Raw genomic sequence first — 72,089 nt, forward strand, 5'->3', positions numbered from 1 at the left:
GCAAAGCATAGATTTTGCGCCAGTTCGAGTGCACGGCCTAATAGCTGGATAGCGTGGCGCTCGACTAATCTTTTTCTTTACCATGGCTCGCGCAATCGGCAAACACTGTGTAGGTCAAAGGGTTAAAACGCCTCCAGGTAGTTTGAGAAATCCTATTGCACATAATAAGTCTAATACAACGCGATATGTACGGATATGTAGGCATAAATGAAATGAATGCCTCCCGAACATTTACATATGACCTGCACAAGAGTCTATTAAAATACTCGTGTGTTTTGTAATTGCCACACCATACAAATATTGATGTCAACATTGCCTTTACTAGTTAAAACATGAAATAAAATTTATTGTAATTTTTTTTTATTTATTGTTAAACTTAAAAAATGTTTAAAAATGTTATGATGGTTTTTTTTGTGTACGATACGAATGCCATCTGGCTTTGGCGAGCGTGTTGTTGTTGTTGTCAAATCTTAATATTTACCAATCTTATGTGTTAATGTATAGGTGTATATATTTGCTATTTACATTATATGTGCTTTTTATTATGATATTTTATAATTTAATGTTTTTTTTTTTTCTTAATAATTATTAAATATATATTAATAAGTAAATTCTAAAAATCAATCAATAATAATTGTTTGTGCTGTAGGATTGATTAATTAATTAAACGCATATATAATATAATTAATTATGAAAAGCATTTAATGAATTTATCTGTTCGTATGTATGTGTCTTAAATACATTTAAATTTTAATTAATTTACATATTAAACTACATAAAAATACATTTTTATACGCGTTTATATAATTACATATCTTTCTTCGTTAATAGAAAAAAAAAAGTAAAAAAAAATTGCTCTTCTTCGACTTGAGGCAAGAATCTAAAAAGTTTATTTTACTGCATTTCGACTTTACTGGTGTTCACCCTGGTGTTAGAGACGGCGAGAAAAACTTTATAATCTTTTGGGAACAAAGTAAAAATTTCATTTACAATATTTTATGTTTTTTGACTGTACTGTAGAACAACATACAATTCTTTTTATTTTTATTATATTAGGCATTTGTAAAAGTTTTGATCACTTCTTCACGCGAAAAACGCACTCATTGTAGAAATTTTGCTACAATATATACTAAGCAATATAGTTACCATCATTTTCTACAACATTTCCGGCAACGTGACGTTATCATGCCGAAAGAAAGAACTTATATTGATTTGGCAGCGATCCACCCATCGAACCCCATTTTCGTACTTCCCCCGCTTGCCAGCCAAGCCACCAATGGACCAATCTAAACAAGGTATCACGTTTGGTGAGTGCTTTAATATTTCTGGTAAGTACGCTAGGTGTGGCGGAATTTCTCTTTCGAGCTGCATCAATGTATCCTGGGCAACTCTTGCATCAAATGGCCAAAAAATGGCATTTTCGCGTGCATTCGCGTCACCACTTTTAAACCATTGAAACCAAAACTGAAAGTTGAAATATGATGGATCAGCATCATCATAAACCTTTGTACGTGTTTGGTGGACTGATTTCTTCAAATGAAGAATAAAAGTTTTGAAATTGGAAGAAGAGGAATTTTGAATGTTCCATGTTACGTACAATGGTATTTCTCATTTCTTCATCATTTTTAGCAGTAAAAGTCGCTGATCAAAATTTTTGCAAACACTTAATAATATTTTTCGTTTTGTTTCCTTATCAAACATTTTCATGCTTCCTATGGATATCCATAGAGGAACATTTTTTAATAACAAGCAAATGCAATTCCAAATGCATTTTCGTTAGAGAGTAGTCGATATTGGTAACCTTCTCTTTACTGACTGTGAAACGAACAGAAATGTGCGAAAAAGGCAGTGAAATGAAAAAGAAAAGCTGCGCATTGATCAAAAACGAATCAATAACACAAACAATGTTACTTGATTTAAAAAAAAAAATTGCTTATAAAATGCGTTAATTTCAAATTTTCTAATTGAGTAAAGATAATTGCTATAATAGATGTCAGACGGAGTTGATCAAGTCGACAGAGAACTCGATTAAAAATATACACGGTTTGGTGAATCCGGCATGGACACCTGTTAGCGTACAAAGAGCGTTCTATTCCTACTTGAAAGCACACATTTCTCAATTTCAATAATTCGGAAAACCAATTATTTATTACGCACGTTATTGTGTTTAACTCAGCTCGTTACCTTGATATAGATCTTCGCAATTTTCTAGTAGTCGTAGTACCGGCGATATATCATATGGGTATAATTGTCGTGAAACTAACCGTGATATTTGTAATCTTAAGCGTATCAATGCGTCCATAGCTTCGTCTAACATATTGGAGCCTAGAGCGTCACAGCTACGTACAAACATAGGCCAATTAGCTCGGATGTACTTAAGAAATCTTAATAAGTAGAGCAAAAAACAAGTTTCATTGCTGACCAATAAGTCCAATAATAAATCAGAGCTATTCGAAACCATTTTAAGGAACTCCAGGAAAGTATAGACGGGATTAAGCATTGAATCCAACGCGGGAAACGTAATGGTCACATCTAACGTGCATACCATTGCCTCAATTAAGTGATCATCTTGATCATCAAATAAATGAATCAAGATTTTACTAAAGTGACACTCGGGATGAAATTCGAGCGTATGCTTTATAAATGATTCGAGCTTAATTAAAACCGCCCGTATGGAATTCTCTATTAGCACCATTTCTTGAAGAGCTGCATAATCCGTCGTATCAATGGATGAATCTGACGAGTCACTGCGTATGGCTTTCACTGTGACAGCTATAGATTTCAATACGAGTAAAACCATTTTTTGAAGTAATGTTTTATCCATTTCTATGACGTCACCAGCACTTAATACACTAGATGTGGCATCACATGAATAGTGCCGCTGCAGAGTACCGTTTTCGTAAATAATAGGCTTTCTTTTGAAACCGATGAACCCAACAACATTTTCAGGATGACGTCGCGGCAACGATTCGAGTATAGGGGAGTCCTTAACATGCGTTACAATTTGACGCGCCAGCACACATGTCTCATCAGGTAACATGTCCTGCAAAGCCAATGTCGATCCATAACATAGAGCCTCATTAAATAGACACAATATTTGCTTATACACTGTACAAGAAAGATTCTGATTGAGCAGCATCTCAAATTTATCGAGTTGAGCGTAGAAGGGCAACGTCTCTACAATAGACAAATTCGCCTTTACCGATATTATATTTTCCCATAATTGTAGAAAATTTAAAATGCAATGTTCGGCATTTTCGATATCCAAATGACTTTCAATGAGAATTGACATATTCTTAACCAAAGCGGGCCATTTGTTTTCCAAAATTTTGATAGTAATGCATTTGAGATGAGTGGTATCGAAACTTTCCGAATCAGTAAGCGTAATCAAGTGGCAGCCTGACAAGGCGGCGGAAGGGAATGCACACTGAGATCCCATGTCCCCATACAAAGTAGCAGTGTTGTGGTATGCATTATACGATGTTGAAGTTTCTGGGCTCTCCCGTGAGCTATTATCCACCAAACTATCTGAAGAACGATAGTGCACGGCGAAATAATTCCTTTCCAGGGTTGGTTGTTGTGTTTGAAAATGCAAATAGCCATGATGGGAATTTAAAAACACGTCTGCACTTCTATTTGCAGCAGCGTTTGAACTACTTGCTTCCATATTAATATGCGTATCCACAATCTCATCTTCTAAAGGATGCAAATCGATATCTTTCCATTCGACAATTCGTTTAATAATTTCCAGGCTAAAGTGCACCTTTTGTACCGCCATATAATCGAGACGATCGAAATTAAATAAATTGTCCACAAGTTTTTTTAACCAATCATCGTCCATATCTTGCTTGGCTATAACCAAAAACGAAGCCAATACTCGACTGGCAAGAAATTGTACATAGGGATTCCGATAGCCAGCTAGCACAATTATTTCATCTATAAGATGATGATCGTTACGTATTAAAGCATCGCAAACGTCCATAATGCGTGCACAAATAAATCCTTTCGAGTTTTGTTTCAAATAAATGTCAAATAGTAACTGCAGATTCGAGAGAAACTGCAGTAATTTGTTCGTCGGCCATTCGTTCAAATTCGCTATACGTTTCTGGCCGTTTGCGTCGAGTGAATAGTGCGATTGAAAAGGTTTTCGTAACATGCGTTCCGAAACACCGCATAAGCATTGTTTCGTCAGAGATTCTTCAAACTCTCGCATATCTTGAGCAGCGCTCAATTCGTCCAATTGTGTGGCGGTCGCATTTCCGGCGTCGACCGTGCAACGGAATTTATTATTTGCGCCATTAACAGGCGTTGAAAGTGTTAACAAATCTGGCAAGCCGACGCGATCAACTTCATCAGAGGCGAATTCTGCCGGACTGCAAATCCCATTATTACTACGTGCTACTTCAAGCTCCACATGTAAATGTTCATGTGGCGGTTGTTTACTTGTTACGGATCCTATTAAATTCTGTGCATTTAGTAGTTGTGTTAGAGATGTTGTTCGCGAGCTGGATGGTGTGATTGTAGGCGAGTTATTAGACGAAGTAGGTGCAGATATTGAATGCGACGATGAGGAAAGCGACGAACAAAGCGGCGGCATTGGATCACCGGTATCCACAATATCAGGCGGTGGAGATGAATTGAATTGGCCATTGATTATTACCGTCGGGGTCAAACAATTTTTCAGATTTTTTCCATTATATGCTTTAGTTTTTTCAATTTTTTGCCTTTTGGTCTGTGGTTGCTCAATGCTAATATTGTTGTTATTGTGGTTACTGTTAATAGACAACACCATCGCATTGGAATAGCTTAAATCTACACGTTGTTGCGTTTGATCTTTTTGCTGTTGCGAAGACATGTTATAACAACGATGCCGTAAAAGAAAGTTAAAAATTATATTGACTGCTTCGGTTCGCAAATTCGTATTTAAGTTATTAACATCCTACATATATATATATATATAGGTTTAACTGGAATGTAAAGGAAAAAAAACGAGCAATTTAACATTATATTCAAATTTGTGTTCAGCGGCAATATGTAATGCTAAGGTGGATAAGGGCTACCAAATACGCATCTACAAGGTTACGTGTGCACTTTAACTCTAGTAACCGTACAGTAGTGCAAGCAACAGTATATACACTTTGTTTTTTTTTTTTTTTTGACAAAAACTTTTCATTTTTAACTTTTATAAATTTATAAAACGCGCTATTTACCTTTTCCTTGAGGCAAGTTTTGTTTTTAATTCTTCCTGTCTTTCAAAATAACAATTGCTCTTATTTACAGTCGCACGAATTCAATTTGGACCGTTGACGTAAAAACTTATCGTTTATGTATTTTTATTTAATATCTTAAATTACTATTTAGCAAAAATTCTCAACGAATTTACTGATTTTAACATGAATTTGAGAATTTTCATCATTTGATTTTTTTAACTTCTTAATTACACATACGCGTCGCCATCTTACTTTTGCTTTTTCTCTCATTACACAATGTCATTTTTCTTTGATTATCGTTTCATTCACTCTTTCGTAAACAAATATTAAAAGATTTAAAAGATTGAACAAAACACAATGAGGCTTTAATTATATTCCCACGTCTATTGGACATATTAAAGGCTATTGGCTTACACAAAATTAAGCTTCGCTTATATTCCAACAATTTAAGCAATTGACACAATAAAAGCCGTGCTTGCTCGGCTTAACATCTCATTTTATAAGAAGACGTTCGAAAAAGTGAATCGATCCAAACTAATTTTATTAGCGTTCGTCCGTGGGTCGAAACATGTTAGTGTACCAAATTTCATCCAAATATCTCAGAAATTGTGATCTGTAGCTTAAACACAAATTTACATACACAGAAATTTACATACAGAAATCGGACGGGCAGACAGGCTTAAAATCATTTCTTGAATCGATCTGCATAATAAAAGTTACGTCTACCTTCAGTCCTTCTGCGTGTTACAAACTTAAGATATCCTATACCACAAATGTTGTAGGGTAAAAATATATGCTAAAACCCTTTTTAGGAAGTTTTTATGAAACAATTTTTAATGAATTTCTGATGATTTGAGTGTCAAGTGAACAAAAGCAAAATTTCTGAGGCAATCAAAAGATTCATGGACATATTACAATTACTTGCAACGCCAAAATTGTCCAAAAAACGCGAGTTTTTAACTTACATTCACTTTAAACATATTAGGGGAACGTTGATGAATACGAAGAGAAGATTCGCTAAAGCATGCACCGAGGGGATTTCAATGAAAAATTGAACTTCGGGAAGTAAGCTCAATTCCGGTTAATGCAATTAGCATTTTAGAAAATAAATAATAAAGACATACGTTGCAAGTCATTTGATAACTGATTTAGAAGTTTGTGACAAAGGTTGTAGCAAACATGGCTCTGATAAGAGCACAGTAAGCAACTTGCATGGCAAGACCATAATTATTTTCGTCGAGAACATCTGCTTTTTTTTTGGCCATAATTAACATTATTTAAAATTACATAAATAATTTTTAAATTTCAAATAAGTCGTTTTTATTTCTTCTTCTACCCTTTTTTTAATTGCCTCTCGCAAAAAGTAGCGCCGTCTTTCCTGAACATCAGCTTGATTGTGTTTATTTACATTAATTTCAGCATTATGTTCAACTGTTATTCCCAGATCCAAAAACGAGACGAACCTCATTGTGTCATTGTGCCCCCATGGCCAAAACTAATTAAATAATTTTAAATGATTTATAAAACTGTGGCAACTACGGCTTCTTCGGTAAGAGAAATGGTCCAAAAAGAAAAGCGATAATAGCCAGCCAGTATCGCTATTGCATGAAGAATTATTATTCCATGGTGCAAAATCATCGTTCCGATATTCTTAAGTCAATTTTATAATTTAAAAATAAGGTGAATAACAAGTATGAGTACCATTTTAGAGAAAATTGCTGCCATTGAAGCAGAGGTTTGTATATTTCAAGTGAATGCACGTGTAAATAAATAGAAGCTAACCTCCACTTTTAGATGGCAAGAACGCAAAAAAATAAAGCCACTTCAGCACATTTGGGTTTATTAAAGGCCAAATTAGCGAAACTGAGGCGTGAGCTGATTTCTCCGAAAGGCGGCGGTGGAGGAGCGGGTGGTGAAGGTGCATTTCTTAAAAATTAACCTCACATAGAATGAAGGGATGTGTGTTGAATGATGTGTGAAATATATTAATAGGTTTCGAAGTGGCTAAAACCGGCGATGCTCGAGTGGGGTTTGTGGGCTTTCCTTCGGTGGGGAAGTCAACTTTACTATCCAATCTTGCCGGTGTTTATTCGGAGGTAGCCGCCTATGAGTTTACAACTTTGACAACGGTGCCAGGATGTATTAAATACAAAGGTGCTAAAATACAAGTAGGTTAAGCTAATAAGAAAGGTCTCGTTCAGATTTTACATAACTGTAACGTGTACACCTAACAGTTACTAGATTTACCTGGTATTATTGAAGGTGCTAAGGATGGCAAAGGTCGCGGTCGACAAGTTATAGCAGTTGCTCGCACGTGCAATTTGATATTTATGGTTTTGGATTGTCTCAAACCTTTGGCCCATAAAAAGTTATTAGAACATGAATTGGAAGGCTTTGGCATACGTTTGAACAAAAAGCCTCCAAATATTTATTTCAAGCGCAAAGATAAGGGAGGTGTTAACTTAAATTGTATGGTTCCTCAGTCCGAATTGGATCCCGAGTTGGTAAAAACTATTTTAGCGGAATATAAAATACACAATGCCGATATAACGTTGCGCTACGACGCCACCAGTGACGACTTTATAGATGTCATTGAAGGCAATCGCATTTATATACCTTGCATATATTTACTGAACAAAATCGATCAAATTTCTATAGAAGAATTGGATGTTATCTATAAGATACCACATTGTGTACCTATTTCAGCACATCATCGTTGGAATTTTGACGATTTGCTTGAAATGATGTGGGATTATTTAAAATTAGTGCGCATGTTAGTACAATCATTTTTTTTAAAAATTAAAAATATTGTTTTATTATATAATTTATATTTTATTATTATAATTTCTAGTTACACTAAACCTAAAGGTCAACTGCCAGATTACAATTCTCCAATTGTGTTGCATAATGAGCGTACTAGCATACAGGATTTCTGCAATAAATTACATCGCTCCATAGCCAAGGAATTTAAATAGTTCGTACCATCAATTTTCTCCATTATTTCTAGCGGTTTTTCACTAATAGCTTGTGTTTTGTTTGTTTTTTCAGTGCGTTGGTTTGGGGCTCTTCAGTAAAGCACCAACCTCAAAAGGTGGGCATTGATCACATACTTAACGATGAGGACGTTGTGCAAATTGTTAAAAAGGTCTAAAAATCTTAACACACTTTATTAATAGTCGTTGTAAATAAATCAAGTGGCATTATTAATCGTCTTGTTGGAAGGAAAAATGTATTAGTTTTTGAAGAACAACCATGACCTTTCACGACGAACAAAACTTTTATGCTCCTCCAATCGCTTTAGCATCTTACTGTAAATACTTCAGAGCAGAAGGGAGCCATCGTTGAACAACTTGATCTTGTAAAGCCCCTTGTCCAAGTTTTGTAAATTTAGCTAACGTAATAAACGATCTTTAAGCTCCGTACGCACGCTGGTTGCATTTTAATGATTTCGACTAAAGAAAAGCAATTTAATCGATTTCTTTTACAAATTCTGTTTGAAATGTTTTTAAACTGAAAATTTCACAAAGGTGATATGGAAGCCAACGATCTTTTCCGTAATCGACTTACTCACATTCTTAGACATTTGTTATCAATGTGCAAAGAATCTAATATTTCATATAATTTTCCTATTTGCTTGGTGGCATCGACTAGAAGGGGGAATCTGACTGCGAAAGTTATGCGGTATTAAAGCACCAAACCGATTAATAGCATCTATAAATTTCGTATTAATGCCGCCTTCGGGATTCAATCTGTGAATTGCAATTTATCAATGGACTGAATTTTCTTCTGACTCAGTTGCCCCAGATGCATTTTCTCCAAATCAAATTCCATCATTAAAGCAATTGCATACATTGGCACGAATAGCATCTCAATTCCAGACACAAATTTGATCTGACAACTTCTTATTCTACTTTTCTGATACATTTACAGTATTACGACCCTATGAAAGGAAAGTGATGAGCAACACTTTAGATTGTGTACAAAGTCACTACTGAGTTAATTTCAATAAAATCAATGCAATCCGAATTTGTAAAGTTGCAGTGAATGTTTTCCATATGCGAAGTTTTTACATCTAAACCTAAACAATCTTCTGAATAAACTTCGTTAGTTGAACGGAGTCAGTTCAACTCTAGATGAATTGAAAAAGGCAACACTTATTTGATTATGTATAAATTTCTCTCAAAATTATATGTTTTTTATTTATTCGGTTTTGTTAATGTTCTGAATGTTTAAAAATTGAAGGAGAACATAAAAATCTATTTAAATTTATTTTTAAAGTAAAAGGTCTTAATGGGAATTTAGAAGATTTTAACGCAACAATGGTAGGAAACATAGTGGACCTATGCGGGGATTTAGGGAAGGGGAAAGGGGATTTAAAGGCCTTGGTTCGATATGAGGCGATGCGACACTTTTTATTATCATTAATAATAATAAATATACAAATGTCTGTTGGATCCACATTTTCTTCAAAAGGGATTGCCTTTACGTTCTTCCAGCATGTAATGTATTCATACGTTTTCTTTTCGCCTCGGGTGACACAGCATTCTGATCGTCTTCGTCTTCATCCTCCTCTTCATCCACGTTATCATCTTCGTATACTTCGTCCTTTCAAATAAATTAAATAATTCGAAAAGGGCAAAAATTCTTACATTTATACTTGAAATGTATATATATATATATATATATATATATATATATATATATATATGTAAATGACTATATATATCGTGAACGTACCATGATTTTTTGATTTATTGTTGGGTAATGGTCGTTGGATGGCGGACGCTTTTCGCCAGCTCTTTGATCGTTGCATCCGCTTCCCGTAGGTTTTAAGGCAACTGAGATTTTCTTAGTTGTGGTTAATGTAGTGGTAATCAAAGAATATGTATCGTAAGGTATATAAATTTTGGTGTTTGGAAAACCTTCCGCGTTTGGTGGTGGTGGTTTAAAATACATTGACGGCAACTGAATGGAGGCCAAAAATCTTTTATTAGGCAACAAATCGCAAGATCCCATTTTAGAGCAAATGATATAATTTGCGAGGTCACAAGCAGCCCACATCTTCTGCAATTTGTAACGATCGAAAATGATTTGATTTGAACATTTGTCTGAAGTATTTCTTATTTTAATATTAATTAACTCAATACACAAATTTTGTATATCGCATCACTCAATAATTCCCCGGTCTGACCATGACGTAGGAACGCCTATAATTTCTAGATAGTACTTGTTCAATGTTTCATGAGATTCCGACAATTAGTTTACAGATATTTTAATAAAGCTATTTTTTGCTTGCTTTGGGCGGATTTCGCCGGCTGACCGCCCGCTTAACTCTGTTTCATAACTTGTCATATATCTCATGAAATCATACTTTTTTACTTCGCCTAAACAGCGCCCTGAAACATCAACACGTTGCTGTCAAAAGTGAGCAAACGCCGCGCTTACCTCGAACAGAGCCATTCTCGCGGACAAGTGTTCATACGCAATAGTAAACATATTTTTAAGGTGTCAACTATGTTATGCAACTATAATTTTTGACCTCTCAGAACGATTTTGTGCATTTTTTTACGTGTTCTGGAAGGCATGCGCTTTTATGCCGACTTTGGACGACCAGAGTCTTGTTGTTCGTCATGTAAGAAGAGGGAGTGGTAGGACCAGAGGGGCGAGCAAAGTTATCACAGAATTCGTTAAAGAATTGCGTGGGCATAGAACAATGGAAGGAACTAGTTCCTCTGAAAATTCTGATAGTGCGCCAAAAATCTGCAGTTGACATTTCACTATTGCACCCAGATATTTGTCCAAGCTGAGAGTACATGTGTATTCCTTTCTACCGTCTGCCAAAGGGTTAAAATTTATTGTAGGAGATCTCTTACGTTCATTGGCAGCACGTCAAGCAACTTTAGCATAGAGTCGATCATCATATGGGCTGTTAGGAATGAGGAGTGTTTGACTTTTTGAAGTATTTTGACTAACGGCGATGGTGAAAATTTTAGCATAATTATCACAGAAACAACCCGACGGAGCGCTAAGCTGTATGATGCTTGACAGTTGCGGATAGTGTTATTAGTATTGTGGATGCTTGTCGTAAGCTGCACCGTTTTTGCTTGATACGGTGATATTGGCATCAGAATTAGATCGCTAAGAATAGAGAATGTGACCGGGGAAGTTTTCGAAGAAAAGATATATTAGATAAATTAGTTGCAGAATGAGGATAAGAGCTCTGGGAGAAAAAGTAGACTTGAGGATTAAGGAAATCTGCAGCGTCTTGTTTAGATTTGACATTTTTTATTTTTTTTACTATAAAAGGACAAAGGACAAAGTATGTTTTGGCATGTAGAAACTGTACCTATGACCGGCGTGCCGACATTTGCTGTACCATACACCGACTTAGTGTACATTGTAACAGGGAAGATAATGCCTGGCGTACAAGTATGCGAAGATAAAACGTTTCTCGAAAAACAAACCAAACCTACTGAATCGCGGGACCTCTACTAGTTTGCTGAAAAAGGCAAATTTGGTTACTTTTTCAAAAATTTCATATCCGATTTAATCCTACCAAAATTCAGGGAAATATAGACCATATAAGGCTTATTAAAAGATTGGCCAGCAACGGGGTGGAAATGGCAATGGAATTTTCCGTGGACGCATCACAGATCATTATATTTACGTCCTTATTAGAAAGAGGAGAGATCGCGATGTTTGAAAACTCGTGGTATGAGTTAGTACCAAGCTCAATTTTTGGCACAAAAACATTCTTCCTAGAATGAATGAAATCTCGATATATGTACTCAATGTACAAAACATGATCCTGGCGATTTCAAGTTCGTCGGCATCAAACGAAATAATACCATAAGTCACTTTGCCAGCCACGGCCATGCAGAGCCAAAGTATTCAAACAACATATATGTAACAAAACAACGAATCGTAGAATAAGAAATCTTGGGTTAAATGATTTTTGTGCCAAATCTAGCTGCACTAGCTGCGCTAAATCGCAAAAAAGCCAAATACCTTTAGAACTTATCCCGCGTTGCATGAAACGTTAAATTTGGAGAAAGGCGTTTTGTATACACCTTAGTTAAATCATGTTGTTCGTGAAGCTGAAATAACATTCTTGGAGAACACGTGGTTTTTAGTCAAACATTGTCTTTATGCTGACGATATTTACGTTCTAATCATCATCATCATCATCATCCTGCAAACTATTGGTGAATATATTTCAAATCAGGTTAATTTTACAGGGAAGAAAATATCAATTCAGAAATTAAAACAGTTGCACAATTGTAGAAAACGCCTATGTCACATGTGGAGAGTGGATTAAAACAGCGTGCGTAAACAGCTTAGCAGTTCAAGGTGAGCAAAACAGAAATGTGTTCGCTGGCTCACGTTTTAAAATAAGCACCGCTCCAAAACACATTGCCTTTACTTAATGAATTCTATTCAAATTAGAGTGAACTTCATAGGGTGCATTGCCTTGAACAATTTTGCTTACGCAAAACTATTGCTTATCTTAGCAAAATGCTTGTTTTAAGCGAATTTAACCATGATCTTGGCATATGTGGCAACAACAGCAAATTTAGCATAAATATCCTGAAAGAGTTTTATCACCAACTGGCGAGGGCCATCATCTATGTTTTTCGAACCGCGTCCAACGCAACTAGCGAGACAATTCGCCCAACATTAGAAAATGAGGTGCACGTGTTAAAAGTCAAAATCATCGGGAAACTCGATGAAAATGTTAAAAAATTTACATGTTGCAAAAGAAATAGTCCTCTCGCGACAATCTGAATTTAAACCATGCTGGATTGTAAATTGTCTTCCGAAAGCTAATCGCCGAAAAAATCACTATTTGGTACGTTCTTTTTATAGACGGTTCTATAAGTGAGGACCTGTGCCTTCCCTGCATGCTGTAGCAAATGCCACAGAACAGATAGCGAGCTATTCTTCTAGTCACAAACCTGATACGCAAAGCTAATATCCATTAATGAGAGATAAAAGACAGCACTGCCCTCTTTGCATGCAAAGAAAAGGTAGAATTAATTTAATGTAACTCTTCAACTTACCAAGTTGCTAGTGTTGCCTTCATTGTCATCTGCGATGTTTAAGCAATGATCTTTCATCATTTCGAGGAGATGCTTGTAAAAGTTGAATGAAAAGGCATCCGGTTTCGACATCAGAGGTTCGAGTATAAAACGCAAACCCTTTTCAATCTGTTTTAGTTGTGCGCGATCTTGATAATTGGTGAAGGAGGGATGATGAACCAAAACCGGTATAGCAAAGGCTAACATAAAGTCAGGTAATATATGCAGCGTCTGGGGATCTGCTGAACTTTCGGGACCTTTGTGTGAATATAAATAGTAGAAACTGAATGTTTTTAGATTAGTTTACATAAACACTTACTTGTCATCGCTAAAGTTTTGAGGTATTCACGCCTTCTATTTACATCTGCCTCAATGAATTGACGTATTTGATCGGTTAATCTATTTAAGTATGCGCAAAAGAGTTTATTACAATTAATAAAATTATAAAAATTTTCTATCAACATTTTACTTTTTATCGGTTTCATAACCTCCCAGAACGTAGTAGCCCATGAAATCTAAAGGCAAACATTTATTAGGCAATCCCTTCCCCAATCCTTTATGCAGTTTGCGAGCAAACATTTCTCGCACTTTGGGCACCGGATCGCACTGCAACAAGCATCAAAATTAATTTATATTAGGAGACCTGAGAGATGTTCAAATATAGCTTAATTACCATTAATTGTGATAAATTGAAATACTGCTCGGCAGTGTACTGATCCCCTACGCCCTTTTGCTCGCAAATTTTCAAAATAGCACACGCCGCCCCCAATCGTAACCACGACTTTTCCGCTGGAGATAAACGATTTTGTTCTAACAAATCACCACGTTGGTTAATAAAGGCGGACAGCATGCGGAATGTTTTCTGCGCGGCATGTTCATCCGTACGCAAGCCCAATAACCAACGGGCCATGGTCTTGAGAGCATCCAATTTGCAAAGAGTATCAGACGGTAATTCATCTTGTTCACACCATTCACCTTCAGGCAATTTGCAATCACGTACTTCTGGTACACCTTGTATCAGTAATTCTTTGACTATACGTCGAGCAATCATATTTTTAATAGGTATGGTAAATGCTTGTGGCATATGATAGGCAATATGACCTAGTGTAACAATTTTGGTGCGCTGATTTTCACAGTTTGGCGTGAGGGAACTGCGTAAAGATTCCACGATCTCATGGAAAATAGGATGTATTGTTGGCGTGGTGGCAGTAACCAGCACTCCTTCTTGACCGTTTAGGGACTGCGTGTTTACGTACACGCAACGTACTGCATGTTTGGCTTGTTTTATAGTTCCATTTAGAGCAAAATCTTTGCAGATGGGTGCTAAGTCCGTCATAATATCTGGATTTACCTCTGATAAAGGCTTATATCGGCCTAAATGTGTGAAAGATTTTAATATAAGAGGTGCTACGTATTCGTGTTCATAACTTAGCAGGGCGATCATATGCCGCAGGGTTTTATCCGTAAAGAAATGAGCGGAAAATATATAAGATAAACACTGAAATTTAAAAAATTAAGTTTTTTGACGGAAATTAAATAATAGAAATTTTCAACTGCCGAAAACTTTAACGATATAACTTACACTTAGCATTTTGAGACCACGTATACCAGCTTCATTCTCCGGTATACCCACCTCTTTTACGAAATCACCTCCCTGCATGCAATCATCAATTAGTCTATGAAGAGACATCATTTAAAATATTGAACATAAGTATAAACGACATGTGTATTTACCCTACTAATGTGCTGATAGATTCTTTATCTACCATTACGGAGGCTACACGTTCAACCAGCATTTTTACAGTTTGGTAATAAAGATTTGTCATAAAAGGTGTACCGAGTTTTTTGATTAGCAAGGACATCGTATCAGCACACTCTTTGCAAGACACATCACGTTTCAATATTATTTCCATATAGCGAAGCAGAACTGGGTCTTTTCGCAAATTCGTACTAAATTTGGTAAGAAACTCAGCCGCTTTCAAAGGATCTGGCAATAGCTTGCAAATGATTGACTGCTTAATGTTAAGTTGATTTTGGATTTTTGGAGTGATTTCTTTTGAATGGTGCAACTTAACCCAGTCGCTCACAGTTTTTCGTGTTTTCATTTGATTTTTTTGCAATTCGATAAAAGCCTTAGAGGCGTTATCATCAAATGTGCCCAATAAATGATATAATTTCTTCATACGTTCTTCCGGACCCAGCTTGTAGGGTATTAAACAGGTTATTAAAAGACGCTCAACAGTTAAACGATCTTCTAGAGTGGGCATGTAATAACCATGCATTACTTTATTCTTAATCCACCCGATCGACAATTTTACTTCCTCTGACAAATCGTTTGCTTCGCATAACGCCTGGCGGTAAATGAATGCCAAACCGCTAATGGCTTCTTTGCGTATTTTAAATTTTTTATCCAAAGTACGTTCCCGTACTATAAACAGCAAATCTTCCGATTCGCAGACTATATTAAATTCACGCTTAGCAGTCTCAACAATAGCCATAACTACCTCATATCGTACATTCTCATCGGAATCATGTTGGCGGGCACGTAAACATTCACTTATATCAGGACGCAAATGAGGCTGATTAATAAGATAATGCATTGAAGATTGAACGCATTTGACACGTATAGCTACGGCAATGTCACAAAAGCGTCCCAATAGCATTCGAAGCAAAGTAGGATATTTTGTAGAAAGATCCGAATTTTTTTCAGAGAACATGCGTGATAACAAGGAGACCACCGCTAAAAGTGAGAATATCACTGAATACAAGAACAATGACTCAATTGTTGAACTAGGCTTACCTAGACGTTCATCTTCATTGGTTGATTTCAATTTACATTCCAACTGCGGGAGCACTCCGCGCAAAATAGACGGCGCTATAACATTTAATTCATAGATTAAATCGTAGATTTTTTCACAAATTTCGTATTTAGTCTCCAAACGATCAATAACCAAAATCTGACTGAAGAACTAGAAGAAGCAATAGAAATATTAGTAATGCTTAAATTTAAAAATTTTCAAACTATTACCATTGAAAGAACAGGCTCAAGAGAATCCTCTGTTTTAACAATAAGCTGTTGTGCCAATTGGTATGCATTTTTATTTTGCGTCTTCCTTGGCTCCACAATATTAATTAATAAAAGATCTAACAAGTCTGTAGTAAAATTATCAGCTTCCGTTATCAGGGGGCTGAGGATATCAATCATAAAGTTTTTCACTTTAACACTGTGATCCTCGCTGAAAAATCAATTGCAATTGTTAATTAATTAGTGTCCGCATTTGTGTAATTTACGCATACTTAATTATTTTAAACATCATACTGAACAGCTGGCAGAATATCTCTTGTGATTTCAGTTCTTCAATTTCAAAACACATGTTAAAAGATTTGACATAGGCCAAATTTTCCAATAAATAGAAATAACGTTTAAATGAAGGATCCTTAGGATCTCTTAGACCATAGAGTTGTTTAATGAAGAATAAGAAAATTGCTTTGATTTGATCTTGCTCCTTATATGGAGCCTCAGGCGCATATACACGTAGCACGTCGGCTACGCAGCAGGCTATAAGTAATTGTACATCTTTTGAAGGGTGTTGTAGAAAACACTCATCCGCCAAATGTAAGGCCAGTGGAATATATTGTTGATATAAACCGTCGTCCTGCCCCATCGCTTGCAAGGCATTGGCCAACGTCTATAATAATATAGGTAAATATGAATCACTTGAGACATAATTCCTACTTTGATATAATTACCTTTAGACGTCTGATAAGTTCATCCGTGCCTAGATCCTCTGTAAGTGGCCTACATTGCGGTGGATATACAATATCCGTCATGATATTGAATTTAAATATTTTTCAATATTAACACTAACTACACAATCACCTAAAGAATAAGAACGAAATTATTAACACTAAAAAATAATATTGTAATTATCTGCTCCATCTTTCTAAATTATTAGGAAATTTTTACCAAACTACATACAAGTAAGAAATATAACATAATAAACACTCCATTACTAATATGAAGTAATTAATTCCACAAAGTTTCTAAATTAAATTTCTAAATTCTCAATTTCATAGTTTTCATTTTCTTTACTCTTTTTAGAAGGAATCTAGTTACTTTTTATTTCTATTTCTGTGTTTTCATGTTTTTATTTTCACTTCGATGGCTCTGCTGCCCTTGGCGTTAGCGTTATTTTATTTGTATTTGGTTTTTGATTTATTATTGCAATCATGCAAATGTGAATTCATTTGTTTTCTATTTTACAGATTCGTATAAAACTAAAGTAATTAATTATGAATTTACAATTTACTTAATTTTTTCCAAACTCTTCTTATAACTTTTCTTTAGCACTTTTATTTCACTTCGTGGCTGTTTCTCGGTTTTCTTCTTTTAGCTTTTCCCGCAAATTTTTGTGTTTTCCGTGATACGATAGTTCATTTAACACCGAACAATTTACGATACAAATTCAATGGATTTACATATGGCATCACGATTAATGTCGCTCGCTGTCATCTATCAAATCTGAAACACAAATTCAGATATGGCAGCACATCTAATTTTCCTTTATAATCATGTAATGCACGAAGTAATTATGTTCTAATTTATTTATTTATTTACATACTTAAGTACTTTTTTAGTACTTTTCAAAAAAAAAAAAAAATACCAAATTGCGGAAGCTGAAAATGTGGCGTAAGTGCACAGAAACATATGGTTGTAATTAAAAGCAGGTAGGCGATAAATATAATAAAGGTTCGAAATCTTTCCTGTAATACAAAATGCATTTTAACAACGGCAAATATAACAAAACGTAAACAAATAATAATATATATTGCGTGTTTGCAGAAATGTTGATTACTTTTTCACTTGAAAAAGGCATTTATTGTGGAAAATTATTGCTAACTCCATTATTTCGTTAGAATGTATTTGAACTTCGAATTTCACACCTTTAAAGAGCAAGTAAATGAGCGACCACTTGTTAGAATATAAATATTGGGAATATTTATTCTCCTTGGTACATCGGCATAGTCTTCATCATTTTTTACAATATTTTGGGCAAAATGGCGATATTATGTCGAAAGAATTTATATTGGTTAGGCAGCGATCCACCCACTAACCCGTTTTCGAACTTCTTCAACTTTGCGGATACACTTTCGAGACGAGCCGTGTTGCACCGATCTGAACAAGAGGTAATCAGGAAGCGCCAAGTCTTTCGAGTATACTAATAATTAGTTTATTGGCCATGGAATAGATTGACTTAATAAAATTACTACTAATTAAAGAAATCTGTCTTAAATTGGCAATAACGGTTACATTTTTGCCTGGCCTACGAATCAGTCTAATTGTGATAAACCGTCAATCACATGGGATGATACTATTAGGTCAACTCTGATTAAGTGCATACAGATGGGCTAAACGATTTCCATTAACGACAGCTTTAATCATATCATATTTTACCCCATTATGACAAAAGCCGAAAGGTTTCTCTTCGATCATGCTCTACGGTTGAGTCTATGGAATGGGGATGTAAGATTTGGGAAACATAGTGACATCATTCAGGTTATATTCTAAGAGGATATTGCGGACAATCCCAAAAAAGTCTTCAAAAAAGCTTTTCGGGATGTAGGCCTCTAGCATCTTGCTGTGGAACTTACTGTTTTTAACTGTTCTTGACATTTAAAACTGTGTCAACAAACAACTTAGCTTTATCGTTGCTTGATAGTCTTAAGATCTTTAAGACCCTTCAACTATTCTATTCCTCCTTTTTCTTCTTCTATCAAAATTTCTACCTCTTGATTGAAGCATATATATACCTTTTGTTACAAATGCCTTTTTGCATCGAATGCGGGTAAAAAGTTTTGTTCTCAAATTTGATTTTGAAGAAGCGAAAAACTCTTTTCCGCTCACTTTCTGTTTTATTGTTTGCATGGAAAACCTGGGTGTGGCCGAAGTTCCTACTCGAGCTGCAACAGTGTGTCCTGGATAACTCTTGCAACAAGTGACCAAAAAATGGCATTTTCAATCAATTCGTATCGCCACTTTCAAATGAAAAATTGATAAAAAATCAATGAGAGGCATGAAGAATTGATAAAACCGTTGATCCCAAAACTGAAATAGAAGTGAGAAAGGTTTCATATTATATAGAAAATAATTCATGGTAGTTGCGTCAAACTGAAATAGAAGTGAGAAAGATTTCATATTGTATAGAAAATAATTCATGGTAGTTGCGTGGAGCTGTAATAGAAGTGAGAAAGATTTCATAGTAAAATCCTAAAACACTAGTATCTAAGATAATGAACGTTAGTCGAACCGACATTTGGGATATAATGGAACAGTATCGCCAAAATTTCTTAAAGGAAACAAGAGAAATAATGAATTTGGAAAAAGGATTTCGATTAGCGTTGGCGTACTCTGAATATATAAATATTATTAAATGGAATATATAGGAATGTAGGAAGAATTCCTCGAATTCAACCGTTATTGACTGATAACTGATATTTCCCATTTTTTCCTGTAGAAGTCGCTGATCAAGATTTTTGCAAGCACTTAATAATAAAAGCGGATGTGTGGTACTATTTAGAGATTCAGTTTCGAAGTTAATTTGAAGATAATTTGATACTTTTGATAAATTGATGACGAGAGTTCATTTAATAATGGTGGTTAAATTAATAGTAGTCTCATAAGCGGTGAGATGTGCACGTGATCTGATTTTTTATAAGATTGTGTGTTGCTTTATAAGATTGTGTGTTGCTCAATGTTTACTTTTAACAGATTCTGCAGTGTTAGAATTAATTAGCGCTTTGCTTTATGTGGATAAGTGACAGAGAAGGCAGACGAGAGATGACGGCAGGATTGTCATTACATTTTCGACGATTAAATACATATGTATATGATAGTTTATTTTCATTCCATTTTCAAAATACATAATTTATTTAAGATTTAATTTTTGGTTTACAAAAAACAAATTTTATTTCGATTCCATATGTTGAGATTCTGGTGACGTATCATTGGAGAGGTAATTATAATGCATGTTACGTTTGCCCGTACGGAAAGGACAACGTGTCATCATTCGGAAAACTAACAACATGGAAGCAGCAAATAAAAGCCAAAATAAATATATCAGCAAAAAAATAAAACGATTCGGTAGCCATAAAACTGTATAGCTGAGGTTGTGATTTTCTGCAAAAAATAAAAAAACTTGTAGCAAAAATAAGAAAGCTTTATTCGCCTTAGGGCGTTTTCTGGATATCCACCACTTAATGGAAAGATCGCGCTTTAGCTGTAAGCAAAAACTCTGAAATTTCTTTGGACAGAAATATTGGCTGAAAATGAATGCCTTTGTGGATTACCGAGGACACATTGAATTTATCGATATCGACTGCCAATCTGCACAATTGAATAAAACATATAAATCCAAGTGTCCATGGTGAATTGGCGAACTTTAATTAGTGTAGAAAGAACTATTTTACTTTGTTTCCTTTTTTGTTCTCGTTTAGTGGTGAATATAAAAACCTTTTGATTATAGCACTTTTGTTTGTTACCTAACACAGCGTAACCTATGCCCATTTTCGTTTTACCCATTCGGTATGAAGCGGTGGGCACCATTATTTCTAGATAGCTATGTTGTTGTTCTTTAATGGCTTTCAAATCAAATTGTCTTACACCAGGCTCATAAAAGTTGACAACTTTTGTATCCGGGTGCGTAAAAATTCGAGATTCATGCCAATGACCGGAAAATATTATGTGAGGATCTAATTCCTTTAGTATGGCCCTTAACAGAGGACCCCCACCAATAAGTATTGGAGCATGTGAAAGACCAATCCGCAAATGCTTAGCATTGTTGCTTCTATCCGGATTTGTAAAGTCTAACAACATACGATTAATTTTGAAAAAGCGCAAATGATTCTCGCCATAATCGAATATATCTTCTTGAGTAAAGGCCTCCTCAAATCTGTGCACATTTAAATTTGATATGTATTCGCCATTTTCACCGCCAATGTCGTTGTCGCCAGGAATGTGGACCCGCTGGTAATACGGGGAGAACAATTTGAACTATGTTTTTATTAATTGATATATTAAAGTGAATGTTGAACGCGCATGACTTACTCGGGGATCATCATCTGTACGATAAATTTGTTGGAAACGTTTGACATAACTTTTAAACTCTTCTGGCGAGGCAACGTTACCCTCATCCATCAAATCTCCGAGGAAGCAAATAATATGGGGTTTTGTAAAAGCCAAGGCTTGTTTAAATGTTTGACGTAAATATCTGAAAGGTCCATTTAAAAAGAAAAAATTACCTTTACCAAATTATGTGCCAACCTGTCTGCATCAAAGCGTGCTAATCCACTATAAAGAGTTTTACTGTAAGTTAAGCCCAGCAACTGCGGATCGGCAATTAACAAAATGCGCGTACAATTACCTGATATTGAAAGATGCACATATGTATATATATATATATTTAAGTATATATAAAGATTAGTATTAAATCTTCTAAGTGGTTATATATATATATCTCTACGGATCGTTACCAACTTTACACCCTATTTGTTGCCATGAGCAGCGATTGACATGGTAGATAATGATTTCGTTGAAGCAAATCAAGATAAATGTTAAGAAAAGAAGACAGCGATGTAACAACCTGCAACAATAATACAGAACACACAAGCTGCACATCTTAACCTAAATAGGAAAATAGAAATTCGCTGGCCCACTTACTTATTGAAAGAACGTAACGACAGCATATCTTGGCAAATTAGCAACAAAAATTAAAACTAAAAAATAAGTACGTCGTTAATAAATCACATAAAACTGATATTTTATTTCCGAGTTAACATTAGTAAGCTCTGTAATGAATACTCTAATTTTGCAACGTAAAGACCATTATCGCGCACTCCCTAGTCAAATATCTGCTATTTTTAATTCAACGGTGGCCCGTTAATTAAATTAAGACGGCAGACACATTCAAACGCACTTTTTGGCGTTATTTGCCACAGGTCTGCATCTGCATCTCTTTGGCGCTTCATTTATATTTCAGATACTTTGAAGATACTTTGGTAAAAGTTTTTATAGTATTCCGTTCAAATATTTATATTTACTGGCACTTTTTATATTTCCTTTATGGAGTAAATAATCGATATGCTGTGATTGTTTATTTATTTGATTTCCTTTCTTTTAATTCTTGTTAAACTTTTTACAAATGTATATAATGAAATGAACTAGTCAAAAAAAGCAAAAATAAAGTGAGTGAACAGCTGTCGAGATTACACAATTAGCATCAAAACGTTGTTCTAATTATACAAAAACAGAGATGTCAAAAAAGTTGTAAAATCTAACCATTTAAAGCATAATGGCAATATCAACTCAACTTCTACACGTTGGAGTTAATGAGCGTGGGTGGGTGCCATATTTGTACTGAGAGATCATTATCGTGCAGCAAAGATTTAGATTCTGTATTTAATATTTTGCAATAAACAAATAAAATATAGATCCGCGTTGAAACAGGCCAATGAGAAAAAATAAAGGCGCAACAACAATGTATATACAAAAATTTGAAGCGTCAAGGTAACCAAATATCGAAAATTAACTTTCGTTCGTGATCAAGCCGATAATTGATAGACGAGTTACGCGTCAATTTTGTTGCTATCGGTCATGTGTGAAGAAAAAAGCCCAAAAAAACTTTCGTTTACATATAATTGTGGCTCTTAAAATCCAAAAAGTAATAGTCAGTTCTGCACTCTGATAAATGAACAGACTAACTATGAATAGATAAATATATTTTTTGTTTTTGATGTATATATATGCATATGTTTATTTATGCATATGTTTATTTCAATTAGGAAATACATTAATTAATGAAAGAGAAATAATAAAAACTTTATAGTGAAAATGTTGTCGCTATGCGTATATATATTTGGTTGTTGCCGAACTTTTTTGCCTAATAAGAGTTGCTGTTGCCTGGTAGTTTTTCCTTTCCTGTTTGCTAGTGAGCAATTTTGCTTGGAATTTATTTTATTTTCAATTTACAGCTGTTTTCTTCCATAAATGTATTTCTAAACAACCCATACTAATGCCAAAGATAAGCTCTTTTGCTTTCGTGTAATTTGATAAGTACGGGAGATTGTTTTTAATAACTGTTTTGCCTACGTGCTTCCAAAAAACCGGTAGTCATCAACCAAGGCTAGATGTTATCAAATACGTGATGTGAAGCCAACCGGAAAACGAAGACACAACTTGACTTTTAGATATGTGATTACTCTTCTGAACAAGGTAGAGTGATGGAATAATTATTCGACTGGTTTACATCATACAATTGCTCTTGTATTTTCATAATGAACTAACAACGGCTTCAAATCTGAAATGAAAAACATTATCATTAATATCGCGAGTAAAATAGATTAAAAAATGTTTAAGCTGTGCCATATTTTAATAAATATTGGCTTTCGTAATAAACGTCAAACCGAACCACAGATAACTATGTGTTTATTTTTACTTGAACTGGAAATTCTCCGATTGAAATTTATTTAATTTTTCACACTTCTCAATAATTGATAATTGAACACGTATGTGTTTACAAATTGCGTTCATCTGAGCGTAACCGTATAAAAATTGCGTCCGTTTGAGAGTAAGCGTATAAAAATTGCGTCCGTTTGAGAGTAAGCGTATAAAAATTGCGTCCGTTTGAGCGTAAGCGTCGACATTTGTTTACACTTCTCAATAATTGAAAGTGTGTTTGTCTCTCTTGCTGGGGCTGAATGAGCGAAAAATAAATAAAGAGCGAGTCACCAATTTTAATAAAAATACTGCTGATAAACAATAATAATTTAAAAATAGGGCTACGTGGTTAGAAGCAATATCGCCCATAAAATTAATTGCTTGCCAAAGCTGAATTGATAACATTACAATTAGAATATTAAGTTAGCAGCAGCTAGCAAAATAATATATTATAGAAAAAATACTTGAATCATTTTACGATTAAATAGGTATACTTTATTATAAACTTCAACACATAAAGACATTTGAAATTAAATTAAAAATTTAAAATGTATTTAAGGTTTATTTACTTTAGCCCTAGTCACAAATTAACTTATGAGAAAAATGGTAATTTACATGAAAATGATCCCTGTCGCATGCAATCATGGCGATAGATCTGTTATGATATGAGCTGTATTTGAAGCACGAGAAAAGTCAAAAATATTCTTTGAACCCAGTAAAATGAACGAGGACGCATACGTTGACTTGTTAGAGATCGGAATTAATTGACTATGCTGAAGAGTTACGTGGTTATAATTAGATGACCCAACAAGACAACGCGCCCATCTATGTCGCACGGTTGACAGAGTAGTTTTACAAATCACTGAAGATAACATATGGCCAGCGATGAGCCACGACCCGATCAGCGATGATTGACGACCTCTTGCAAGGAACTAATACCTGCACTATTGAATTGGAGAAGATTGATATTATCGTTTCGAGAAACATGCGGGCGAGCTAAAAAAAGTCCTTTTTCATAAAGGCAACACAATATCTCAATAATCACGTAACAATTGGAATTAATATTAAGCATAATTTTTGCAGATATAATTATGTTCTACGAAGTAGGTGTGGAATATATGCTTTTTTGTTATAAAAGTTTTGTTATGCTACTTCGAGAGAACTCTCGATTTCAAGAAACTGGCAAGTAAGTCGAATATTTTTCACATCAGTTTTTGTTTAAAGCGCTCCTTAATTCCATCTAGAATAAGTGAAAATATGAAACAGCGTCGGAGAGGTGTTTCATAAAGATTTCAATCCTTTAAAAGTGTTTTATTTAAAACATAATTCTTACTGCACTGTATACTTACTGCGTAGAAAATTCTTTTAGAAAAGAGTTTCGATTTTAATGCCATTCTTGTTTTACAAAATATTTATTGGAACGATAAACTAAGATAGAGAAGAATATTTCACATTATGCTTACAGTGGAAAACATATCCAGGCTTTTTAAGAGAAAAACAAAATTCATATATAAAAAAACGAAAAAATATAAAGAAAACTTTAACATATTTTTTGTAAAATTCACAACACAAATTCGATAAACAATTTTTATATGCACGTGGAAAACCAGCCTGGCCTGGTGTCAGCACCAAGCTACAGCGAACAATGCTTATTATTTTATTATCATCCGCCTGAGTGGCCGAGTAAGCAAGGGTCTCGACTAGCAACTCAATGGTCGTGGGTTCAAATCTCAAGTGCGATAGAGTTTTTATTAAAGCCGAAAGCCTTGGAGGCTAATCCTTTAAGACTTTAGTCTTAGAATTTGTTTTCTGGCTAAATTTATAATAATAATAATATTTTATTATTATTTGAAAGCCTACATCCTTAAGAAAATTATTTAAGTAACCTACATGTCGAAACCAACGCGCCCAATGAAAGTATTTTTACCTTGGAATATTATTTCAATTCATTTACGATGAGACCTGCTAAGCATTTGTGCTACCCTTTATATAACAAACGGCCATAGTATCAAAAGAATGAACCCAGCGGGAGATATATTTGAAAATGGCCTTAACCGTTTACAGCTAATTGTTCAATGAAAATCTTTTATGATCTTGCAGAATCCACAAGTCCACGCAATAACGTATGCGTAATAACGCGTACGCAAAGACGATCTTTTTTCGAGCCGTTGCAGACACCGCCTGACGTCTGGCAAAGGGGCTCGCACCTTTTGTACGGACACTGGACGGTACAGCTTCTCGTTTATTTTTCCGGCCAGTTTTTCGTACTGGCCTTTCATTGCCCTCTCGATGAAAGTTGAAATGTGACGAGTGGTATGGGTCAACGAATACGTTCGCTAAACTAATATATTTCCATGTAATGTGTACCAAGCCAACGATCCAGGGGGCATTACACAATGTAGTACAAGTTTAATTCTTACATAGATCAGGATCAAAAAATAGGCGTAGGTGGTCCAAATTTTGTAGAGTTCATTTTTGTATGAAATTATCAATTTTCACCACAACATATTGAAATTTAAGCTTCTCTAGTCTAAAAAGGATCATTTTCCGTGAAAATTCTTATTAGGGTAATATCTAAAAAGTAGGCTGAGGTGGTCCAAATTTGGTATAGTTCGTTTTATTATGTTAAATTACTATTATGATATAATTTCCATCATGAAGCATTGAAATGTAGACCTTTTTGTCGTACGTAGTTCAGTTTTCGTTATTTGAGAGGGGGTTCAAACCTGCCTCAACCGGTTCATTTTAGAAAGCTGGAATACTACTACTTAGCCACTTTTGTCAAGAAATGTTGAAAATTGAAATTTTTTCCATATAACACCTTTTTAGAATAGCGTGTCATATGGTGAGTAGTCGAAAAAGTGGACCGATTCGAAGCATTTTCAAAAGCGCTCGTCCTTCGGTCAAGACTTGACACGGTACCAAATTTCATCAAAATATCTCAAAAGTTGTGATTTCTAGCTTGAGGAGAAATTTACATGGAATGACATCAGACGGACAGATGGACAGATAGGCCTAGATCCATTTAGACTATGATTGCGGATCGAACGGTATACTAAAAGGTGAATCTATTTTAAACCCTTATGCGTTTTACATACGTCCGCGCTAACTTAATATACCACAATGTACCACAAGTGGTGTAGGGTATAAAAGGACAAAAAAAAAAATGTATTGAAAAGTTTTGGCCATGTTCCGACATTTAAATTAAAACACGAAATCTCTTAGTAAAAATGGTATCCGACGAAGAACGTAGTTGAGGATAGGGATAAAGTGTTCGAAGGTGAACCGTACAAGTTATCATTCCCTGCCGTGTATTGAATACTATGACCGCAGCATAATGCTTCTCAACTAGTTTGCATATTAAATTATTTAGGCCGTTTAGTGACAGGTAATTTTCTTTAGCTTTTATAGAAGTCAGTGAATTGATAACAATTACAATACTGCTCACTAGACCTGTTATCTGCCATTTCCTTTTCAAACCTGTCGAGCGCGCTTATTACGCGTTCTACCGAAAGGCAACGTTCTACAGTGTGCACGCCTGGACTGATTTATCGCAGTTGCAGCATATTCACTATTCAGATCGTAGAGAAATCTGATCGACAGCTAAGATATCTATTTGGAAGATCCCGACAAAGGAAGCGATTGTCAACATGTCATTGGGGAATATTTCTCGATATAGTGTTTAAATGATGGGAGGGAATCACACAGAAGTTGAATCTTTAACATTTTTACAGATAATGGAAATGATTGAAAGCCTGAGAAATTGAAGCCAATACTCCATCGAAGGAAATGTTTGGTTTGCACTGTGTTGCGATGAGATGTGGGGCGAACACTGCGGTAAACACCTTTTGCTAGCCTCCAAGTGTATGATCTGAAGACGTGATCAAGCGTCAAAAGCAGTATTCAATATATGTTTTACTTATTAGCTTCTTAAGAGACGGGCAACTTATCACAAACACATTTACAAATATCTTATACATTTTTCAATGTTCAGAAGAATTTATATCGATATAGTTATGTGTCTGTCTGCCCAGTTCAGTTCAACATTTAAAGCGGCACTTTAAAAGTTTCTATTAGAATGATTCTAATCTGTTCGATGCGGAAACGTTCTACGAACGAGCGAGAAAGTGAATGATTTTCATATAATTGCCATGTGAGTGCGTAATATATGCCTTATGGCTATTTTAGATAGCTTTTGTTTGATACGGTCTATGATGTGCGGATAGATGTGATGTTTTATTAAGCCGTTATGGCTATGTACACAAGCACATATGTGTTTTCATTTAATCGCCTCTTTTCCGCGATATTCTAATACTTTTTCATCATCAGTCATCAATTGAAAACAAAGCATACAGCAATACACAGACACACAGACATACCGCAATCAACTCAACTAAAATAATAAACTAAAACCTTTGAACATCATGTTAAATGTTTGAGTATGAAAGTTTTGCACCAATATTGGTCTAAACGCTGTTTGATATTGCTTGCTGCACCTGGTGCATAAATGTGTTTGTGCGTATGATGTACATCTATAGACATTTTCATTTCGCTTTGTACTAATATGTATAATATTTGTATTTGCTTTTCAAAAATTTTTATTTTATTCAATTTTTCTTCTTCTTTTTCTTTTTTTTTTTTTCGCTCTAATAAAAATCGATTGAAATGCATTGAATGCAATTGAAGTGAAATATGAATTGTACGGGGTAAGGGAAAGAAGCAAAATGTGAAATGAAATACTACCGTCTATTGGGCTTGCATATGAATTAGTAATTTTCGAACTAACCCAAAACCATGAAGTGGTTGTTTCGTGGATTGCAAGAAAAAAATTAGATGCATATATAACCTAACTGTGTTGAAAATAGAAAATTTTTATTATAAATTTAACGGTAAACGTTGTCTAGATATATATATATATCTAGAAATTTTACATAAAGGTTGTGTTGTCAATCCATTCTTTGTTTACAGCGAATATTTTAATACTTTGATTAACGTTATCGACGCTTAGGGGGGGAAGTAATTGCAACAGTCTCAAGGAAAAAAACATATTCTTGACATGTTTTAAATGCAAATTTTTATCAAATTTCTAAAGCATCAAGACATTTAGTCGTACGAAAAAAAAAGTGTCATTATTACCTTTTTTATGCTCACCCCTGTAAGATGCGGGTATACTCAGTTGGTTTTTTTCCAAAATATATGTAACGCCTAAAAGGAAGCTTCAGAGACCCTAAAAAATACGTACATACTTGATCAGCCTGAAATTCTTGACTTGATTTAGTCATGTCCGTCCGTCTATCTCTTTGTGCGGTGTTTGTTGTCGGTACTCTCCTGGTCGCAGGTAGCACACACATCCACTTTTGGTAGAAACATTGAAGGCTTTTGCAGGCAGGTTGGTGTTGAAAATGGGTAAAATTGGTCAAAGCAAAAGCGCGCAATGGTAAGGGAAACTGAAATTTTTGGACTTTTTATTGTTACTCGGAAATTATTAAACTTAGCATTATAAAGTTTCCCACGTGTACTTTACGAAACAGTCTACTTTTTAGGTCCGCAAATGGAACCAATCGGGCATGTCTACACAAAGTTACGAGTAACTAAATTTTTTTTTTTTTCACTTTTATGGTTATTTATTATAAGGTAAACTAGACCGAATGTTTAAAACTAATTTGTACACTCCTCCAATGCAGATATATTATCTGTCTAAAAATGGGTTAATTGTAAAATGATTCTGGTAGACACTGCCATCTCTTTTTTTTTTGTAATAATACTAGTGATATGGGTATCAAATAAAAGAACTAGGAGAGTAGAACGCGAAAATAATTCGGCCTTTGCCGAGTATAACTTTCTTACTTGTTTTTGTTAATACACTGTCGAAATATCGTTATCATTATTCGAAATTAGTTAGCTGACAGACTTCGAATGTGACCGACTAATCGATTGACAACGACAGATCGCTCTGAGGCGTTTAACGTCTGCACCTGGCTTGATGCCTTAATCAGATGGGTCGCCTACAACCATAGGCATTTAATTAAGTTGCGTGATCACCCCCCAGGGGGAGAGACAATCCCCTAATAAAGGGGCCTCTCTTACCCCGAGGTGCGCAGATGGTTCATTGTGTATGGTCATATGAACCGCTACTCTGGTATGTGGTGAGGCCTATTATCACCCCGGATTTATTCCAATGGATATGGAACGGTGAAAATCACAGCCACCACGATACTTCCTGAAGGGCCGTACCCAAACAGTCAGGGGTCACAAGGATTGAATGATGTATCTTCTAGCGCACTTTCTAGGTACATCATATCAACCCCCGTGAGCGGGCTCCTGACCCCCGTGGTGCTTAAAATTTATCTAAAAAGCCTTTAGCCTTACTTTGTGATTTGTATCACTAATGCAATACGCCACTCTTGCTTTCAGACTTAAACATAGAGTCACGGTTAGCCAATTCCGGACTATCTTTCTTCAAGATATATAGTTATCGGGCGTATCATTTGACATGGCCAGATTTCCATGCTCTCAGTAATAACTATATCGTAGTACTTATGCATACTACCATTGAGTCTGCTTAGGCTTTCCTTTATGGTAAAAGCTTTTGAGAAGATATGTAAAACTATATCCCTGTGAATCCCTAAAAACATCTATCAGAAAACTCGTCGCCAAGTTATAATAGTCTAAGTCTTAAACTCTTCTTCGCCGATCGAACCGTTTCCGGGGATCACCACTTGGAGGTGAGAGTTTCGGCACTTCTATGCTCCCTACAGAGCATAGTTTATCACCCCGATTGACAACGACAATTCGATTTCGAACAGAGGCATAATGAAGGAGATGATTGCACATCCTCTTTCTTCGGGATTGAACCGTCGACTAGGTAGCACAGCGCCGTCCCAAACAAAATCCGTTATCATCCACTAGGATTGTACTCTACAGATGCCGAATTAGGGATATTTTGAAAGAAGACCGCCCATTTTGTCCAATGACGGTCGACGATAGGTCATTTCGGTTAAGTACAGACTATGTATTTTAGTAAGTAACATTAAGAGATATTAGAATTTTTTTTTAGGTGAAGTATATAAATGACGAAGGTAAGGACGCTTGGAATAGCAGCTGAAGTTTACTCCGGCTTTACTTAATTAAAAGTTAAATTTTTCCAGCGAAGAAGAAATTCTGTTCTTCGCAGTATACATCTATATATATATATATATATATATATATATATAGAACTCGACAATTCGTTTTCGTCCAAGTATAATAAACAATTAACACATCTAATACACACCATAATTTGAATGTAAGGGAATTGATAGTGTGATGTAGTTCGTGTGGGTTATTCAAACACAATTAAAGAAGTGAATTACGCTAAAGTAATGGCCAGACGTGCATTTAAAGGTTCTTACCTTAGCACGTACAGTTGCCCAAATTAGTGTTCGTCAGCTACACGTTTGTAGCCTTCATTAGAGAGCATTTTAATTTTGTTTTAAGCTTTAAAGTGTTTGTATATATGAATTAATTATCACAGAATTCAAAAGAAGAAAAATGCATTTTTTTAGTGCAGACGGTGCGCGACGAACCAGCTATTATAGGTAATATGTGATACTCTTATTATTATGGAAAATGTTGCGAAACCTCTTAGATTCTTATTGTATAGATTGATAGATGACTTTAAAACCAGTAGGCATAAGTGCAGTTGAGCTGAATTGAATTAAAAAAAACCTTTTTAATAAAACAATAATTTGCGAAATTTTTGATTTGAAACTTGGAATAAAAGAAATTTAAATAGAGCTTTACGAGTTTGCTAATAGAAGTTTTATTTATTTATTTTTTTGTTTTAAGTTTCTCATACATGACGAACATGAACATGAGCGCCTGTACGTATGCAAATAAGTTGGAAAAAAAAAGTTTGACTGAATAGGATTGAGGTACGGAAAAGAAAAAGTAAAGCAAAATCTTTTACAAGCCATGTTGCATTATGCTCGCTATTGTACATATTGTATACTAAATGTTTATGTTTATGTTTATGTAAGTGTGTACATTTGAATTTGTTGGGTTGCTTAGTTGACTGTTCTTCCATAAAAGTACGGAAAATAGGATTCATTATATACACAAATCTTTAGGTAAAAAAAAAAAAAAAAAAAAAAATTGTTTTAAGTGAATGCACTAAGCTCACCTGTGCAATGTTGACAGATTCTTGGGGCCCTTAAAACAATTCATTGCCTTAAATTAAATTTTAAATATCTAAAATGGGGCTAAAGGTTGGACTAACTAACATTTGTATATACCTGCATACCTACACCTATATGTGTGCATACGCGCATATATATGTATAAATATTTGTATATATAAATGTTAATCTATGCATGCATCACCATTAACGAAATATCTAATATGTTATATATATATATATATAAACATATATATATGCATTTATAAACTGTAAACATTTAGAGCTGCAGTTGAAGCAAACTCTTCAATAAACTCTGCGCAAGCAAACTCAAGGCAAGCAGACAGGCATCCATGTTCTCAGTTTATGTGTACATAACTATATTTATTTGCGAACCTCTACATATGCTTGTTAACATACATGTGCACGCATAAGTGTTCATATATACATATATATATACATATATATATATATGTGTACCTGTTTATATGCATATATTTATAATGGTATAATGTTTACTTGAAAATTTTGTGCTTTTTATGGGATTTCACACCCCTTGTTATCAACTACAGATCTTTTCGACAGCAACTAGTCTATCATTAACGCTTTTTTTTGTTTTCTATATACAAAAAAAAAAAAAAAAACAAAATTTTTATTTTAATATTGAGAAAGAAGAATGTGAAAATGGTTAAGATATAGATCTGAACGTGTTGGAAAAGATCCTTAAAAATCACGGAAGTGAAAACTTTATTTAGACATCAATATTTTATATAAATTTTCCATAGTACTTTTTCAATTTTCATGAAAATAATATTTTTTAGCATTTCATCATACTTCCGGGATTGCTTGAGCCTATCAGTGTGATTTTGCAATGAATCGTAATAAGTCAAAATAAGTCCATTTCCCAATGGAAGTTCAGTCACCACGAACTCAGTAGAACTTGCTATCCATATCTTTAGGGTTTTATGTTTATCTTCTCCCAGTATGCGTAGGCGGGCTGTTGTTGGCATGAATATCGTTCATAAATTGTTAAATTACGTTTGTCCAGTTTTTAATAAAATAGATGGGATTATAACTTCATAAAATATTTTTTAAAGTGTAAGATAACTCTTTTCAGTCTGACGAGATTCCAACAAAGTCCTCAAGTCGGCCATTTGGATTCGCTCAACTTTGTTTTTGTATATAAACCATCTTCCGTCCACAGTACTTCAAGACATAAAAGGGGCTTTGCTGGATTTAGATTGTAATATTGAACTGGTAAACCAATAAAAATATTCGCCTCTTAATGCTAATCCCTATTGAAGGTATAAACTACTGATAGCACCAGACTAAATGCTCTGGTCATCTGTTCACTGCTTAGTGTAAAGCAGTATAAGAATAAGTTTGCTTTCAAAAGTGATTAGTGAAATATTATATATTTACATTCGAAATATCTATTTAATGCACGCATTGAATCCACGAATTTTAAAAATTCAGTAGTTACTTAGAAGGTAATAAGCAAGCAAAAGCACTATGGTGGAAAACGGTTTCAACCAATAAATACGACATATACCATTTCGTTTAATGCAGTCATTTGTGTAACGACTTTTCGAATAAATGGTCCGGTCCGAAATATTCTAATTTTCCCATTCTTGGGTCAAAAATATCGATGTGTAGTTTGCATATGCGATTCAGCAAGTGATTCTGAATTCTGATCGGTATAATAAAAGATGGGTGTACCTCAAGTCCTTCTGGGCGTTATACAAATCCGCATTAATTAACATACTCTGTAATACAAGTGGTGCAGGCTGTAACAAATAATAATTTCATTCCAATTCTTTACAATATTTATACATTCGCAGAAGCTGCCCTCGTAGAACAAGCGATGAAGGGTATAATAAGTACTTAAATGAAGTTTGGAAATTGACTTCAACAATTTACTTACTAACTCTTTGATAGTTTCAAAAAGTGTATTCACAAAAACAAGAAAGAAAATTATATTCGGCAAAGGCCGAATCTTGCATACCAACCACTAGTGCTTCTGGCATTCTACTATCCAAGTTGTTTTATTTGCTACCCATATAAATGGTCTTATTAAAAACAAATTTATCCACCAGGTAGTGGTGTCTATCATATTCATTTTAGGATTAATCCATTTTTAGACAGATAGTATATATATAGTTGTGAACATTGCGTCTTGTTTGCCTTATGATAAATGAGCACAGATTCTCAAAAAAGTAAAGAGAAAAAATTTAATTACTTGCAACTTTTTGTAGAAATGGAATAGCGCCTAATTTACGATCCACTGTGGGCTTCTGCTCCGACCAAGTTGGACCGTTTTCAAAATCAATCTGCGTGCAGAGATTTACAATGTCTCTACCAAATTTGAACTTGACACCTTCATTTTTCCGAGCTGGAGGGTGCCAACAACACACAACACAAACGGACGGGTATGACTAAACCAACTCAGAATTGTACGCTGATCAAGATTATATATACTTTATAGGGTCTCTGAAGCTCCCTTGTTGGTGTTACATCTATTATTAAAGAAAATAAAATCAGTTTACCCCCATCCTACAGTACTCCTACTTGGGAGATTCCCATGCTAAATCCGAAATCGTTAACATTGCACAAAGCACAAAGTAAAGCAAATCTTCCGGCTTCAGCTGATGTCAAAAATTTTCGTAACATTTATGCCTACGCTGTACAAGATTCCTTAATTGTTACGCATGATGAGTCAGAATTGTATGTATTAAATTTAGATAGCTTGCAAGTGGAGGCTGTAGCCAAAGGTTTTCGTAAAATAATTGATTTCCGTGTATGCGGCAAGGAAATTTTTATATTAGAGGGACAAAGAACTCTCTTACGTTTAGCTCCTACGCCTGAGGAACCAAATAAAACTGGTAAGCAGCACAAATTGTAAGAAGGAAAAAACTATAAATGATTTTGTTTTTAAAGCCAGAATAATATATAATCCCACACTGTCGCTTAATATTAGGGTACTAAAATTTCATACTTTCATCAAGATGCTTAGAGCATCCAGAAAGAAGTTTCAGAAATCCATAAAGTCTTCCCTATTATTGATGATTATCAAATCTAGACTGTTGTAGATAAGTTTGTAAGCCCACCTAATTCTTAATGGCCGTGATTAACATATTCACGGATTTCTACAAAGTATTTTCGATCCAAATGACTAAAGCTTTTGAGTCTTAGTCAGGAAGCTCGTGAGGAAGCGAATTATAACCAGTGCTTGTTGCTATATGTTTGGACTGGGTAGAGAAATAGGTCCAAGAGAATTAAGCTTGTTCGAGTAACGACGGCGAGAGCATAGTTTGCAATGGCGGGTATAAAAATTCTTGTTAGTGTTCACTTGGCAATTTATTTCTTGCCTAAATATATGTTATAAAAAATAAATTATTATTATTATTATTATTATTATTTTAATTTTAGACTAATGAATTGAATTCTTAGACTAAAAAAAAAAAAAGACATTGAGCACTAGCAACACAGGCTATCGGCTCTAATTTAAAAAAAAAAAAGGATATTAGATAATAAGCTTAGTAGTATTAATAAAGTAAAATATTGAATTGATATTCTGTTCTGAAGTTGATTGTAGAATATTCAAAGGGTTAATCGTTCCAAATGCAATACTTCTAGCCAAGGAAAAGTTGAGGCAGTCGCAGAAAATGTGCTTTATAGTAAGAGTTTGTCCACAACAGCAGATTGGGGGAGAAGACTTCTTCAGGATCCATTGGTGAGTTGCAATTGTATGACCAAGGCGAATTCTCGAAAATGTTTGGATCTTGGTTTTCTCAACATTTGTTGGATATAGAGGTGGAGTTAATTGAGGGTTAATGCAAGAGTAGTGTTGATGATGGTATTGTAAATTTCCTTCTGCAATTTTCTCTTTAACTTTTCTTCCAATGTATCTTTGAAGATCCAACTTTTCCATGACATCATCCATAATTAGAGGAGCAGAAGCAGCATACTTTGCCGCTCGATCAGCCTGCTCATTTCCCAGTAAACCGATGTGACTTGGTACCCATAACATTTTAATTTTTCCGTCGGGTGTAGTAATTATATTCCTTAATTTGTTGATAGTGCTCCATCTCGAAGTCGAAGGGTTCCGGGTAGCTAGTAATACAGACAAACTGTCAGTAACAATGACGGTTTTGAGTTTGTTTTTACGGGCAAGGTTGGCAGCGTGAAGGATAGCTCTGGCTTCGGTTATGAAAGTTGAAGTGCTTTCGTGAAATATGTGGTTGAGAAGAACCCGTCCTGTAGCATCTACCACCGCACAAGCAGGAGGCAGACCAGGAGATTTTGAGCCATCTGTGTACAAAAGATTCCAACCAGTATTGTCCAATACTTGGGTTTTCTCATCTATTAGATTCCTGAACACGTAATTTGGAGTATCTTCTTTCTTGTGCATAGACAGTGAGATGTCAAAAGAGCAGTCTTTCAAAATCCAGGGAGGTTTAACACCAAAAGAGCGGGAAATTTTTAAGGGAATGTTCAATTCCTTTCCGATGCACAAACAATGGTCAATTGCAGATGGTGACTTTGGAATTTTCTTCGCAATAATAATCTTTCTTACGTCATCACCGAGAATGGATTTGTTTGAATTAAGAAGCTTAGGGACTATTCTAGCTTTTAACTCATACAGTCTATTTTCTAAGGTTGGGAGACCAGTTTCAATTATAATATTATTTATGGGCGTCGTCCGAAAAGCATAACAACTTGCTCTAACGGCTTGGTGATAGACCGGTTTAAGGATGTTGATATTAGATTTGCAGCTATTGCCATAAATTATCAAAGCATAGTCAATCTTGCTTAACACAAGCATTTTGGTAAGATAAGCGATAGTGTTAATATGCGCATGGCTTCTCCAAGCAACGTACTGTATGAAATTTACCCTTGTTAAAAGGGAGTTTTTTAAACGAAGGCAGTGTGCTTTCCAACGATAATTGTTTGAGAAGGTGAGCCCGAGAACATGGAGCGTCTGCACATTTAGTACTGGTAAGCCGTTAATATGCATCAGTAGGTTTCCTGCATCGCACATTTGTTTTCGACAAATGTGCATTTTTTTTGATTTTTGTATAGAGATTATAGCTCCTGACGAGTTTGCCCATGTGGAGATCTCACATGCAATAGATTCGAGGATGTTGATTGCTTTCGTGTTGTCTTTTTCTTTTGTAAAAATGTATACATCGTCCGCGTAGAGACAATGTTCCACTCTTGGTACACGGCAAAGAATTTCGCTAATTTCGTTGAAAGCTATCTGGAAAAGCGTGACAGAGAGAGGAGATCCTTGCGGAATGCCATTCTTTAGCGGAAAGGAAGCAGAAAGATGATTGTTGATTCTAACTTTGAACCGCCGATGCGACATGAATGATTTGATGTAGTTGAAGAATTTGGGTCCAACATTCCATGATTTCAAGAGTCTTAAGATAACATGAAGACCAACTCTGTCAAATGCTTTTTCGAAATCAATTGAGAGAATTGTTACGTGATTTCGTTCGGAAATTGCTTTGCTTGTGAAATAATCAATATGTAACAGAGCGTCGATGCATCCTCTACCCCGCTTGAAACCAACTTGTTGCTTTGTTATCAGGTTCTTGGATTCAAGAAACCAAGATAATCTAGATGCCATAATCTTCTCTAAAACCTTTGAGAGGCAAGATAAAAGAGAAATTGGGCGATAATCAGATGCGATGGAGACATTTTTTGACTTTGGAATTGGAACAACTGTTGCCATTTTCCACATGTAGGGTATATGGCCAGTCATAAATACCGTATTATATAGGTCCAGTAATTTCTTTTTACTAGACTTAGACATAGCACTGATCATTTGGTATGAGATGCGGTCTAGACCAGGTGTCTTCCCCTTCAAATTGGAGAGACAACTTCCAAGTTCTGAGGTAGATACGCTATTTTCCAGGAACATGGCACATCTATCGATATTATTTGAAGGAGATATTGGAGTCCTTTTATTTTCAATGAAAGCACTGGAGAAGTTGCTGTCAGAGGAGTATTCGCACCACACTTTTCCAAAGTAATTAGAAATCTCATCTGCGTCAGTTAAAGTTCCATTGGGAGTGCAGATGGCAGAAATTTGGTTCAGGTTTGAAGTCCCATTAAGTCTGTTGATTTTGTTCCAGACAACTTTCATTGATGTATTTCTGTGAATTCGTCTCGAGAAAAGTTCGAAACTAAGTGCCTTTGATTTCCGTAATTCCTTCCTGAATAGAGCATTGGCCTTTTTGTATAATAACAAGTGATTCTGATCAGGACATCTCTTAAAGCGGTGCCATAGATCCATTTTATTTTTCCTCAAAAACGAAAGCGTGTTGTTCCACCATGGAACCCTAGCTCGTTTAAAAGAGGTGTTGGATTGAGGAATAGAAAGATGAGCAGCCGTGCGAATCGATTTAGACATAATAGCAGCATCATGGTTGCAGTTTCCGTTAAATGGCTTTGAGTTCAAAAATGACTCCACCTGTTTGGAGTAATTGATCCAATCCGCTTTATCTAGGAGGAATTTGGCCTGTTTTGCTGGAGTAGCAGAGGACGTTGAAAGTTTAAGATCGATTATGATTGGAAAGTGATCACTATTATATAGATCATCAGAAATAGACCAGGACACCAAAGGAAGAAGTGATGGAGAGCAACATGTTAAATCAATATGTGAAAAAGTATGATGAGTTGAGAAGTGCGTTGGTTTTCCATCATTTAAAACGCAAAGGTTGCTTTGAAAAAAGGCCTTTTCTAAAACAGTACCGCGAGTGTTGTTCACTGTTGAGCCCCAGATGGTATTCCAGCTGTTGAAATCGCCGCATATAATTAATGGGGGGGAAAGTACGGAGAATAAACTGTAGAGTTCTTGCTGAGAAAACGATTGCGAAGGTGGAATATAGAGCGAAAGCACTGTAAATTTTATTTTTAACATTATTTGTATCGCTACGGCTTGTATGTTTGAGCTTAAATTTATGCGTTTGTGAGGTATACTTGATTTTATAAAAACACCAACTCCTTGTTTGGAATATAAATTTTGATCAGCATTCGTGAAGTATCCAGTATATGATTTGGGTGGAATAGGATTAAAAGAGCTTCTACAATGAGTTTCTTGAAGCGATAAAAAGGTTGGATTAAAATCATTTATGAGTGTACGGAGTTCATCAAAATTATTAATAAGTCCCTTAATGTTCCATTGTAGAATTTTAAAAACTTTATTTAATTGTAATGACATGTAAGCAGAGTGGAGGGAGGGTTAAGTTGACATGTCAGCGTCTCCGTCGAGAAGGTCACTATAGGAATTTTTCGTGAATGATTTATTCTTACCAGCAGAATAATCTGTATTTAGGTGATTTGGTACATTTGAAGCGCAACGGGTTGGCGCACGTGAATAATTTGAAATTGAAGGTTGATTGAGGGATGAAAGAATGGATTCATTAACACTTGTGATTTGTTGAGTAAAGTTGAGAGCTGGAGATTCTGGAGAATTTGGTATATTAGATTTTAGCATATGTGTTGTTGCTTTAATTTTTTCAATATTTGCAGTTGCTTTGGTTTTCGAAGGTTGATTAATGGATGAAAGAATGGATTCATTACCACTTGTGATATGTTGAGTAAAGTTGAGAGCTGAAGATTCTGGAGAATTTGGTATATTAGATTTTAGCATATGTGTTGTTGTTTTAATTTTTTCAATATTTGCAGTTGCTTTGGTTTTTTCAATATTATCTTTGGCAAGTGATGTAACTGGTTTCGCAATATAATTTTTGGTTAATGGTGGAACAGGTTTTTCATTGGAAGCAGTTGCAGTTAAAGTCTTACTAGGCTCGATATGCGAGGCAACAGCAGCATAGGTATTACTTTTGCCAATTCCATGGGCTACAGATGGATTTCTTTCCCGATATGTGCGTCGCGCTTCGCCCATGCTACAGTAATTTTCTGTTTTGATTTTTAATATTTCACGCATCTGTACAAAACGTGGGCATTGTTTGTCTAACGCTGAGTGTTGATCATTGCAATTTATGCAGAAACTACGGGTACAGCTTTCAGTATGTGGAGGATGACCACAGTTAGCACAAGATGCAGCATTAGTGCATCTTTTTGCCGTGTGACCCAGGCGTTGGCAATTTTTACACCTCATAGGATTTGGGATGTATAGTTCTACTTTACATTTATACCACGCCACATCAACTGTTCGCGGTAATCGATAGCGATCAAAAGTTAAAATAATCCTTCCTGTAGGAGAGCGTGTTTTTCCGTCATCATTCAGTTTGGTTAATTTATATGCTTCAGTCACTCCTTGAATGCCCATTTCGCGAACAATTTCATCTTCCGGCACATGTTTTAAGCAAGGGGCATAAATTACGCCTCGAACCGAGTTAAGTTTCTCATGTAGTTTAGCTGAAATAGCACATAGATTAGCTAAAGAATTGGCCTTTATTAGTTTTTCGGTTGCGCGCGGGTTCCCAGCGAGGACCAGTAAATTCCCATCGCGTAGAATCGAGATCGAGTCGATGTATGTTGTAATGCTATCTAGAGCTTTTTTTATAGCAAAAGGGCTAATTTGGGAAATTGTTATTCGAGCATCCGTTGAAGAAATAACAATATATTTTTTATCAATAGGGATTATATCGCTGATCGGCAACACCGGAAAATCTGATTTTTTACTTTTTTTTCTTTGGGGGGATGTATCACTTAATAGATAAAATCTATTCGGGTTTTTGTCTGGCGGCCCCGGGGCCATTATGCCTTATTGTTGTCTATTTATTATTATTTTTGAAATAACCACTCACTTGAAAAGGTTTGGGAACTGTGCAAGAAGGTTGGGGACTACTAAAGAAAAGTGTCAAATGTTTTCAATTTTTTTTTTTTTTTTATTTTGTTTTTTTGTTTTCTATTTTTTATTATATATAGACGAAACAAAAGCACATACGCGATATCCGCGTTAACCAGTTTTAGCAATAACACCGAAAAGACAGAAGTTAAATACACAAAAACACCGAAAACACCGAAACAATTGAAAAAACGCAGACGAATAGAAAACACGCACTACACTGAACACAAGTCGACTCGTAATTGAGCTATTATATAAAAATAAATTATACTTTATGCCTGAACTGAAACGAAATAAATGAAATAATTTGGACAAAATCCTTTTTTTCGTTTGTTTTGATTTAAAAGCTGATTTTTTTTTCAGTAATAATAAGGAGGCGGGATCGGAATTGATCACAATCAGCTTTTAATTATTAACGTATTCCATTACTTATTTTTGCATGAAAGCACTGAGCGTATCGATAGAAAGAGTTTCGTTAGCTCACAGTTTTCACAACTCGTTAGGAATTGACAAAATTGGCAATGGATGATGACCTGGTTCCGAGAGTTTATTATATTCGCCTGGATGATGTTAATGCAGTTGCGAAAGGAATTTTGCCGAGACAACATGCTATTATACTATTTACATTATACGCGGTACATGGTACAAGGGCATTAAATGAAATCACCTTACGAATAGAGGTAGGTTTGTTTGTCTGTCTGTCTGTTTTGTTTTGTTGTGCTTAATATTTGTTAGAGTTTTTTTGGTGAAATATGGTACACTGACGTGTTTTGCCCCAATTTGAACGCTATTTCGACCACTTCCCCTATAATGCTTTATTTTGACAAATCGTTATAGGAATAAGCCAATGACGGTGTAGGATATTTGATGATGACCCGTGGCATACTGTAGTGTTTTCACTTGGTTTTAAGTAAAAATTGAAGAAATTCCTTTAATAAGTTGCTTACGTTGCAGGCGTGGAAAGGAAAGAAAATCGTATCGTATGTATCTTCCTAGAGTTATTTGCTAAGATTTGGAAACGTCGTCTCCCCAACGTAAATTTCATAGATATTCAATACATTTTAGACAAACTAGTTCTTTTCTTTTTATGTGGATAAGAGTGTGAAGTTCATAGGTATTCAATACATTTTAGACAAACTAGTTTTTTTCTTTTTCTGTGGATTTGAGTGAGTGACGCAAGCTAAATTCAGATAAATGTGATTTGTGTAAACGTTCGAGATAGAATAATCTAAGTCGACCCATTCTAACTCATAATTATCAAAGATTTATTTGTGCTGGCGAGCAGTGATCAATTCTCCGAATCGCATTAATAGCGAATAATTATTGAAATAAAAAATGTCTTGAGTTTTATATACGATAAGAATTCGACCATAAGTCAGTCAGATTATTATATACTTTTGCACATTTTGAGAGTTTTGAGTTTTGTTTATTTTTCAAACATACCATCCTTGGGCAAGAAAATAATCTAACGTAATTCACAATTACATTAGCAAGCTTTTTAGGTCCATAATGAGAAAATGATTTTCATGATTTCATTTTTTCTGATTATCTTTCGCGTCTGCAGCACTTAAATACTTGAAAACATAAATCTCTTGTTAATTGTAAATCTACTTGGAGTTGCGCTTTAAAAATCACAACATTTATAGTAATCTTTTGGGGAAATTAAACAAATTCAGGAATTAATTTGAGTGTAACTCTTTCTCTCCTTCGCATTCAAAATATACGAAAATTTGTGCAGCAAGTTAATTAGCATGAATGATGACAGTGATAATAAGAGAGCAGATGCTCCAAGACCTGTACATTCCTGAACATCACATATATATATATATATATATATATATATATATATGTGCGTGTATGTATGTATATATGCAAATATATGTACTTAGGTAAACACGAAAATATTATGCACATACCCTTACATAAGTATCCATCGTTCGCGCATAATTTACACACAATTTTTAATTCATATGTCGTATAGACATACACACACAAACATATATATATATATATGTACATATATATTCATGTATAGATGCACATATTGCACAAATATATATATATGTAGATCCTATCCATTCTATACGAATGAGACTGTAAAGTGAATATTTATATACCATGAATGAATGGTTGAACGTGGTTGCTTGCCTGCCTGCTTGCTTGCTTGCTTGCTTGCTTGATTCCAACTGGCGAATAAGTGCCTCTTTCTTACTATATACACATATATATGTGTTTATAGGGCTGTTTGAGCTACTGGGGATACCTAGCCGCTGTTATCCCCTCGTAAAATTTTTTTATTTGTACACCGAGCAAAATGTTGTCGAGAAATTTACGAAAAAAAAAAAAAAAAATAAAATAAAAAAAATATTAATAAATGAAACAAGGCTTTGAAATTTTTAATTATATAAACTTATGTCTGTATGTCACTATTGTTATGTTATTGTTATGCCATTTCCTAGACGTACTTTGCATGGCTTATTATTTACTATTTTCTTAGTAGTTCGTTATGTGGTCTTTTTTATTATTCTCTTTTTTCAAATTTTTAGTATTTCCTCGCAGTGTAAATAAACTTTTGGGGAACAAGCGTGCCACACTTATATTTTACAGATTGCATCCTTAATTGTGTTGTATTCAAATCACTCAAGTCTTCGTTCGTTATGTCATATAGTGCACACTGTACCGTGTGTGACATGTGTGTACGTAGGCATGTATAAATATCTATTGTGTGTACGTAAAGATTTGTGAAAGCACTTTGGAAATTATTATTTTTTGCTAGCTTTTCATATTAATGAATGTTTTCTGTTGTACACACATCTACATCTACACTACGTACGCCTGTAAGTATTGTATGATATTTATAGAAAAACTTGTATATTTTGTTGATGAGGATAACGACATCATCTTTGTCCTTACATGCATATGAATATACGTACACACACACACACACACACATCCACACACGGCCACAAATTCGAAAGGTAGCAGATATATATTTTATATACAAATAGGGATAATGGACACGTATGACGAATGATCGTTTCTACAACTGGGAATTGCTATGCTTAGAAAAGAAGTGTGAAAGTTATATTCGGTTTAGAACGAATATTGGATATCTGCTTTAATTCCATCAGTCTTTTATATTTCACGGCTTAGGATCTACATTTTATTTCTATTATATATATATGATATAGATACGAGTTATGGAGAGCTTTCGACAATGTCTGAAGGTCAAAAATCAAATTTTCATACTCTATAATATTGGGTGGGGAGGGCTGATTGTTTTTCACTTTTACAATAAAAGTGATGATTTGTATGGTGCATGTGTTGTACTTTATGAGCGGCAAGCAATAAACACGGACAGGTGGTCACTGTTTTTGTTGCATAGACGTGTGGGCGTTGTGGGCATATCCATTGAAAAATTTGCGTAATTTTCAAATTCATTTGTGCGAAAGTAAGCATGTTTACACTAGTTATCACGCAATTGCGTAGACGGACAGATGGACTGATGCTTAAGTGCATTCCGAATTTGAAATTGGCCAAGAATTTACATACCTTATGGGATTTTCGAAGCTTTCTTCTCTGCGCTAAGAAGATTTTGATAAAAAAAATAAAGCTATGGCACACTACAAAGTTGAGTAAGCGCGACTGATTTTTTTCATTTTTATAGAAATACTACAGGCGTCGCCCATAGAGTATCCGTTCGAATTTTTGTAGATAGCTTTAGTTTATGAGTAATAAGCAAAAAAAAAAACATGTTTTTCCTTTACTTTACGTAGTATTGCAAGCGTGTCCTTCGACCGATTTAGCCTATTTCTAAAACCAACCTGAGTGCAAGAATTTCCAGTGTTTCTGCCAAAGTTAAAGTCGACAACTTTATTTTTGCGGCCCGGAGAATGTTTATAACAGATATTGCACGGACGGACAGAAGCACAGACAGCCAGATGGACATACTCAAATTGATTCACAATTCGGTGCTGAGTCGCTTAGGACCGTTTTTGAAACCGACTTGCGTGCAAGAACTTCCAAGAGTTCCAATTCCAAAGTTAAGCCCTTGTATGCAGTCTTTTTTTTGAAGGGCCAAATTGCGCGATCTTTACTTTGAATAACATATGACTTTTAAAGTGCATGGGTTCTTGACACAATTCATTTCCATTTCATATATATATTCACCTTAATTTTGTCGCATCTGTAATCTGGTGTAATTTGTAAAATCGGCTTATAAAAAACATTTTCTTTTGCAGCCGCAATATACTCTCTACACTCTTTGCACTTTGGAGCAACATAAAGTGTATGCGAGTTTTGACATTCTTCATAAGCCTTTACATTGTTCGTCCATAGGAAAGCATTGTCATGGTAAATATTAATGTACTTGATAAATAAGTAGAAAGATTATAGTCGGGCAAGGTCGACCATTCAATACCTTACTCCGCATTGTCTGTTTCTTATAATATAATAAAAATAATTCTTATATCGTGTTTCTGTCCTAAAAAACAACAAAAACTTTCGTGAAATCCTTACGTAGGACAGAATCCAAAAATAGGCGTAGATGGTCCAAATTTTGTAAAGTTCTTTTTTGTATGAAACTACTATAATATTATGGGACAATTTTCATCACCACACCCTAAAATTTAGACTTCTCTGCTCTACAAAGGATTAATTTTCGTGAAACTTCTTATTAGGGATCCATAAAATAGGCCGAGATTGTCCAAATTTGGTATAGCTAATTTTGTTGTATTAAATTACTATGACATTTTCTTGGTGAAACATTGAAAATTACACTTTTTTGTTGCATGAACTTTAGTTTTCCTTGTAAGAGAGGGCATGCAAAAATTGTCCCAGCCGACCCAAACTTTTCGTACCAATTTAGAACGCCGAAATACTACTACTTAGCCACTTTTGCCGAGATATTTTGAAAATTGCAATTTTTTTCCATGTAACGACTTTTCAGAATAGGGCGTGGTCAGAAGTGGTCGAAAAAGTGAACCGATCCGAACCATTTGCAATAGCGTTCGTGCTTTTTTTTATCAAAGCACCTCAAAAATTGCTATCTGCAGCTTGAATACAATAACTCATGGGCAGATTTGTGACGGACAGACAGACTTAGATCAATTCAAATTATGATTCTGAATCGATCGGTATAATAAAAGATGGATTTACCTTAAGTCCTTTTGACGGTTCCAAACGCCCGTACTAACTTAATAAACCGTGTGCCGCAAGTGGTCTAGAGTGTAAAGACACCGGAATGTTAGGGAAGCGTTGAACTGAAACGTATTACTTTCAAAAAGGGCGATTTTGAGGAATACAGTCAGAAAAAAAGAATGAAAGAAATTTTGCCCGATCTACTAGATTAAAGCTACAAGTGTTTGCGAAACTATTACGCTCAGATATATTCGAATATTCTTAACTAGAATGGAGAAGATTTGAATTAATTTTCATTAATTTTTTGTAGCTCTAAGCAACACTAATCTTGTTACTTAACTACTGTCATGTCCCCATGGAGGGGACTATTGGAACTTTTAAAAACGAGAAAATTCAGTTAGCAAAACGATACTTTAAAAATCAAGTTAAACGTAGGGCTATAAACACGATCACAATTATTTAAAAACCAATTTCAATACGATTTTATCAATAAATCAGAAGCACTAAGAGGAAGCTATCTGAACTTTTAAAACAAATGTTTTCTTAGGCCATATAAAAATAAACCGTAAAAAAACAAGCGAGAACGTTACAAACGGGAAAGGCCGATTATTACATGCCCTACACCACTTCACCTAATGCAGATCGGCCCTCGCTTTGGTAATAACGCACTAAAAGTGAAGCATTATGTTCCTGCAAAGGCACACTTTTTATGAGAGCTCACATATTAGAGGAATACTTACATGCGCTGGTATACAAAAAATAGACCTTAGTGGTCCAAGTTCGGCGATTTCTTCGAGAATTTACAATTATGAACTAATTTTCGCCATCAACGATTAAAAGTTGTATCTTTTTACTATATAAAGATTCAGTTTTGGTAGGAACGGTTATATGAGCAGGGGTTCAAGGGCTGGATTCAAAGCTTTCACAACAATTTGGCTTTCACACTCTTGTCGAGAAATTTAGAAAATTCCAATGTTTTTGCAGTGAACGGATCCGAACCATTTTCAATGGCATTTGTCTTTGGGTCAAAGTATGTCATGTGGGAAAAATTATATCAAAATATCTCGAAAATTGTGAGCAGTAGCTTGAACCCAAACATAGACGGACAGACATCAGATGGACAGACGGACAGACAGGCTTAGAATATATTGCTAAATCGATCGGTATAGCAACAGGTGGGTCTAAGTTAAGCCCTTAAGCCGTGGGTGTTGCATACGTCCGCATAAACTTAATATACTTTGCACCGCAAGTGGTATAGAGTATAAGCGCTATATCACTTTTTAAATTATTGAATTCCTAGTAATTGATTGGGATGGCAGAAAAAAAAAGCAAGTTTGGTTTCTGTTTCCTGTTCTTCGTTATTATTATTAGAAAATTGAATCCTGACGAACTTAAAAATTAAATCTACTTATGAAGGCTTGATATCGTGGTGATAAAAACCTTGTTTACTTATTTGAAGCGAGCTAAGCAGCTATGAAGTAAGTAACGGTACGTTAGTGTTCTCAATATCATACTTTCTAAACTTTGCACACATTTTTATAGGTTTTTTTTTTTTCATTTCATCGTTTTTTTTTTTTTTTTTTTTTTTTTTGTTCAATTCAACCCTCCAAAGGCATCATACGGTTCGATGAAATTCTTGATTCGCTACTTCTACCATATAGCATTAAATAGAATCAGTCTCATTTAGTTTAACTTCATTTTTAGCCCTTGTGTACATGTTCGAGGTATCCTAACATTAGCTTTGATCGAATGGCTAAGTTTTTGCGTTTTTTGAGGGATGGAATGTGTTCGTTAACTGAGTACACATGCATATAATACACAACATACAACATACAACATACAAAAGAAATCGACCCGAAATCATTACGTTCTCTTTGACATTTATTGATGCCATAAACTTGAGAATTTATGTTTCCACTGCGTCCATTGTTATTGCTGCTATTGTTGTTGCTGTTATTATTATTATTATTATTATTTTTATTACCTTTCTTTTTTCTTCTTTTTTTTTTTTATTATTGTATTATAAAGTTTTGTAATATCTCGCTCAATCAGAACGTGTTATGTACTTGTGTGCGTTTGCATGTTCAGTTAAATAAAAATCACACAACTAATATTACCAATACAAACGCACAGCACAGCACCGCATAGAACAACTGAAAGTTGCTAACCCTAATAATGAGAGTTAAACGCTGAGAGTCACACTTGATTATAATGATGAAATGTGAATGAATATGTAGGGGATGTAGGAAAATATGGTTAATTTAAAAAAAAAAAAAAAAAAACTTTTTTTTAATTTTTTTTTTTTTTAATAGAGTCATAGTTTTCTTGAAACGAATTTTAGACTTCAGCTAACTAATATTATGTAAGCAAACTTTCAAATTTTTGCGGTTGTTGGCTGAACAAGATTTCGCGTTATGTGCATCGAAATCGCTATGTGGAGAGTTTTTCAAATAATCGGAAATATATATAAAGAACAGACCATCCATCTTCTTCTTTTTCTTCTTATTTTTTTTAGGTTCATGTACACTTTTAGCCATTCTGCAAGGAACGGCAGCAGAATAATAACATTCAAAGAAGGTACTAAGCCCATACATAAGTTTTCAAAAAAAAATTATTTTTAAAAAATATTAAAAATGCAACACCGCAACTATTCTCAAAATGAACCGTTATTTTTAGACGTTTTCGGCCCGGCACATCTTTACTTATAAACTTAAGTTTGAAAGAAAAAAGATTTATTTAATCTTAATCCCTATAAGCTACCGGGGCACCTATGATATTTTGAAAATATTGATTTTTTATACCTTCCACCACTTGTAGTACAGGATATATTAAATAAGTGCGTACGACGTATCTAGCACGCAGAACGGCCTAAGATAGATCCACCTTTTATTATACAGTTCGATTCAGAACCATAATCTAAATTGATCTAAGCCTGCCTGTCCGTCTCATGTCTGCCCACGTGAACTTGTGCTCATACTACAGGTCGCAAATTTTCAAAATATTTTGATAAAATTTGGTACAGTTACGTGTTTTGACCCAAGTCCGAATGCTGGTGAAAATGGTTCGGATCGGTTCACTTCTTCTGAAAAGATGTTATATGAAAAAAAATTGGAATTCTCAAAAATTCTCGACAAAAGTGGCTACGTAGTAGTACTTTAGTATTTTAAATTGGTATGAAAACTTTGGACGGACTTTGGCAATTTTTGAACCCTTTCTCCCATAACGGAAAGTGAAGTTCATACGACAAAAAGGTATAATTTTCAATTCTTCGTGATGAAGGTTATATAAAAATAGCAGTTTAATAAAAAAGAATTAATTATACCATATTTGAACAATCTCAACCTATTTTTTGAGTTCTACCCTAATAAGGATTTTCAGGAAAATTGATCCTTTGTAGAGCAGAAAACTCTAAGTTTTAAGATGTGGCCATGAAAATTGCCCCATAATAGGAATAAGAATTATTTCGGGCAATGTGGTGTAGGGGATTTAATGGCGGCCTTGCCCGACTATGATGTTCTTACTTGTTTTTTAATACAATTAATTTCTTCTCATTAGCTTGCAATCATTCCGATCCATAAAAGATTCTCCCGCCCTCCGGTATTATCAATTATATTCCTCTCTCGATGGTAATATGCTTAAAAGTGTCTGTACTCCCACATTTGTCGATGACATAACCACACATTTTGCAGTTTATGTTTAAAGAAATGAAAATAAAGTGTGTAATTTTCCAAAATTTCACCTCACACTATTAACTCATTCGCAGAAGGTCAGCTTTATCGAGCTACTCTAACATGTTTTTATTTCGAATTTTTAAATTAAGAAAACCGCACACTAAACATATCTGTTAGTGTATCAGGGGTGTTAGAAATCAACAGACGAAACGTTAGCATGTAACGGCAAAGAAGGAATTCGCAAGTTAAGCAAGTTATCATGTCTAAACGTTTGAGATACGTGAGAAATTTCAAGGAAACAATCTCTTTGTGGTGTTGCGTACGTTCTGAAAAATTTACGGCGGCCCCCTCCCTCCTTCAGCTAAACAAATAATTTTCTACTTTCTTTTCTTTACAATTCTATTAAATTTATGTTTTTAGAATTTTCAATAAAAAAGTCTGACGCTTCATAACCTCTGCGATGTATTTGTCTTTAAGTTAATATATATTTGCCAGATTTAAGAAAATAAAAACGAATAAAATTGTAATAAAACTGTTTTTAGTAAATTTTAAAAACCAGTAACACAAGCACATCACATAGCTTAAGCGTAATAAAAGCAAAAGATTGCACTTACGCATGAATATTTTTTATAAGCTTTATATTCCCCATTGGGGGAGAAGACATTTTGTGTTGTTCTTAGAAATATGAACCAAAGCCCTACGGAGCCATTTCGTAAAAGCGATTCGTTTGCTTTTCTTGAGCTTATGTCCAGGACACTTTTGTTTTTTAACGGTTTACTTTGCTAAGTGTATTCTTGCTTTTGAACACTTTCGATTCGTTTATTGATAGGGAAAGACAAAGAAAATAAATGATTTTAGATTGCACCATAAGGAGTTGTGGGAGAGAATCTTTTTTCAAAACTTTTGGTCGTTTAATATTTTGATAATGAAAAACGATATGATCCAGTTTAGTCTTCTACAGCATACATCGTGGAGAAGTCGCGCAGTAATTTATATGTGAGAGAACGTCCGAGCACGAGGAAGTGAACGGATTATATTAGAATCATGGAGGAAAGTGTTCACCAAAAATATGCAAAAAATTCCTAGCATTCTGTTTAATTGGTTTGGTTGCTCAAGCAAAACATGATCTAATAAATATTTGCGCTAAATTTTTGATCATTATCGTACAGGAGACGTAAAGTAGCAGAAGAGTATTAGTGAATATAATATAAATACCAAATCGGACTTTGTATATAATTCGGCTTAGGAAACTGATTAGAGTGTACTGGCTTTGTCCTTTTTAAAAGTATCAGAATTTTGTTTTTTTAAGTCTTGCCACCCATTTTCCTCTAACATGATTCTTCATTTGTTTCTCTGATAAAATACCAAAAATTACATTTTTTTTTTGGAAGGAGCATAAACTGAGATGGGAATCAATAGTAGTTTTAAGACTGATGGTAACCCTGTTAAATGATATTTACAATTTAAAAATGTTGGTGGGCTTGCGAAATGTTGGCAGATCTGAAATTAATTAATAAATTTGTGTAGTAAAAATTCAAGTTTCTTACTAAAAATAACTTGCTGCCCTTTACATCTTTGCCACGGGTTATTGTGAATATTTGCTGCGTCACTATTTTGCCAAACAACGACTTCACGACGCCACCTTGTGAACCGATATTGTGCAAATTTAGCGAAATTCATTACATTCCACATATAATCGTCATAAAGGTTTTTAGGATGAGAGTAAGAACATTTAATCTACCTAGTCCAAAAAAGTCACTCTCTTGGATTCAATTTCGCAAAGTCTTTGTTTTTGTACAAAAGATTATATGGGCGAAGGCTGGATGTAAAACACTTTTATAAAGTAACTCTTTATAAAGAAGAAAATTATATTCGGCTGAAGGCGAGTCTTGTTTGCCCGCTACTTTTGCGTGTCCTTTGAGCAAGTTGGCTCATTTCCTAGCAAATTTGAAGCCGATAGCTTCATTTTTGCCGACAACATTCGCTACACGTATGGGCAGACACGACTAAATAGCTGATCAGAATCGGGACTCTCAAGCTTCCTTTTGGCTGTTACAAACATAATTTGAACTAAAGGCCAAAATTTTACAGAAAGGAGAAGAAAAGGAATCTTTACAGAAAAGCATCGCATAGGAGAAATGTGTTTAGGATTAAAAGGTTAAAGCTATTTTAGATCTACAATATAAACACTTATTGAATCATCACACATTTGCACTATATCTGGGTCCCCCTAGCCTTCACAGTCTCAAGCCTTTAGACTAACTTCGAAATTTCAAGCGGTCTTCAGAAAAATGTCTTCAGATGTGTAATAAAAAAAGAAAAATCTTGACTCACTTCGTGCTATTGATAACCTATGAAGTTTCTGAATGACCATAATAATTACAAAAATTGTCCAATTTTTTTTTGAAGATGTAAGATAATTTACTAACTTTACGTTTCATTGCAAGCGATTTGTGTATAAAAATAGCATATATTAACGCATTGCTTAGAGCGTAAGCGCTTAGGATCCATATTCCATATAAGTACGCTATACAATTCAAACGTATCTATCAAGGCATTCGATTAAAGCAAAAATGTTTTGTGTGTTTTACGTGAACTTATGAGCCAAATTTTGGCCTGCTACCCTTTAATGTCTTACTTATGGGATATATATATATATACAGCCGCGAGAGTTGTAGCAGCAAACATAGAGACATAAACGTCGCACTCATTTCAAAACCATTTTATATGAAAAAGCTTGGTGAGTCTCCACTCATCTAACTAAACAATATTTTAAAGAAGTTTGCGTTATTTTATAGTTGGACCTGAGACTTTTGCCTAAGAAATAGTATCTAAATCACCCTTCGTCGCATTCATAAATTAAAATGTTTAAAATCTGTTTGAATTTTTTATGACGTCAGTTTTTGCGTCCGTTCCATCCCCATTGAAAAGGATATTCCGCAAACGGGAAAAAGCGATTGTCAGTCAGTGAACAAGCTTACATTGCATGTGATTTTCCGCAGAAACAAATGCTCGAACGGTATTATTGTAGCGAGTATTATTATTACAAGTTGCTGTATGGTACAATGGACGTGTAAATGTGGCAGTTGCAAATGATCAATTTCGTTTCTCGTCAATTAAAATCGTGAAATTCCTTTGATCATTACAAACCACAAATCATAAACAATTGTATCCATATGTATAAGAAGAGTGGAGGACATTGACTCCTGAACTTCAATAAATGTGCAATAAAAATCGAAATTACCGTTCAACGTACAAACAAATATATCGTTTTTTTACTGTATTTTATGCTATTTTTATTCGTTTCGATCCATCCGCAGCCACCTCTCCAATGTTATGCTACTATGAACGTTTCGTGCTCCCACACATCAAAGATATTCATGGCATTGGTAATGTATGATGAGTACGTTTAATTAGCTGTTACAAAGGGATCTTCGTCGTTTATTTCATAAGCATCGAATAGAACGAAACAGAAGAACATCAATTTAACCGTCAATGTCAGTGATCATTGCACTTGGGCAAATCGTAGAGAGGGATATGCGTGCATCTCAGTCAGTACGCCACCCGTGATAATAAAATAAAATAAATAACAAGTGAGCTCTCGTTTTAGTATATAATAAATTTTTGTTTGCTCCTGCTTTCCCTCTGCGACTATTTTTTCCTTTTGCATTTGTATTCTTTTAGTTCTTTAGTTAATTCTTTTTTATTTCAATTTTCATTTTGAGTGATCGTTAATTTCGGAAATAAAAAAATACCTGCTTTAGTACAAACACGGCATCACTAAAAATAATGTTTACTTAGAAGCGAACGTATAAGAGAATTACAAACAGTTGAGATCAACTCATTTATATGAACACCATCTGCGATATGATCTTTTTTTATTTGTCTGCATTAACTTATCATAGCAAGGTATAGCGATCAATTCAGACATATCTTCAAATTAAAAAGGAAGTAAAAAAATTATATTCGATCGTGACCGAATTTTTTATACCCATCATCATCGTTATCCTAACAAAGACAAAAAAAAAAAAAAAATGTAACAGTAGTAAATCTTCAAGCTCTCTAATATGGAGTGGGTGGGCTGTTTTGTTGCTACTTTCAAAATTAAAGTTTTTATTGCGGAAGCGTTTGATCGTTGAGGCGTGTCCTTGGAAAAGTTTAAGTCATCTTTTGTTCTTTTGCAAATTTTTAGTCCTTCTGTTATTTTCGGTAACAGAAAGACTGCACAGTTGCGCAGACAGACAGATGGACAGACGGACATGTTTATGTGGATTCCAAATTTGGAACTGGTTAAGCATTTATATTTATATATTTTATAGGATTTTTGAAGCTTGTTTCTTCAGACATCACATAAGCGGACAGACAGACAGACAAGTTTAGAATTTGATACTAATCAGGAATAAGTACACGTAGAAAATTAAGCTTCGATAAACTATAATATTGAGCAGGAGTGGTCAACCTTTTTCATTTTTGTACAGTTGCTACCGCATCGCCAATAGAATATGTGTTCAGGTTTTTGTAGAATAATGAATAATGAGCAAAAAATCAATTTTTCATTTCTTTCGAAAAGGAGAGCTGTTCTCAGTTTACGTGATGCCGTGGGCGTGTCCTTCTACCGATTAGGTTTATTTTCAAACCAACTTGCTTCAATAGCTTCATTTTTGCGGACAGCAGAATGTTTATAAAATGCAAGACGGGGACAGACAGACATACTTTAATTAATTTAGAATTAGATGCTGATCAAGAATATGTACACTTTGTGGTGGCTGTCACGCTTCCTTATGGGTGTTGCAAACATTTTGACTAAATGAATATTTCCCACATCCTTCTGCTATGGGTACAAAAAAATGTGTCATGATGTATTTGAAAATGTAAACAAGCGAAGATATCATACATATATTTATTTCATCTTAGCTACATATAAACCGCTGCAGATATCGGTATTATACAAAAAAATTAAATAAAATAAGTCTAGTTGCAGATAAACAGATATTGTTACAGATTACGAAAATATACTACGACTAACAATAATAGATGAATAACCGCAACAGATTACGGCAATGCAAAGCAAAATTAAAAGGCAATAATGCAGTAAACAGAAAGCGTGTGTTTCGAGCAAGGGGAAAGTCGAAGTAGGCAGTAATTGAATTCAAATCGAGCGAATGAATGAAATTATCTTAATCTGTATATATTAAGGGATGAGAGCGGCATGCCCGTAGAACAGCGCCCTAATTAACTTTATAGACTTCAGCGACGGATCAAGCAAATCAATATTGACATTATACGTGACATAAAGCACACGAAAAGGGTTTCGGAAATAGTAGCTTGCGCGACAGTAGGACAATGATTTTCAAGAAATAAAACAACGCACACACTTATAATGATTCAAAATTTGTCTATGATCATGATACGTATTCGAAGGGATTACTTGCGTATTTTTAAGCGCCATAAACTATTCCTACATTGTTAGGTTTCGTAAACCTTTTCACTTGGTTTTTGGAAAACGTTGATATTTGTGCCTTCTATCAGAAGACTGTTGATGATCACTGGTATTAAAAAAATCTAAAGTTATTTTCTTGATTAGAACTAATTGAGTATATGTGCACCAAGCATTTAACTATCTTCACGGCGCAGGCGCACAAATTATGTTATGAGCTAACTGCTACTGCGCGCAATCTTTTCTTCAAGTTACTGGAAAATTATTAAGATTTTAAAATTATTTTTATACCAACATTGCTTGCTGAACATAATTTACTCATCAGAAATCCGACAAGTTGTACCTATTCTTCATCAACATCAGATTCTCTATTGAATCAAATTTGTTCGTTCATTTGGCTCTTTGGCATTTGGCTGTAGGGTGATAATTGTAAAGTAGATAACGGACGCGGTCGTATTTCGCATCAGCGAACCAAGTTCAAAAATTGACGTGATATGTCCGCGTCAACGCCTGTATTAGAAAAAAATATAACCCCTAGTATATATATGCTTGAAATTCGGTCCGAATATTCGCTTCCGCTTCGACTGATTTGGCTGATTTTTAATACCAACCTGCGTTCAGTAATTTCCAATATTTTCATTACATTTGACGTCGATATCTCCATTTTTGCGAGCAAGAGAGTGCCACAATCCACACCACACAGACTCACAGACGGATAGACATGGTTAAATTAATTCAGAATTTCACGCTGATCAAGAATATATGAACTTTATGGGGTGCGTAAAGCTTCCTTTTGGGTGTTACTTATATTATGGGTAAAAAACAAAATCCATCTTACAGTGGTGGGTATTAAAAATCACTAGAAGAATGGACTAAGATGTCTGTCAATAGGTCGAAACGTTTAAATGATGTTATTAAGCGAAAGGGAAACACCATCAAATATTAACCTTTAGTAATATGCTCTTTTTTTTCTTCGTATGCTTTCTTATATGAAAAAGAATCCAATATCAGTAACGACAAGTTTTTTGAGTTCTTGAAGTTATTTAATTTTCTTTTTTCCATTGGAATAATATTTTGTTTACTGGTTTGTTTTCTTTCATATTTCGATAAGCATTGCCTAACAAAATACTAAAATAAATTTGTATGCAAGACTTAATAATCGTTTAGATTTTTTTTGGAGCGAAAAAAATCCAATATTAGTGAGACTCACTGTACTTGCGAAAACGATTAAAGTAATTCCAAACGGCTGTACGTTTTTGCCAGGTCAACACGTAATTACTTTTTGTCTGCGATACACACAAACAAACAAGCGCACTGGCTCTGCTATGCTAACCGGAGTGAACCTCCTGAGTTCTGCAAAGAGGGATTTTTTGAATGAAATTTGTGTACTAATTATGTATGGCGAGAATTAAGTTTCATCAGCGAATTTCGACTTTTTTTGCTTAACGTAAATGCCTCACATTTTGTATTAATATTGGTTAACCAGAGCTGCATTTGTACGAGAAAACAGTTGTAAATGGAAAACAAAATAAGTTTCGAACCTCCTTTTCTTATGGAATTTAGCAAATTAACAAACGATGATTCGCTGAGCGTGTGAAAAAGATTCCAGATGAACATGAAGTTCTTTGTTTGAATCTTAATAAAGTTATTTAAAAAAAATAGTTTTTTTTTAGTTGAGTTACATGCCAATGTTGCTTGTCTTCTCCCGACTCAAAACGGAAATTCCAAACAAAATTGTTTTACATAGAAGCAGCTGAAGTAAAATAAATAATTTAAAAAAATTATTATTTAAATTTTAAAAAGAAAAAAATTTATATAAATTTGCAAAGGTCTCTTCATCAGATCATATTAAACATCTAAACGTGTAAAATAGTAATGAAGAGATGTCAGCGACTAGAACTTTATCAGTTCTTTTTTGACCTTCCCTCAAACGATGAATATGTAACAAAATAATATTGATAATTAATGTGTAAGTAGCACTGACGATAATTGAAGTGAATTTATCTAAATGACAAAAAGAAAATAAATAAATAAATAACTTACGTATTGTCCTTTTGCTTGCTTAACTGCGCGCGCATACGCTGGCCTAACTACCCTTGAAGCAGCGTAAAGTGTAAAACACGTCGGTTGTGCACTAAGCAGAATGCATAATATAAAATCACTTGACACATAGCTTGCGTGCGTTGCTAAGGTAAGCTCATATGGCCTTACTTTACCGTTTGTTTAGATAAACGTTAATGTAGTGCAAAATATTTTTTTGAAATAAAATGCAATGAATAAAACGAAAAAAAACTTTTTTCCACTATAGAAATAGATAGCAATATGCATTAGTTTGATTTTCTCTTCTTTTTTTTAAATGAAAATCTAGAACCATATCTTTAAAATCATATTGTGCTTGAAATATGAATCACAGGATTTTATTTTGGTTTCATAAATACATCACTGTTTTGTCTGTCAAATACCAAGGCATGTAAGATTTTATTAGTTTGCCAAAAAACTTGCGCTGAATTGCAAAGCAATGCGAGCTAAGGCGTCTACATACATTTAAGTGCACATTTTGACTGTGCGTGAGCCACGCAGAACGCATAACGCAAGCATTATGTTTCCGTTTAACTCACTGTTTGTATTTTTTCGTTTCTCCCTCTGTTTGTTTTGCTGAAAGTGCCTAATAGTTGACTTTACTTCATTTTATTAAAAATTTTAATATACTTTCGTTTTTATTCACGTTTGTATGATGTTATTGTTCATTGTGTCATGAAAAAACGTCCAATTTGCTCCTTATTTTTCTTTGATTTTTTGAACTGAACGTCAAAGGACGAAGATTATACGTAAAACACGCGATCTGTTCACGATCTCTTCATTGGCATCAAAATCTTCAAAATTTTGTTTTAATTTTCATTAATCATTGGCATTGACATGATCGAGGATCATAACTTTTCTATTAAATGACATTTCACCTCGATCTGTTACTCGCATTAGCTGCTGACTCTAGATATGGTACTCATGTTGGAGATCGATTTCGTTTCGTCTCCTAAATATTGAGCTACTTTTCAATTCTACATAAATAGTTCAAAAACGGATTTTAAACTATGTCTAGTTTCGCAGCAATATTGTGAGATGAAATGTCTCAAGGTTTCGACGAACTTTATCGACTTTCCCAACCATTGGGGGATCGTTAACGTTGAACTTTTCATAGCAGAGATGGGTGAGCAGTTTGCACTCTGCTGATTTTGGTAAAGGCTTTTCACCACAAACGATACGAAGCTCTTCCTAAGTCGGCTAGGTGCTACTGTCTCGATCGAAACGATATTGTAAGATATTTTTTGATAATTTTTTCGACTAATTTATCAATTTTTAAGGGATGATTCGCTTCTAAGAATGCCTTATTGCGGCTTGTTAAGATTAATGTTAGCAAAGTTGCGCGATTTTGTATTATCAACGTATGGTCCTTAGCTGTTATTTTCTGAAATTTCATCTTATGTTGTTTTTTTTGCTATGTTGCCACTTGAAATCTCCAAAGTAAAGAGAAGCGATAAGCGAAGCGCACTTCAATGCACTTACATGCTTCGTACGCATACTTTGTGCAGACAGTGTATAAGGAAGAGTAAGGCAGCGAGCGAGAGAGTTAACAGCTTTCCAATACGAATGCATTACACAAATTTCTCGGCTTACACAGGAGTTTTGTATATTTATCTTTACACTCTCTTTTATTATTTTCTATTTATCTTTTCTTTATTTTTACTGTACCTATTGATGGCAAGAGATATTTGTGTATTTATAGTATTGTGTATGTAATCCAGATGAATGTTTGGACATAAGCAGAAACAATGACAAGATGTTCCAACATTTTGTTCAAAATTCAAAATAGAAGATTATTACAGACTGTGTATGTTTTTGCTATCAGCAACAGTAGTGACACTGTTAATTAGCAGAAATTTGACTTTTTGCTCTCTCATTCTCATCACTGTTCACAATTACAGATAGGAGATTATTACAGACTTTGTATGTTTCTGCTATCAGCGGCAGTAGTGACTCTGTTAATTAGTATCCATTTCTTTTGCTCATTATTTGTATCGGCAAAGATTCTGTTAACGGTGGAAACGTATACATGTCTGTTCCTTTAAGTGAATGTTTACAATCATTTGAGAGAATATGACGACATATCAAGTAACTATTAACAGAATTTGTGCCCTACTAATGAGAATGAGAGAGTAAGAAAACAAATTTCTACTAATTAGCAGGGTTACTATATGTATGCTGTTGCTTACAGAAACACTAAAAGTCCTTAATAATCTGCTCGTTTGAATTTTTAAATCAAATGTTGGATCATCTTGTCATTTACTTATCTCCGACATAAGGTATTCGGATACTCCACAAATACGCAGAGATGTTCATTTTAAAGGAAAAAAGAAAAAAGAGTCAGAGTTGCGTTGGCTGTCTGCGAGAACCGGCTTTCCAACTATTGAGTGCACGACAAGAAGGAATATACTTTAGTTTTAGTACTTGACGGCCGGTAAACGAGGATGGTTGTATCTCACGGATAAAATTTTTTAAGGTTTAGAAAAACTTTGATAATACAATTGTTGTGAGTTATTATGTTTTGTATTCTTCAGATTGTGTACATATGTAAGGGCATACATATCCCTGCACATATATGTGACGAATAAGTATTATTTTAATTAAACGATTTTGAGTTCTGCGTAAAACGAAGAACAAATTCAAATGAAACAAATAAAAACATAAAATAAATAAATTAAAAGTCGATGAAAAAAAGTTCAAAGTTAAAATAAGTTTTTGTTTTTGTTGTTGTCTTACTTTACTTGTTTGCTAACGTCGATGATATGTTAACGTATATATAGATACATAAGTATATAAAATGCGGATATACGCAATTTTTACCACGGCATCTTAAGACAAGCAATCGCACATACACACAACAATTTCTTTGTTCGCCTCTACGCGCTATTCTTCTTCCTTACGTTTGCAGAAAGCGATTTTTTTTTTTTTTTGTTTTTTTTTTTTTTTTTTACGAATACAATATAGCTTGTCTGGTGTTCTGTTTATGTATGTATATATGCATGCATGCATGTATAAAAATGATTCTTATTCCCGAGTTTTTTATAAGAAACCTTTTAAAGTAACGAACGCGCAGATGAGAAATAAACCAAATAAAATAAAAAATAAAAGAACAAATAAATAAAACTTCACAACACACAAATACAAATATATAAATGTGTCCATTTAGTGGATGAATACGTGTATTACTCTATGGCAACTAATTGAACCCATAAATATGTACTTCAATGCATTAAAGGTGCCAGAGTTTATGCCCAAGTGCTAGCTAGCAGCACAGTATTTGGATTTTTCTTTGATGTTAGCTTGACTGCATGCCCCGCTTTCTTCTTTTGTAATGTGTTTAGTGCAGCGACGCACAAACACAATCACGCATATACATGCATATATAAATAATAAAAATAAAAAAAATATATATAAAAAAAAAAAACCTAAAGTTAATAGTACATCAGCAGCAGTAACAGCAACAACAACAACAACAACAACAACGAAGCCATTTACAATTCTCGATGATAACTCGATACGAGGCGGCTTTGTATGCGCATAACTCCACAACGTCATTTAATAGATATCGGCGCGAGTGAAGTGCAATCCACGTAAACAAATAAAGCCAACAAGCAGACAACAAAATTACCGATTGAAAATAAACTGTATTCAAGAATAAACAAAATTTCAAATGTGTGATAAATATTTAACAACTTTTTTATGTTTAAAGGCATTTCCTTTAACCAAGGCACTCATCATATAACACTACACTCTCTAAGAATATGTATTTGCTAATGCTATACATACATATATATATATATATAAATATACATATAAATTGGTATGATATTTATAAAAAAACCAACTATTGTACTGATCGACGTGAAATCCATCAAAGCAACTAAAGAGCGGTGCAAGCGTATAAAAATTATAAATAATAAAAACTGATCCTGTGTCTGGCAAAACCCTATAAAAAAATTAAATATGTACTCAGTTGATGTGTTTGTAGAAATCTCGCAACATCTCGTGTAGTGCAATTAAATAATAATTAACTTAAAATGGTTCTCAATGCATTAATTTTACTTCAACTATTGATGCTAATATGTGGCATTAGATGTAAGTATTTATGCTTGAACAACATTCACATATCTACAGATAGGGTACGACAAACGAGTACACAGTAAACAGTAATAGTATGAAATAAACTGGTACGCAATCGTGTGGTGCCTTCATCCTTACAAGAGTTTGCAGCTGCATATCCCGGCTCATTGGACTTTCAATAGCTTATCGAACTTATTGGCACTTAATAAACTTTCAATAGTTGAATGCTTGGTGCATGCAAGACTTCAAAAAATAGATTTTGTACATTTACTATATATGTACGTAAATGAGTAGTGCATTTGCATTCATGCAGGCAATGAATGTGTTTAACTATTTACCATTAATACAAATTATAATATCTGACCGGACTCGTTAGACAATGGCAGTCAGACGGCAATAGGAAAGATAAGGGTATACAAACGGATAGAAACTAAAGAATGAAGTGGGATTGAGCTGATTTGCTAACGTACGCTGGTCAGGAAAGTACGATGTCTTTTTGTGTTTACTTTTAAGACTTACTCTGTGGAAAGAAAGACTCCTCGTAATTTAATTTTTGGGTAGTTGAACTTTCAATACGCAATTTTCAATGAAGAGTGGGACCTACGCAACCAATCTCTTCCTCGACTGCGTTGCAAATTTTCAACATTTTGAACTTGCTATACGAATGTTAGGGTTAACACTAACATTCATTAACATTAAGAAATGTATCAAGAAATCTAAATTCAATCTTTTTAGATTGCCTCCTGTCTCTCAATCCTTTAAATTTTCCTCGCAAACTTCGAATTCCTATCTGACGTATAGTTTTTGCTTATTTGAAGCTTGTTTCAACCTGATTTTGGGTATACCAGCTACGGACTTATAAGGTAAACATCAAACTTGTTGTTTGAATTGTTTTGGACAAGTCGTAGTCTTATTGTGAATGCATTCCACTTAAAAAACAGGAAAAAAAGCTATATTCGGCGGGGGCTGAACCTCGCATACCCACCACAAAGCTTTTCGCATTCTATTCCAAGTTCTTTTATTTGATACTCATATCGCTGGTATTATTAAGAAAAAATTAATCGCTGTGTATATCATATCCGTTTAGAATTAACTCATAGTTAAGCAGATAATATATCTTCACTTGAGGAATATACAAAATAGTTTTAAACGTTCTGTCTTGTTTGCGTTATATATATAAATAAACATATAATTGCAAAAATAAATAAAATTTAATCACTTATAACATTGTGTGGGCGTGGCCGAAGTTCAGTCTTCTTTCTTACTTTTATAATTTTTAAGTAACGAGCAAAAATCCACAAATTTTTTGTAAAGAAAAGCGAAGTTGCATTCAGTTTACGCTCCACTCCATGCTTCTTCTCTGACCAATTTGGCCCATTTTTAATACTGATCTCCGTACAAAGACTTGCAATGTTTCTACCGAATTTGAAGTCGATATCTTTATTTTTGCGATCAGGAGAATGCCAGCAACGCGCAGACAAACAGACCTACAGACATGGCTTGATCAATTTAGAATTTCACGCTGATCAAGAATATATAAACTTTGTAGAGTCTTTGAATCTACCTTTAGGGTGTTAAATAAATTAAGGAAAAAACATCGTGATTATACCCGTATTCTTCGCTGGTAGGGTCATTAAACGTCGACATGCGTATGGGAACAATCTAATCCTTTTAAAGAACCTTCTTTCGTTAATTAGAACAAGTGAAGAGAAAACTAAGGTTATTTATGATCTAAGCAAATTTTGTAGGGTCCATAAGCAAAAGCTGCAATACCTAGATTTACAAGCTATCTGATTATATATAACATTTCGTACCACTCCTTACACTGAAAAAGGAGGATAACATGCAATGCGAAGAGTAGTAATTATGTGGATAAAGGCATTAGCATATCCATAAAGAAGAACTTATGTACAAAAGTTATAAACTACGATGTAAAGGGTTCATTATTTTCTTAGGCAGATACCGTGCGTTATGTTTGAGACGTGACGGGTTTTGGAAAAACTGATGTTACCATCAGATAAGTAGTTAGTTACGTAATAAAATCCAGTCAATCATACTAGCGGACTAGATCAAAAAATCAAGTAGGTGAACATGCGGGAACAACTAAAGACCTCAAAATTAGCTTGGCATTGTGACACCTTCAAAGGAGACAAAATACCTTGAGAACTTGTTAGGAACATTAAAATTTGCATGTTCTAATAAAGCAGGGGACAAACATCACCTAAAAAAGAACTTAACACTTTATTTCCTTTTGTCACGAGTATGTAAACGAAGAAGATTCAATGTATTTTCATGCAATGATAGAGATAAGAAAGGATCCTTTTCCAAGCGACGTAAAGCAAATAGTATGAAGTCATATGAGGCAGATGCAGTAAGATCAACATTGCATTTATTCTTACATGAAACTAGACAACAGCCTTGTATTACAGCTTTGGTGTAATTGAAGATGTATGCAGTTGGAGGCAAAGAGAAAATTTGCTCAAAACTGAAACTCGGAATTTTAAACATGCCTTGTCGTCCCAAAAACCTTAAAATTTATACCACTCACCTAGAAGTTAAGATTTTTGGGGTAATCCGACCCTAAGCCCTATTTTCAAGGGGTTTTGGCCGTCAGTTGGTCGTTCATGTCCAAAGAACCATATTCTTTTCTGACTATCTAAGTGTGAGGCACGTTTGATTCGTTGTAAATACAAAAAGGTTTAAATTTGATATCATCCGCCTGAGTGGCCGAGTAGGCAAGAGTCTCGACTAAAAATTCAATGGTCGCGGGTTCAAATCTCAATTGCGGTAGACTTTTCAATGAAGCCGAAAGCCTTAGACGCTAATTCTTTTAAAACTTTAGTCTTAGAATTTATTCTCCGGCTAAATTTATAACAATAATAATAATAATAAATTTGATATCTTGACTAAATCCAAACTTACTGAGTACTTGTATTGTTAGTGTTAAACGTTAAGTTAAAGTAAAATAAAAAAATTTTACAGATATAAAATAATCATAAAAATTTTAAGTTCAAACGTCAAATGAAACCCAAAGGCTCGCACTACCAGCATATTAGGGTTAATAAGTTTTCTAAGATTTTAGAAATCAATTTACAAAAGCGACAATATATTGAGCAAACTCTAGGTCGATAGCCCATCGTCAAGTTCGCATGCATCGATATATTTTATAGGAAATGCATGGCTTCAAATGACTCGTTCAGTTGCAAAATGACCTATCACCTAATTTAAGTGTCCGTCTTTGCCTACTAAAACGCCGTAGCTAGGCAGTCTTCATCCAAAGAACTTTTTCTCTGACCTAAGAAACTGAAGTATAAATCTGATTCATGTAACTTGCATTTAACCCTAGAATGTATTAATTGATTACAATGTGTATCACATATGTAACGTATTAAATTTACATTCATAAATTATTATAGAATAGAAAGATAAGGCGGAAATGTAAACGTTAGAGCAAGCCGTTTGATCCCTTGGAAGAATGGATCTGCACCCTTTTCATATATATACCAGGTGTAGAAGTACGAAATGTGAGAGAATTTGAGAAACAGCTGACTAGCACCGCATATAGAAGTTGTGTTTATTTTTTTTTTATGGCTTAGGCATCGTTGAGCGCTCGTAATACCAACACGCATCACGTCATAAAAATATTTTTATTTAACATTAAGTATAAGTAGTTATATACCGAGCAAAGGGTGTTCGCTGATTGCATTTTGTTTCTTCGAATGATACAAAAGGAGGGTGTTCTTGTATCGTTACTGGGGATGAAAAGTAAGTTCATCTTGAGACATAAAAGATTATCTGTAGACCCACAGTTTAGTAATTAAATGTATCGCAAGACGGAATAGTTATGGTAAGCAGAGAGGATGCTCTGTATTTGCTGGGACCGGAATAGATTGCTTATTTAGTTTTACGTGGGTTCCTACCTTCAAGGTCTAATTCTACGGCCTCCCGCGGGTTATCTTGACAAGCGATAATCGATGCCTTCCAAGAAGTAGGACAATTCCCATTAAAGGGGGCCCTACTATTCCTGAGGTACCGTAATAGCAAATGAAGTGATTTTCTCTATTATTGATGTGCGTCAAGGCCTTTCTAAACATCCATTCTTTAGTTCACCTATGTATCTAACTCATCAGACTCGACTCTTTCCGATTGCTACTTGTGCGCATCAATGGGGTAAACATTTGTTGCGCAGCGCAGAAAATTCCTTACTGAATGCTCCGTGGCTAAAGCCGAATTATGCACAAATTGTTCAAAACATGTGGAAAATGCCTCATTAGCCATGAGACATACTTTGGATGAACAAATTTCTAGCATTTTTTTAAATTTAACGTTTTTTAGACTATTACTCCGGCTAAGTATATCAGTGTATTTCAGTGTGTTGTAAATGTGTTATTAAATCTCCTGTGTATTTTAAACGAATTTTTATTTAATTCGCTTGCGGTCAGAAAAACTTGACATAAGTAGTCCTTAAGCGCTTCATTAACATACAAATTTATGCAAATCTAATAGATTTTCTAGTATTTTATATAATATTTTATTAACTATAACGTATAATATGTGCATGCATGTGTGAATGACACATGTATGTGTGTGTACGTTTCATTGCACAGTTTAATGATCTCAAATGCATAAGTTCCTTGTGCTTTATGTACTTATATTATACTCCCACCGCAGAAATAGAAATATGGCACATGCAGTTATATTCTTTGTAACTGTGCAGCTATATCCTCACGTAACTATGAAAGCAATCTACCTAAGGATTTTTTATTACAATTGTGAAGACATTTAAAATATTTGGAAATAAATCCTTATATCCAACAGTCTAACTCAAAATAACTCGATTCTCCTTCATTCTCTTCTCGAACTCTTCTATTAACCCTTTGCAACCGAAACATGTTCAAATTTCAAATTTTATAATTTTCCTTAGTGTGATATTTGAGGAAGCACTCTCCAAGGTGTATCCTAGGATTTTCAGGACTATGTGTCACAATAATACACCGTTTCACCTCTTCTGCTCTTCTTTTTCGTTCGGTCGGAGTACACTCTCCAATCTCTTTTTTTCTCCTTTTTGCATCACATGTAGCTTACCATTTATTCGGATACTGTTATCAGTAGTTGCAGATGTAGAATCTAATCTCACTAGGACTAATCTCATCACATCAAGTAAAGAAGTTTACAACGCTTTTACAATTTAACATACAATATTATCAAAAATAGTAATGGAGCCTCTCGGGCGCCGTTCGAGTTGCAGTATTGAATAGGATGGTGCCGCTCGGACGCCGTTCGAGTGCAAAGGTTTAAGGCAAACTAAATTAAGATTAAGTTTTATTAATTAGAAATTTTACATAAGTTGGTTCGATTAGCTTTGAGTCCGATTTCATTGTTCACATTGATTATGTTTTCACGTTTTACCTTAGGTGACTTTATTTGTTCTTTAGATGTCTTCAATTTGACTTAATTAGAATGCAATCCGACCTCGAGGGCCACGGCTGCTCAACTCGACTACTACAACTAGACTGCTCTTCACTGCTCTTTGTCGAAACCTTATATTTTCTCTCCTTTAAAGTTGGCGGGATTCTAATGCCCTAATCTCGGCGTTCGGCACGTCCGCTTAAAGCGCCCTTTAATCTTTGCTTATTACTATCTTACTCCTAATCTAAGATGGTATCCTTTACCTTAGTGCAAGACTGACGGGACGGTTAGGACGATGCTCACAATGCATCTATCTATAACTTTTCCAATACAATCACGCATATAGCATTTAGTGCCCGTAATATAAAGCATACCAACCACCACATCCTATGTAATTCCCTACAAATAGATTCTTTGCAGCTCCATCCCTTCCATGGTTTATCGGTTTTCTGCTGTTTGGCATTAAAATTTGAAATGAAAAGACTAAGCATTGTACCCATGTCCCCATTAAGACTTGGTATCATATTTGAGATTGGAAATAATCAGCTAAACGCATGCGATTCCCACCTGAAACCCCGAAAAGAGGAACGATAATTTTTGAAAATATTGTTGTAAGTGAATTACTTGCTAACACAATGGATTTACACAAAGTCTCCTGATGGGAATTGCAGTTTTCGCCATAACATTTTTGGTTTAGTGTGCGCAAGCTGTTTTAGTAATAGTGTTTTATGCTCTATACCATTCGTGGTAAGGATACATTCGTTTGTCCGTTTGTCTTTCCTATCTTATGATCGCTCAGATCTGGAAATTCATTACATGAACAAAATTTTTCTATATAATTTTTAATAATTTTTCAACAAAGATCGGAGGAAAATCTTACTTTGGCATGGGGTAAGCAAACATGTGAGATGTGGGACGCATTGCAACCATTTTCGTTATCAAATTGCAACATTTTATTACGCAAATTGATACAGTATAGCGGTTTGCCATATAAATTTATTGTGCAAAACTTTGATTACCCCTTCGCATGTAAGGTTTCTCATGTCAGAAAAGTCAGACTTTTTATTCTAACAAGGCATGTTTTACTTCTAGTTTGTAACGAAAAGAGGCGAAAAACAATAAGCTTTTTGTTAATAGTACTAAATTTGTTCAATTTGGATGCCGTCAAGTTCACGTCAGTTCGACCCGCCATCATTTAAGTGCTCTGACGAAAAGTAAGCCTGCATAACAAGATACAAGTATTAAAGGAACATTTTTTTAGGCGAATCGGTGTAGGGCATTTGAAGGTCGAAGTAGCTTCAATATATTTTATTATTATTATTAATTTCGCCAGAGAAATAAATTCTAAGACTAAACTGTTAAAAGCACTAGCATCGGCTCTTATTAAAAACTCTACCGCACTTGGAGATTCGAACCCACGACCATTGACTTGCTAATCGAGATTCCTCGCCTTCGGCTACTCAGGCGGATCAATATATTTTATTGTAAATCGTTTCCTTAAATCGTTGAACACATATATACTCAAGACCCAAGTTAAACTCATCAAAGAACTAATTTTGCTTTGGATAGTTTAACTTAAAAAATTTTGTTTTTTTTTGTTTTTTACATTTCAGACTTAACCCAGGCGGAGACGTTTTCACGTTTTTTAACGTTGCCACAGAATCAAACCGTAATAGAAGGTGATTCAGCCGATTTCGCTTGCCACGCTACGCCGACACGTGGTTTGATCTATTCATGGACATTAAATGGTCAGTATATTTAAATAGAAAACGAAACAAATGTATATCTCTTGTGGGTAATGATGACTCGTCTTTCAAATCTCAGGTCAACTCTTGCAGAACTCCACACGTGTTTATCAAAACGGTTCAGATTTGCATATCGATGCAGTCCGGCGTGAAAGTGATGCCGGTAACTACGTGTGCATAGCTACCAATGTGGAAAATGGGGCGCGACAAGCTTCACCGGAAGCACATTTAAGCATTATATGTAAGTATTGGAAATGATTTTATGTAAGCATTGTATGCAGCATTGCACTGTGAAAAACATGTATCAGCGATTTTAGTCGATTTACTTAACGATTAATCGAAAGACCAACGCATAAAATATGGTTTTGTTTTTTACATACATACATACATACTTTAATTAACTTAACTCAATAACATAAGCAATAAGTTGCAAAACAGATTTTATGCGGTTTCAAGCGAATGTTTTGTCGAAAATATTTTCATAGTTAAGAACGATAACGCATCTGTTTAAACAAAGTCTATACGTGGTATACATGTTATTTTTGTCTTTTAAAATCAATTCATTTCCAATTGAACCGTTTAACATCTTTTTCATAATCAAATTAAGATGGCAACAAGAGATTGCAGATTAGCATGCTCTTCTTGAGAGCATGATAAGGATAAAAGTGATTTCCGTAGACTAATTCACTAATAAACTAAACAAATAAATCAAGAATTTTATGCTGCTCATAACCTTTATTACAAGACATTGCAAGTATTTTAGAATACCAGCACTAGTCGCCGGAGAAATTGCAGATAAAAACAAATATTGTAATTATCCGTAAGACTGTAGCATAAAAAAAAAAAAAAAAAAAAAACTCATTCACTTAAAGGCGTCTTGCATGAATAGAAAAAAAAAAAGAAAAAAAATTTCAGATTTTATATCGAGGGAGTCGCAGTTGCACACTTAATATTTTCTCTTTTTTTTTTTTTTTTTTTTTTTACGGTACACATAAAATTTTATGAGTTTCCTTCTTTCTTTTTTGTTATCGTTGCTGTTATGTATACTGGGTTGGTTTTGGATTATTTCAAACGCCAAAGTTTCTTCAAATATTTACGTGTTTTCATTGCTGTTCTTAGGGTTTCATTCTGCCCGGCGTGTATGCCGGAGTGTCCTCGAAATGTTTCTCATTCGCTTCCAAGTTACGGCTCTCTTTTACTTTTTTATGGTCGAATAATCTTCCTTTTCTTTTTTTTTTTTTTGTATACTCGCCAATATCAGATACGTTTGCTTATGTTAAGTTTTTCCTTGCGTTTGTAACACTTAGAGATAAGAAGGATAGCTTACATGTGCATATTTTTACTGCGAGCTTTACCACAACGCCGCATTCTATGAAAAAGTTCCCCCTTAACGAATATCTGTGCGGGATCTTTATTTTATGTAAATTACATAACAGTCCTATGATTACTAAAATAAAAATTTTATTTAAAAAAATTAAAAAAAAAATTATATTATTTTCTTTTAAAGGTAAGGTAAAAATGTTTAGATAAAACATGTTCGCTAGTGGTGCCGATTCATCGTGAGAAGCATTTGAAATTCGAATATAGTTTTGCTATTTTTTATGTACTTGTGTTAACCGGAGAGACGTATAGCACCGAGTAAATGCTTGTAAGTGTAGTGCGTTAAAGTGAATATAAAATCGGTCCATATGCCTATAGGCCTGTTCATCTATCTTCTCAGACTTACTTCAAATTTCAAAACTTTAATTAACTTGGTCTCGGTAACACGCAACCTTCTAATGAATGACACGGAGTTGTGTAAAAAGATCTAAGCACTAAGCTCATCGATTGAAATTTCAAAGCAAAATGGGCGCGGATGTTCGAGGCATTCCAACATAATCATCTGGCCTGTTATACCATTGAGTTGCCTATAATTTAGATACATTCAATATTTTCTTTTTCTCTCTCTTCAATATTCCGTTTCTTTCTTTTGCTTTTGTTTCCTTGTTCTAATATTAATACAAATATTCTGATTTTTTGTGATTATTAAGTTTTAGTTATGACAACTCTACGCAGTGTTTTTGTATGCGTTCTTATCATTAAGTGTATAAGCAATAGCTAGCTATAGCCGACTTCTAAACTTGATCCTTTTGTCTATGTGGCATGTATAACAGCATATATTGCGTTTGGGGATGTGCGCGCTGGTTGTATTGTATTTTATTTCCGTTCTTTGTTGTTTTTCTTCCATAAAATCGTATGTTTTAATGGTTGAACTTTCAGCTGTTCTTTCTGCCTTACACTCAAAAAAAAAAAAAAAAAAAAAGATGAAAAATAAATAAATAAATAAAATAGAAAACTTTTGTCTTTTAATCCTCGCTCGCTCTCTCTCTCTCTCTCTCTTTCTCTCTCTTTCATATTTGCCTGTCATCTCTAATAAAGTAAACTAAATTCCTAATAAAGTAGAATCGTAGCATAAATATTCTGTGTATTTTAAAAAATTTCGCTCACTGTATAGGCTGACTCGTGCGAGTGGAGTAAATGTGTGGGGTGTCTGTTTATTTGTGAAGTGGGTGGATTGGGTGGTTCGTAGCCTGAATCGTTGATATGTATATAATAATATATGAGCAGTAGCATCCACAACCAGTCAACCATTCACTAAGTCCGGACAAAAACAAAAACAACGACAACAAAAACCACCCCGTGTTTGTCAGACACTTTCATATATGGATTTGCTTTCTAAAGTCATCGTCATCGTTTCAATTTGTTACTATTGTTGTTGTTGTTGTTGTTGTTGTTGTTCTTGTTGTTGTCTAGCGCTAGTGATGTTGATTGTCTACCATGCTTCAGGGTACCCAATCCCCGTTTTATTATTACTTTTTGTTCTGTCTTTTTTTATATTTTTTTTATTAATATTTACTGTGACGAGTTATTTTGCATTTATTTCGTTCGCCAACTTTTCATGAAAACAAAGAACAGTTTTGTCTTTAACCCAAGAAGAATCCACAATTCTTTCACCTTAAGAAATTCCGATTGCTATCATCATATTTCATAAATTTTAGCTAAAATCTAAGAAATGTAATCCTACGCGAACATATGCATACACACATGCACCCAAATTTGTTGTTAGCTTATTTGGCATATATATTAGTTTTCAAACGAATAATTTTCTCCTTGATTAGGCATAACTGAAGAATTTCTGCATTTTATTTACATTGAAACTCGATTAAGTTTCAATCAATCAATTTTTACCATACGATAATACTTGATCGCTAACCTATGCAACATTAAGAAGTGGCTTCAAGAAGTAACCCTCTCTCTCGTTTCGACAAATGGCTTTCAAAATCTCGAAAGTCGAAAACGAAAACTATTGCATGTCATACTGAGTAAATAAAAAAAATTGATAGGAAATTGGTTTGTGAAGCAGTAAAATCCGGTCTTCTTTCTATTTCTTTTTTATTTCTTTTTCTGAAAATGTTGGTTCCAAAACTAGCCTAAAATAGAAAACATAGCAAGCGAGTAGCATGTAAAGCTCGAGGAATGTGTACTGTGCTAAACTCCAATTTGGTTTGAACATGTTTGCTTGTCCGCCCTTTGGTTGAAGGTGTTAAGCTTTGGTTAAAAGTCTTAAAGCTGTAAAGTTGTGCTCGAATAACATGCTACCGGACGTGAATGCCATGGCATTCAGATTCATTGTGATTCAAAATGACATAAATGCCTCGGCATTCAAATTTTAAAAGCAATTATCATTCATTTAATTTGATATAATGTTAATAGGGTAATAAGATATATTT

At 34.5% G+C, this 72,089-nt stretch overlaps 5 protein-coding genes across 7 annotated transcripts in view; 2 read left to right on the forward strand and 3 right to left on the reverse strand.

Moving 5' to 3' along the window:
* Positions 1–784: 784 nt before the first annotated feature.
* LOC119635602 (protein lines) lies at positions 785–5,423 on the reverse strand. The gene is made up of 2 exons (XM_038030483.1): positions 5,211–5,423; positions 785–4,967 (listed from the first exon to the last, which is right to left on the reverse strand). Exon 2 carries the CDS (start codon positions 4,853–4,855, stop codon positions 2,168–2,170), a length of 2,688 nt encoding a protein of 895 aa, XP_037886411.1. The 5' UTR covers positions 4,856–4,967; positions 5,211–5,423; the 3' UTR covers positions 785–2,167.
* Positions 5,424–6,762: 1,339 nt separating this feature from the next.
* LOC119635603 (GTP-binding protein 128up) lies at positions 6,763–8,649 on the forward strand. The gene is made up of 6 exons (XM_038030484.1): positions 6,763–6,945; positions 7,005–7,128; positions 7,203–7,378; positions 7,445–7,983; positions 8,062–8,184; positions 8,259–8,649. Exons 1-6 carry the CDS (start codon positions 6,904–6,906, stop codon positions 8,359–8,361), a joined length of 1,107 nt encoding a protein of 368 aa, XP_037886412.1. The 5' UTR covers positions 6,763–6,903; the 3' UTR covers positions 8,362–8,649.
* Positions 8,650–9,472: 823 nt separating this feature from the next.
* On the reverse strand, positions 9,473–17,544 carry LOC119635601 (sister chromatid cohesion protein PDS5 homolog B-A). Its single transcript, XM_038030482.1, has 13 exons — positions 17,406–17,544; positions 17,039–17,168; positions 16,586–16,977; positions 16,317–16,524; positions 16,089–16,257; positions 15,023–16,028; positions 14,871–14,964; positions 13,962–14,786; positions 13,758–13,894; positions 13,608–13,687; positions 13,271–13,545; positions 9,948–10,274; positions 9,473–9,815 (listed from the first exon to the last, which is right to left on the reverse strand). Exons 2-13 carry the CDS (start codon positions 17,117–17,119, stop codon positions 9,693–9,695), a joined length of 3,717 nt encoding a protein of 1,238 aa, XP_037886410.1. The 5' UTR covers positions 17,120–17,168; positions 17,406–17,544; the 3' UTR covers positions 9,473–9,692.
* A 2,653-nt stretch (positions 17,545–20,197) lies between these two features.
* Positions 20,198–22,507, reverse strand: LOC119635694 (metallophosphoesterase 1). Of its 3 annotated transcripts, XM_038030656.1 has the most exons (6): positions 22,005–22,507; positions 21,818–21,927; positions 21,609–21,708; positions 21,393–21,555; positions 20,828–21,338; positions 20,198–20,465 (listed from the first exon to the last, which is right to left on the reverse strand). In XM_038030656.1, the coding sequence occupies exons 1-6, from the start codon at positions 22,028–22,030 to the stop codon at positions 20,254–20,256; spliced, it is 1,122 nt and encodes a 373-aa protein (XP_037886584.1). In that variant the 5' UTR covers positions 22,031–22,507; the 3' UTR covers positions 20,198–20,253. The 3 variants fall into 3 exon arrangements, with proteins under 3 accessions (XP_037886584.1, XP_037886585.1, XP_037886583.1); XM_038030657.1 differs by lacking the exon at positions 22,005–22,507 and having other exon boundaries at positions 20,828–21,311; positions 21,818–21,962; XM_038030655.1 differs by lacking the exon at positions 22,005–22,507 and having other exon boundaries at positions 21,818–21,962.
* A 38,556-nt stretch (positions 22,508–61,063) lies between these two features.
* The window catches only part of LOC119636084 (tyrosine-protein kinase-like otk), a 20,351-nt gene continuing 9,325 nt past the window's right edge, over positions 61,064–72,089 (forward strand). The window contains exons 1-3 of the mRNA XM_038031201.1: positions 61,064–61,180; positions 68,188–68,322; positions 68,399–68,560. Of these exons, the coding sequence (XP_037887129.1) occupies positions 61,123–61,180; positions 68,188–68,322; positions 68,399–68,560 (355 nt within the window). The 5' untranslated portion in view covers positions 61,064–61,122. The remainder of the gene's footprint in view (positions 61,181–68,187; positions 68,323–68,398; positions 68,561–72,089) is intronic.

This window comes from Glossina fuscipes, unplaced genomic scaffold, assembly GCF_014805625.2.
Source record: "Glossina fuscipes isolate IAEA_lab_2018 unplaced genomic scaffold, Yale_Gfus_2 27, whole genome shotgun sequence".
NCBI classification, from domain to species: Eukaryota; Metazoa; Arthropoda; class Insecta; order Diptera; family Glossinidae; genus Glossina; species Glossina fuscipes.

Excerpts from the sequence above, each read along its gene's own strand:
- LOC119635602 (XM_038030483.1), bottom strand. The coding sequence starts at position 4,855 with ATGTCTTCGCAACAGCAAAAAGATCAAACGCAACAACGTGTAGATTTA.
- LOC119635603 (XM_038030484.1), top strand. The coding sequence starts at position 6,904 with ATGAGTACCATTTTAGAGAAAATTGCTGCCATTGAAGCAGAG. Across the intron at positions 7,379-7,444 it reads ACAAAGGTGCTAAAATACAA|TTACTAGATTTACCTGGTAT; the intron begins GTAGGTTAAGCT and ends TACACCTAACAG. Across the intron at positions 8,185-8,258 it reads ATAGCCAAGGAATTTAAATA|TGCGTTGGTTTGGGGCTCTT; the intron begins GTTCGTACCATC and ends TTGTTTTTTCAG.
- LOC119635601 (XM_038030482.1), bottom strand. The coding sequence starts at position 17,119 with ATGACGGATATTGTATATCCACCGCAATGTAGGCCACTTACAGAGGAT. Across the intron at positions 16,029-16,088 it reads CAATGAAGATGAACGTCTAG|CGGTGGTCTCCTTGTTATCA; the intron begins GTAAGCCTAGTT and ends TCTCACTTTTAG. Across the intron at positions 13,895-13,961 it reads TCAATTTATCACAATTAATG|TGCGATCCGGTGCCCAAAGT; the intron begins GTAATTAAGCTA and ends TGCTTGTTGCAG.
- LOC119635694 (XM_038030655.1), bottom strand. The coding sequence starts at position 21,962 with ATGTGCAGCTTGTGTGTTCTGTATTATTGTTGCAGGTTGTTACATCGC. Across the intron at positions 21,709-21,817 it reads ACAAATAGGGTGTAAAGTTG|GTAATTGTACGCGCATTTTG; the intron begins GTAACGATCCGT and ends TTTCAATATCAG. Across the intron at positions 20,466-20,827 it reads CATAGGTTACGCTGTGTTAG|AAAATCACAACCTCAGCTAT; the intron begins GTAACAAACAAA and ends TATTTTTTGCAG.